This window comes from Lineus longissimus, chromosome 7 (assembly GCF_910592395.1).
Source record: "Lineus longissimus chromosome 7, tnLinLong1.2, whole genome shotgun sequence".
In the NCBI taxonomy this organism is placed as follows: domain Eukaryota; kingdom Metazoa; phylum Nemertea; class Pilidiophora; order Heteronemertea; family Lineidae; genus Lineus; species Lineus longissimus.
In genome coordinates this window covers 14,493,555-14,565,643 of record NC_088314.1, presented here as the reverse complement: position 1 = coordinate 14,565,643, position 72,089 = coordinate 14,493,555, and the positions used below count along the sequence as shown (strand labels likewise).

The 72,089-nt window shown below is 41.0% G+C and overlaps 2 protein-coding genes, 5 non-coding genes and 1 pseudogene across 7 annotated transcripts; all 8 read right to left on the bottom strand.

Annotated features, from left to right (window-relative positions):
- Positions 1–1,968: 1,968 nt before the first annotated feature.
- On the bottom strand, positions 1,969–2,157 carry LOC135491819 (U2 spliceosomal RNA). The gene has a single exon (XR_010447926.1). It is a non-coding gene; the product is annotated as a U2 spliceosomal RNA (small nuclear RNA).
- A 12,408-nt stretch (positions 2,158–14,565) lies between these two features.
- LOC135491833 (U2 spliceosomal RNA) lies at positions 14,566–14,755 on the bottom strand. The gene has a single exon (XR_010447935.1). It is a non-coding gene; the product is annotated as a U2 spliceosomal RNA (small nuclear RNA).
- Positions 14,756–20,699: 5,944 nt separating this feature from the next.
- Positions 20,700–20,863, bottom strand: LOC135491821 (U2 spliceosomal RNA; annotated as a pseudogene).
- A 4,316-nt stretch (positions 20,864–25,179) lies between these two features.
- Positions 25,180–25,369, bottom strand: LOC135491802 (U2 spliceosomal RNA). Its single transcript, XR_010447915.1, has one exon. It is a non-coding gene; the product is annotated as a U2 spliceosomal RNA (small nuclear RNA).
- A 5,369-nt stretch (positions 25,370–30,738) lies between these two features.
- Positions 30,739–30,930, bottom strand: LOC135491809 (U2 spliceosomal RNA). Its single transcript, XR_010447921.1, has one exon. It is a non-coding gene; the product is annotated as a U2 spliceosomal RNA (small nuclear RNA).
- A 12,864-nt stretch (positions 30,931–43,794) lies between these two features.
- Positions 43,795–43,984, bottom strand: LOC135491806 (U2 spliceosomal RNA). Its single transcript, XR_010447919.1, has one exon. It is a non-coding gene; the product is annotated as a U2 spliceosomal RNA (small nuclear RNA).
- A 2,191-nt stretch (positions 43,985–46,175) lies between these two features.
- On the bottom strand, positions 46,176–51,853 carry LOC135491588 (uncharacterized). The gene is made up of 2 exons (XM_064777560.1): positions 51,321–51,853; positions 46,176–51,189 (listed from the first exon to the last, which is right to left on the bottom strand). The coding sequence occupies exons 1-2, from the start codon at positions 51,851–51,853 to the stop codon at positions 46,176–46,178; spliced, it is 5,547 nt and encodes a 1,848-aa protein (XP_064633630.1).
- A 2,387-nt stretch (positions 51,854–54,240) lies between these two features.
- LOC135491587 (putative nuclease HARBI1) lies at positions 54,241–54,939 on the bottom strand. The gene has a single exon (XM_064777559.1). The coding sequence runs from the start codon at positions 54,937–54,939 to the stop codon at positions 54,241–54,243; it is 699 nt and encodes a 232-aa protein (XP_064633629.1).
- Positions 54,940–72,089: the final 17,150 nt, after the last annotated feature.

The following is a 72,089-nucleotide window of genomic DNA, read 5'->3' as shown; positions in this document are numbered from 1 at the left end:
TTATGGGACGGGAACTTGCTTGGTCCTTAAAGCTGAACGGCATGCATAAAACCAGCGCATTGCACATTACAACCACTACTGTAAATATTTTAATGGGTAACCCGGCAACTGTTTTTCTTCAATCTAAAATCCTCGCTGGTCCAACGATTCGATTAAGAGAAACCAAATTTTGAAGTAATACTGGTATGCCAAATAATTTTCGGCCCGGCACAGCGGTCCAAAAGCGATGTGACATATCATGGACATTTACTTAGTGGAGCCGGCTATACATGCTAGTCATGTTAGTCATTTAATCGTTTTTGGAGCCCATTGTGTTGTCCCACTAAAACATGGCGGATTACGTCAGGAAGTGCTGGTTTTAATAATATTTAACAACAGATAAAATGTAATCAGAACATTACTGTTTTATTAAATAGATACGCGTAAGCTATTCTGTTCTCATGTTGTTCGTACAGTTATTGTGCATAATAAATTAATAAATTATTTCTATCGCACAACTTTTTTCCCTGATTGTTTTGTAGTAGTATCCATCCAGCATTATCAGCAACAAGCCCTACACATTTACGGCTAAGGATGGCTTTTCCCTGCCATTATTGATGGTACTACTATCGCCGAATCGGTAGATGTCGTCCTAGGTAAGCGTTAAGTTTACCCAGGACCAACCTGGGTAAGACTAAATGTTACCCAATATCGTTCTGGGTAAACTTTAGACCACTAAAGTTTCAAATTCGCGCACTTTCCAACCTGCGGTCGAGGTTGCTGAAAAACAGTACGTGACTTGTGTTACTGCAGAGGGTTTAAAACGTTATTTGAACTCTGTCCCATAATTTCGAGACGGTCACTTCACATCTTAAGATAGAGAAATAAAAAAGAAACTAGTGGAGGTCGTCGATGGAAAATCAAAACTCCGTGAGGGGCAAAACTGGATCCAACAAGAGGTCCATAAGCCTGGCGCTCAGCTGAGTTGCATTTATTGTATCCGCTTGAGCTGGACAGTGCCATGAAATGGTGAGGTATTCCAAATGTTGTTGTGGGTAATTGTATGTTTTTTTTTCCTTTAGAAATTCCTCAGATTCTAAAGGTATCTGGGCACACTACACAAATACGTACCATTGCTCTATAGTATTTTGCTTCCCCAAATGTGAAATGTACGTAAATTGAGTGGTTAAAATTGCAGTCTCGGTTTGAGTGTTGAATGGCCTCGATTTCGTAACTCGATCGCTCGAGATAAATAACTCGATCGCCCGAGATAATATCTCGATCGCCCGAGATAATATCTCGATCGCCCGAGATAATTAACTCGATCGCCCGAGATAATATCTCGATCGATCGAGATAATAAATCCATCGATAGAGTTTTTTCATGAAAAAAAAATTTCACGCAGAAAAAAAAAATTTTATGCTGAAAAAAAAAATCATGTGATGTCCTTTCCCAGCCACCGTACCCTAGTACCCCAAATACCCTTGCTAAAAATTTGTTTGATATGTATGCTGGTAGCCAGTGAACTCTTAGTTTGATCAGTTCCTCACTCACTGAGGAGAATATCACCACTTTCCTTTTGCAGCATTCAGGCACAACCTGTCCTAATCCGGCGAAGTAGTCTGCCACCCGTTTCGTGTCAAAAACCACGTAGTAATCTCTGGATGATTCTCTTTGGTATACGAACTGTCCGTCTTACCACGTCTGATAAGATGTATCTATCTTCTATAGGCCCAAAAGCCTCCGTCATCTTGAATCTTCTTCTTCTCTGGGCAACCGATACTTATAAGAGTATTCCTCGCAGCAACCGACACTATTGGTACTTAGCCAATAGGCCGAGAAGCGATACCGGCGTCAGCTTCGAAAATTCTACATGTTGCAAACGGCGTGAATTGTCCAAACCGTGACGTTTCGGCTGCGTGTGACGTAGTTGATTTGGTCAACGCCAGATGGCAGCAGACGACGTTGCAGGTGCCACTGTCCTCGGGAATCAACAAGGCAAATTCTGGAGGAACTGCAATACCAGGCCAACCCGTGGCGAGAGCGGAGCAAGCCCCTGACATCTCGCCGAGGTCCAAAAATCAGTTTAATATCGAAGCACCTCAATGAGGTGCGTATCAGATATTAAGCTGGTAAGAACAGATACTTTTTTTTTTTTTTTTGATAAATAAAATTTATTGCACATATTACATACAGAGATATAGAAGGCTTAATTTTTACGGGGTTTACATAGGATAGAATTAATTTACAACCAGGATTTAAAGGTGTAATGATTTAAACAGTGTATTAGTGACGACACTGTGTGAAAAAGGAAAGTATTAGTTAGACTTTCCTGTAAAAAGGGAAACAACTGGAAAAGAACGGGTTAATAGTATTATACACTGATAATTTGTTGTCGCAAACACAGATAATTATGGCCTTATCATGATTTTTGGGATTCTGTGTGGGCATGTATACATAAAGTACATGTGTGCCAGACATCAATTTCACATGGCATACCCTCCCCTGTAAACCCCCTGGAACTACGAACTCCCTCTCCACAGCTGCCCTGGTAATGATGGGCGCACCCGTATGGGCTTGGCCGCTGCTGTAAAGGTGGAGTCCATAGTTCTGACATATCCATGGCTTTAGATTGTCCGGCACCACATGCACTTCCTGTAAACATGCCACATCACACTTTAAACGTACAATTTTATTTAAAATACTTACTCTTTTTTCATATAAACCGTTTACATTTATAGTTGCTATGTTGATCGCCATTGATAATACGCAGATTAGGGTGAAAAAAGGGTTCATGTTTTGGTATCCATTATATCAATGTTTGAAAGGTTTCGCAGATGTAACCCGACTCTTCCCCGGCGAGCTGCGCTTGGGTCGTGATGGCACTCCCAAGTTGGGCTTTTTAGCTCACCTCTTAGCAGAGGTGAGCTTATCCCATACCGTGGCGTCCGTCGTCCGTCGTCGTCGTCGTCGTCGTCGTCGTCGTCCGTCGTCGTCGTCCGTCGTCGTCCGTCGTCCGTTAGCAGGGCACGTTTCGTAACTGTTAGAGCTATTGAGTTGAAACTTGGTACACATGTACCCTTATGTAATGACACCTTGGAGACCAAGTTTCGGTCCGATTCGTTTTATGGTTTGGCCACCAGGGGGCCAAACGTTAAAAGTGAAAATATGCAATATCTCCCTTAATAGTAGTCGGGAAATTTTGAAAAAAATATGGTAGGTACTTCTAGCAAAGGTGCATCATATATCCTCCGGGTTTTTGATTTGACCTCCTTTTCAAGGTCACAGAGGTCAAATGGTGTAAATTGGCCGTTAGGATGTAACGATGGCACGTTTCTAAACTGCAATGACTATTGATACCAAATTTGGTACACATTTACCCCTTAGTCAGGTGATCTCAGGGACCGAAGTTTGGTCCAATATGATTCACCACTTGACCACCAGGGGGCAAAATCCCAAAACCTTAAAAATGTGATTATTCCTTAACTTCTTGCCTGATTGCCACCAATTTGATATCATGGGTACATCTAACCACCATACAGTATATGTCACACAGGTTTTTAATTTGACCTTCTTGTCAAGGTCACAGAGGTCAAATGGTGTAAATTCGCCGTCAGGCCGTAACTATGGCACGTTTCTTAACTGCAATGACTATTGATCACAAATTAAGTACACATGTACCCCTTGGTCAGGTGATCTCAGGTACCGAAGTTTGGTGTGATCTGATTTGCTGTTTGGCCTCCAGGGAGGGGCCAAATCCTAAATTCTTCAAAATGCCATTATTCCTAGTAATGACTTGCCCGATTGGCACCAATTTTATATCATAGGTACATCTAATTCTAACAACCATTCAATGTGTCACCCGGGTCTTCTTTGATTTGACCTACTTTTCAAGGTCACAGAGGTCGAATGTACTGTAAATTGGCCATTTTGGGGAAATTGTAATTGCTTGACCTACATCAAACCTAACACTACATGACACAATACCATGCTCTTTATCCATCTTTCCTCCACATGAGGTGAGCACAATGGCCCTGGCCATTTCATTTGAAGATTGTTTTGCCTGAACCATATTTATGCCGTCTTCAGGGCTTTCCTCCACCCTACTATATCCCCTCTTGGTAGTGCCATCACGCCCCTCAGCCCCACCTTCGGGAGTCGTCGGCCTACTCCCTGCGAAACCTTTCAATATCACATCTACATCTGATGAAGAGTCCATATCAATGCTTAAGGGTCTCGAAAGGTCCCTTACCTCAATTTCCTCCGCACCATCTATTGCACTGTCCGTAACTATTTCACCTCCCTTCTCTGTCCCGCTCTGTTCCACCTCTCCTGCTGGTTCCTTCTCTTTTGTCACGACAGTCGTTTGCTCTTCTTCTCCGCTCTTTCCTACCCCGTCACCACTCCCTAGTTCACCATCTCTGACACTCGCTCCCTTCTCCTCAAACCTGCCAGCTGCACTTTCCTCGCTCTCGTCTCCTGCCTCCTTCTCACCATCTCCGACACTCCTTTCCTCGTTCTCCGCCTTATCTATCTGCTCTCCCATCTCCACTCCCCTTCCTACTACAGTCACCATGCTTTTTGGTCTCTCCTGGGTACTCTCGTTTTCCTCACTCCCGCTCTCTTCCCCTTCCTCGTTTCCCAGCCTTTCCACACATTCGTACCTGTAGTGACCTTTCTTTCTGCACTTGAAGCACGTGGCTTCAGCCCTCAACTCGTCCTCCTGGCCTCGATACCAGGTTCTGAACCGATTTCCTTTTACATAAATCACCTTTGGGACTTTTGCCCCCACATTCATCACAACGGTCACTGTTCCACTTTCAACTGTGGCGTATTCTTTCAACATTTCGCGCTTTACGGCTCTCACCACACCGAATTTTTGCATCGCCTCCCTCACCCACTCCAACTTACATTCCCCCAGAAAATTATGGACTTTCACGTATCTATTAGTATGGAATTTCTTAATCTCAAAGTCTACCGCTTTTTCTTGCCATAGGCCCACTCCATTAATGTCCAGTGTCCATGGGGATCTATCCATTCGGGGGTCCCCTTTTTCAAACCGTACGCTAAAATGCCCTTGTCCCAACTTTAAAACTGTCTTTGTACTGTCTATTGGAGTACCTTTCTCAATCAAAGCTTTCACTATCATGTGTTGTTTTATTTCCCCATCGTCCTGGTTGGTTCTATAGTCTATCGATACCTCGCTTCTCTTTACCACGTCTACCACTTCCGCCTCATATGGCACATTATATTGATGTTGGGCCACGGTGCCGGCATAAGTCGACGCCATGACTTTAGCTTAAAGTTATATATGTATCTCAATGCACTGGGTGCGGTTCGTATAAGAGTGCGAATTAAAACTAAGTATGTGCGGAGCACAAAGGCTTCGACACAAAGGGTTCACCGACCAAAACAAATCCAAACGAACTGAATCCAACAAAAGAATGTGCCGCGAAAACGAACGATAGGTGCTGTTTAAAATCACATCGAATAAAATATCTATCACAGTTTATGAGAATATGGCACGTCTGCTTCCCGGTCCGTCCTCGATTTTCACGAAAGATACTTATAAGATACAGATAAGAACAGATACTTTTTTTTTTTTTTTTAGTAAGTAAAATTTATTGCACATATTGATTATATATATATATTACATACAGAGATTCTAGTGACTGAAGGCTGAATTTTTAACGGGGATTACATAGATAGATTTAATTTACAACTAGGATTTAAAGGGGGTAATGATTTAAAACAGTGTATTAGTAACGACACTGTGTTCAAAAAGGAAAGTGTTAGTTAGACTTTCCTGTAAAAAGGGAAACGACTGGAATAGAACGGGTTAAAATTATATTTACATGACGAGATGTTGCCCCAAACACGGATAATTGAAAAGTGTAGTAAAAATGAAATACTACTTGGCGCGAGCCTGCACGGTACTAGACCGCAGACTCACGCCTTTTACAAAGAGAATTGGAAATTTATTAATGTTGTAAAATGGAACAACGAGGCACGCGTGCCGACACGGTCGATGACCGGCCCGCACGCGCGCCTATAGAAAGAGTTGACAATACTTGAAAGATTACAGCAACATAAATTGAACATACGAAATAATAATAATACTCAATTGTTTATCTAGATCAACCTTCTTGAATTTTACAATAGCATTGATTAATTTAAAGATGAAGAACTAATTCAAAGGAGTCACGTGGCGTGATCGGTGGACAAAGCTGATCACGTCACGGCCAATGAAATTAAATAATAATGATAGTACTTAGGATTGACGGCTGTTTAAAATTTTTGTTGAATTATTCGAGTCAGACTAAGAAAAGTGTAAATGAGTTTATATTACGGTTGACAACAGAAAACAATCGGGTTAACATAATTACATAGACCATTTAAGCTCCAGTACCTCGTCCTCTACAGAGCAGAAAACGGGGTACTGGCACCAATATTTTTTAAATAGAAACAGTGGAAACCTATGAAAATCACACCGGATACGAGTGTTTATACGGGAAATGAAATATAAAATGACAGAATCTGAAGTGATGACTTTCTTCTCAAATTTTTTAAAATTACGTTGTATCCAAACTGAACGAACATATTCACACGAAAGGTATAATATTAATGATTTAACAAAGGTATCTTTTATATAAATATTCAAGAGATAAATTGATTCATACTTCAACTCCAGGTCGAATAGAGTGAATAATGTACTTAAAAGAGATCTAAAAGGTTTAACAATGGGACAATTATAAAATAGATGTTGGAATGTCTCGTGACCAAAACCACAACCGAAAGAACAAGGCAGAGGCCTTGAACGGCCACGAGACCACTTATATATTTGTTGATTAACAGGTAGTACCTGCATGATCAGCCTATAAGAAACGTCCCGCGAAGCGGGGTCAATAAACCGATCATGCAGGTTTACAAAAACATGTTTAAAATTAACATAGGGAAACAATGTAATACATCTGGGAGGTTTTGTTGTACAACTAGTAAGGAGAGAAGTAATCATTTTAACGGTAATTTTACATGGGTCGATATTAGGAAAGGTGGTCTTGAAAAATTGAAAACATTTAACGGCATATCTATAATATAGAGGCATTTGGTTACCATGAGGACAAGAATTAGACCAAAGGGAATTATTATATTTACAAAACTGTAGGGCACACCAGTAATTTGAAAAAGGGTGCCAAGAGGCACTATGATTAATAATATAGGTAGATATATGTTTAATTGCCAGAGCGGCTAACTTTTTACTGATATTAACAATGGCGAGACCGCCTGATAGAAAGGGAAGAAAAACAGTAGCACGAGCTACAGGCTCAAAATTGGCACGAGGCCATAGAAATTTAAAAATAACCAATTGAAATTTATTTACATAACATTTAGGCATAAAATACACACTACCAGTATACCATATCTTCGAACACGCAAACGTACTAATAATAATAGACTTCTGTTTTAAAGTAAGACCAGATAACTTAGAGAAATTAAGAACTTTAATAAATTTATTCAAAATCGGACCCCAAACATCATCAAAAGAAACCGTATACCCAAAAAGACAACCTAGTAATTTAACCCTGTCCGGCCAAGAAATGCCAAAGGGATGGTCGCTCCGCAACTTCCACTTCCCAAGAAAAAACCCTTTGGACTTAATAAGGTTGAGAGAAAAACCAGATGCGAGACAAAAAAGTTTAACAATATTCATGAAAGAGGCCATGCCTCGGTCACTGGTAACAACACCAGTGACGTCATCGGCGAACATTATATTTTTGACAGACCCCGGCCGTCCGGGAAGGGATAATCCTTTAATGGCCTCTTCCTTACGTATTTTAATAGCCATAGGCTCAAGACACAAGACAAATAATAAAGGAGAAATACTACAGCCTTGCCGTACACCACGAGAATATGAAAAAGGTTTAGAAACGTAATTATTTACAATAACAGAGGAAGAAACATTATTATAGAGGATACGAATCCATTTCTGAAAAGAATCATTAAAACCATAACGGGTGATTGCCTCAAAAAGAAACTGATGAGAACATCTATCAAAAGCCTTTAAAAAATCCAGATTAATCCAGGCACAGGGAATATCCTTCTGACTAACAAAATCAAAAATATTACGTAATAAATGTAGATTATCTGTGAGAGATCGCCCTTTGATCCCGGACGTCTGATCAATATGAATAATAGATGGCATGACATTGCCTAAACGAGTAGTTAAAATTTTGGACAAAACCTTATAATCAATATTTAAAAGAGAAATAGGCCTCCAATTCTTCATGTCCTCAGAATTGGTTGGGTCTTTACACAATAAAGAAATATAAGAGAGCCGCTGGGACTCGGACAAAAGGCCCTCATCAAAAATAAGACTATATAGTGAAACTAACAATGGGCCTACTAAATCAAAGAAACCGAGATAAAACTCCTTTCCTAAACCATCCGAACCGGGCGATTTGTTATTCTGCATGCCCTTCAGTGCAGACAAAATTTCCTCTAAAAGAATAGGCCCGTCACACAGCTCTGCGTCAGAAGACGAGAGCTGAGGAAGGTCAGAAAGAAAATCATTCATGAGGTCAGCGTCAATACCCTCATCAGAAAATAATTGAGAATAAAAGGTCCGAAAAGCATTAGAAATAGACTCCGTGTCTGAAAAAACTTGTCCTTCAACCACTAATTTATTAATAACTTTCTTTTCACTACGTTTCCTTTCCTTAATAAAATGATACTTGGAGGGCTTCTCCGAATCTTTTAAAAAATCGCATTTAGAGCGAATAAAAACACCAAAAACCTCTTTGTTATGTAGAGAAGAAAGTTGTTCCCTAATAACATTAATTTGATCACTATAGTCTTGCGGACTAGAAGAAGATAATGAGGATTTTTGTAACATAGAATACTGCCTCCTAAGAGAATTAATAACGGATTTAGAAACATTGGCTTTACGCCGAGAAAAAGCAATAATAAAATCTTTTATGTCCGACTTTAAAATATCCCAGCTATTTAAAGACAAAATAAACCCGGTCATTTTCTGCGACCAGAAATCATAAAAACTTTTAACAAAAGCACGATCAGAAATTATAGAGTTATTGCACTTCCAATAACTTCGCCCGAGGTGAATAGTATTACTCGGTACGATTCGCATAATAATAAGGTCGTGATCAGAAATACTTGATGGCGTCGGGCATACCAGGAATTCTGAGACGTTACTCATTAATTCCTTAGAAATATAAAAACGATCCAACCTGCAGTGTACGGCGTTTGAATGCCAAGTTGTGGTCACTGATTTTGGATAAAGTGATCTGAAAACATCTGACAAAGAAAAATCCCGACACAAAGAAAATAATTCGTCCGAACCAACTAAGCCTCGGGCGGGGTTCCCCCCAACCTTGTCTAATTTGGTGGACATAACACAATTAAAATCACCACCCAAAATAATCTTACGACTTGTATTGAAATAAGTATAAAGTGTGGTTAAAAATGTCCTACGTTCGGCCTCATTTGTGGGAGCATAAATATTTACCAATCGGAGTTTTAACCCTCTGACATCTATGTCAAGAAAAATAAGACGGCCGTCTAAGTCATAAGAAAAGTTCCCAGTAATAACATCCGAAGAAAATATGAAAATGGCAGAGCCAGTACTCTTCTGAGAAGAAAAAGACCAAAAGGCTTTGGCGTAAAAATAAGACTCAATCCTCTTGGCAAGGGAGAGAGAACCAACATTAGTTTCTTGTAAAAATACAAAATCAAGATCAAAATGTAAAAGGAAATCAGAAATCAGACACTGTTTTGAAAAACTTGAAAGACCCCGACAATTGAGGCTAGAAAATGAAATACGAGGCATTATAGATCAAAAATAGGGAACAACACGGCAAAGGCTGAAAAATATACAGATACTAAATTGAAACTATTTTATCTACCCCTTTGCTATTTGCAAAAACCGGACATGTGATATTTTCCCAGGTTGGCGCTGGCCATCCTTGTATTCTTGACAAATTTGACAACGAGTTCAAAACAGGCTGTATCGTAGCGCAATCATAAAAAGCATGTTTCATGGATTCCGTCTGCATTTTACACCTCGCACAGTTCTTCTGGATATTTGGCAAATATTTAAACAAGGATTTTACAGGTAATGCTCTGTGTACAAATTTATAAAATAGTTCTTTCTCATTATTATATAAAATTTTGTTGTGCCATATGTTTTTCCATATCTTTTTCCAGTTGATATTATACATTTTGGTACACACGGTATGTGGGATTTGAACCCCATTTTTCATAATTTTCTCATATAAAGCAGCAGCTGTGATTTTAACCCATTGTGACCTACCCATACCCAACTTTGCCGCTTTACACTGGTATAAAACCTCTTCCCACACACCGTGTCTACCAATAACTCTGTGCATATAAGTATTTTTGGCAATTTCGGGGCAGTGATGCCGCAGTGTTATGCCCGCTTTGTAAATGCCGTACCCTATCCATGGCTGTGTGACCCCCTCGTCTTGTACGTGGTAGAGTCTTTTTAACCTTTCCATGAACAGGGCCCGACATTTACTGGCTACATGCGGCATCCCTACCCCTCCATCTTCAATTGCCTGCACCATAGTGCTTCTTTTAATCAATTCCATTTTGTTTGACCATAAAAATTTAAACAATAATTTCACAAACCCGGTACAATATTTCATTGGCAATTTCATAATTCTCGCTCCGTACCATAATTTAGAAACGAGGACGGTTTTTATCACCAAAACTTTCCCTATAAAGGACAGGTGTCTATTTTCCCATAACTTTATTGTTTTCCCCACTTTTTCCATGATTTTCTTCCAATATGTCTTCCCACAAGGCCCTGCCTTGTTCCAGGGTATCCCCAAAATGTTTGAAATTTTCACTATATATTTCCTGTACTCTATAGGGATGTTTTGGTGCGAAAAACCGCCTAACAATAATATTTCTGTCTTTGATATATTTATATCAGACCCCGAGGCTTGGCCGAAATCATTGTATATGGAGAATAGAGCTCGTATACAGGGTGCTGCAATCGGGTGCGTGGCATCATCCGCAAAGGCAATGTTTTTAACCTCTTGTTTTACGTTAGGCAGCTTAATGCCCCGTACCCGTTCGTCGGAGCGCACGGCGCAGGCGAGCGGCTCCTGGCAGAGTACAAACAGCAGCGGGGACAGACTGCAGCCCTGTCTAACTGATCTGCCCACCCTGAATGTCCCTGACAGGAATCCATTCACCAGCACCCTACTCTCCGGCGCATCATACAGCACCCTCATCCATCTCATAAAATTTCGGCCAAACCTCATGGTCTCTAAACATTGAAATAGCCATTCATGAGATACTAAATCGAAGGCTTTTCGGAGGTCAACGGCCACCAGTGCACCCCCGGAGTCCGCCGCATGTTCGATGACGGTTTGAATATTGAACAGTTGATCATTGATTGATCTTTTGGGGACTCCGCATGCCTGATCAGGGTGCACTAGGTCGCCCATGACCCCCGACAGTCTCGACTTTAAAACTTTGGTGATAATCTTGTAATCTACCGTTAGCAAACTTACAGGTCTATAATTTTTAATATCCCTCGGATCCCCTTTTTTGAACAAAATAGATATCACTGCCGTTTTCATCGTTCCCCCCAGTTTTTCCCGTAAGAATACATTATTTATAGTCTCTACCAAATCGTCCCCCAATAGCTCCCAGTAATACAAATAAAACTCTTTTCCTAACCCATCAATCCCCGGTGATTTTCCCGCCTTCATATTTTTTAATTCCCTCAAAACCTCCCCTGTAGATAACAAACCCTCCAATTTATTTTGTTGTTCCCCAGTTAGTTTCTTATGGATTTTTGATGCGAACCTGTCCCTAGCCACCTTTACCGTATCACCTTTCCTATATAAATTCTCGTAAAACCTTTGTACCTCTTTTAAAATTTCATCTTGTTCTTCTAAAACCTTTCCATTTTCATCCTTTAACTGATCAATAACTGTCTTTGTCCTCACTTCTACCTTGAAAAAATCAGTGGTCGGTGCTTCCCTCTCCTCTATGAATTTTGCCCCCGCCCTCACTTTTGCCCCCTCCAAATCTGCCATTTCCAATTTGCTCAATTCCCCTCTTACTTCCCCCCACCGCCTTGTAATGTCCACCCCTCTGTCCCTCTCCTTCCCCAAAAAGTCCAACTCCCTCTCCAAAGCTAAAATACCTTCCCCTCTCTCCCTGTTCACCCTCTTACCATTCCTTTTGAAGATCCCCTGTAACTTTTGTTTCCCCTTCTCCCACCACTCTATTGGACACCCAAAATTTCCCTTCCTTTTTTGCCAACCCTTCCAAAACTGTGTTACCTCCCTTACTGTCCCCTCTTCCCCTAATAGGCTATTATTAATTTTCCAAAATCCCTTTCCCATTTTCTTCTTCCCTGTACTTTCTACCGCACCCAACACACCGTAATGGTCTGTAAAAACCAGTGGGACATGATCTACCTTACCTACCTTTAAATTCGTATAAATACGGTCAATTCTGGACCTAGTTTGGCCTCTATAAAAAGTGAAACTATCTACCGTGGGATTTAAATCCCTAAATGCATCTTTAATATTTAATAAATCTATAATCTCCTGCCAAAGCTTTTTATACAAGATGTCCCCTGATAACAAAGTCCCCGTCCCTCTATCGTTCCTTCCCGAAGCAAAATTAAAGTCCCCCCCTAAAATCCACTGTTCCCCCCTAAATTTCCTCACATACTCTTTTAGCTTTTGACAGAAGATTATAGCTTTATCGTGGTTTTTAATTGGATTCTGTGTGGGCATGTATACAGAGAGAACATGCGTGCCGGACCCCAGGCGCACATGGCATATTCTCCCCTCTAACCCCCCTGGAACTACAAACTCCCTTTCTACAGCAGTTCTGGTAATGATGGCCGCGCCTGCGTGGGCCTGGCTACTGCTATAGAAATGAAGTCCGTAGTTCCGATTAATCCATGGTCCCAAATTGTCCGGCACCACATGCACTTCCTGTATACATGCCACATCACACTTTAACCTTACTATTTTATTTAAAACACTCGTCCTTTTTTCATATAACCCGTTCACATTCATTGAGACCACAGTTACCGCCATTAATATACAGATGAAAATAAAGAGAGGATCCATTAAGTTAATGTTTGAAGGGTTTTGCAGGCACATTCCGACCCCTCCCTGGCGGGCTACGCCTCGGGCGTGGTGGCACCCCCAAGTTGGGCTTTTTGACCACCGGTGTAGTTTGATCTTTAACAGATCGGTCTTCTGGGCTTTTTTCTACCCTATCATTGCCCCTCTTGGCAGTGCCCTCACGCCGCTCTGCATCCCCGTCGGGAGTAGTCTGCCTGCTACCCGCAAAACCCTTCAAAATTCTTTCCACATTCGTTGGTGAATCTAAATCGATGCTTAGGGGTCTCGATAAGTCCCTTACTTCATTGTCACTGTCTTCTAACACTTCTTTTGCTGTTCTCAACCTATCTTGCACTTCTGTGGGCGTATCCCACACCGACTCTTCCCCTCTCCTCCTATTCTTCACCACTTTCTTCCATTCTCCCGGTTTCACGACATTCGTTTCTCCCGCGCCTCCATTTCCTTCCCCGTCACCCTTCTCCGTCTCGCCATCTTCGACACACACTCCCAACTCCTCAGACCTGCCAGCTACGTTCTCTTCTTTCCCGTCAATCGACTCCTTCTCGTTGTTCACCATGCTTCTCTCTCCTTCCTTTTCCACACTCCTCACCACACTTTTCACCCGTCTCTCTTCCTTCTCACTCTGCTCCTCTCCTACTCCTAACAGTTCTGTACATTCATATCGATAGTGCCCCTTTCTCCTACATCTATAACACGTGGATTCACCCCTTAGCTCATCTTCTTGTCCCCTGTACCATGTTCGGAATCGGTTTCCTTTGATGTATATCACCTTGGGGACCTTTGCCCCCACATTCATTATAGCCGTCACAGTTCCACTTTCAACCGTCCCGTATTCTCTTAACATCTCCCTCTTTACTGCCTTCACCAGTCCGTATTTTTGCAACCCTTCCCTCACCCATTCTACATCACACTCTCCCGGATAGTTATGGATTTTTACATAGCGACTAGTGTGGAATCTCTTAACCTCAAAGTCAATGGCCTTTTCCATCCATAACCCTACCCCGTCTACTTCTAGCACTGCAGGGGCTTCCTCCATTTGGGGGTCCCCCTTCTCGAATCTCACACTAAAGTGCCCTTGGCTTACTTTCATCACTGTTTTTATACTTTCTATGGGGATTCCCCTTTCTACCAATGCCTTCACAATCTTGTACTGTTTAATTTCACCATCGTCCTTATTAGTTCTATAGTCAACCGACCTATCGCTTCTATTAATGACTTCAATAACTTCTGCCTCATAGGCCCCATCTTGATATGCCACGGCGCCGGCATACGTCGACGCCATGACTTAAAACGTTATTTACAGTGTATGTACAGTGTATGTACACCCTAGGCGTTGGCAAGTTAAAATAATTGGTGCAGAAACACAAAGGCTTAAAACTCGGTCCACACAAAGGCTCCAGCCAACTGAATAAAACGAATTGTTCACAAAAGGTCCAACTAAAACGGAATCGGTGCTGTAAAACGTCACATAGTGCTAAACGAAATCAACGAAATCAACGAAATAAATAAACGAATATGGCACGTGCTGCTCCCCGACCTGACTTGGAGTAAACTTGGAGTAAACAGATAAGAACAGATACTACACTTTGATCTTAGCCAATAGGCCGAGAAACTAAATTGGAACATACTTACAATATAAAGAAGAGAGATGACTCCAAATGGAGGAAAAAGCATAGTCCATGGGCGGGTCGAGGTGGTCGGTATTCCAAATAAAGAGATGCAAACACTACAAGTCCGGAGATCAAGGCCATAGTCCATTAAGGAAGTCAGTTGTTTCGACGTTAAGAGTCCAAGTCTATACACCTGCCGTATCCATTGAAACACTTTCAGACTCAGAGTCTGTCCTTTGTCTCTTGTGCAGGGACGGACCCTGGCCCGGCGGGATAGCCAGGCTCAGGGGGGAACACGAGAATAACTCTCTCGCCAAGTCTAAAGCGTCCAGCTGGGACGGCTGAGACGGCGGGCCCAGGGGAGCCTGGCAGTCCTGGCTCTGGGAAGCCCTCTGACTTGGGTCAGAACCGGTGAACCAATCCGACGGAAACTCACCACTCTCGGGCACACTCTCGGTTACCGTCTCACTGCCCTTAGCTGGCTCCACCAATGATACAGCCGATTTAAGCTCGGCAGTCGGGGCAGGCTCTCCATCTGACGATGAAAGCACCGATTCCACGTCATCAGCGTCTACTACGTCTCTGTCAGTTACGTCTATTGTAACGTGACGAACTGGGCCACGCTCTCCGGCCAACGCCCCGGCGTACGACGACGGTGGCCCTTTGGCCCGAGGGCACTCTGACCTGACATGCCCGATGTTATTGCATCTCAGACACAGAGGCAACCTCCCGCGGCACGTAACTAGCATTGAATAACCATCAGCCGTGTCTATGCGGTGAGGGATCGAATGTTTATCCTTCTCATGGATCCGTAGGTTCACTACACGAACCCCGGTCTCCATGCGTCGTTATTCGTTTTAGAAACCACTTGGCCAAGACAGGCAAAATGCCTGGCCTCATTCACGTCTCGAAAAACTGTACCAGAGGGAGTCCTCAAGAGACTATTATGCCGAGACCTCAATGACGTATCTTTGGCTAAACCAAACTCTCGTAAAAAGGATACGATATCATGACGAAAGGCGAAAAAATTACAATGGATCCGAACTGTTCCTGCAACCAAACGACTGTTAATGTATTTCTCATCTATCGCGTCGATACGGTGGACACCCGCCATCTTGAAAGGCAGCAACCGACACTATTGGAACTTAGCCAATAGGCCGAGAAGCGATGCCGGCGTCGGCTTCGAAAATTCTACATGTTGCAAACGGCGTGAATTGTCCAAGCCGTGACGTTTCGGCTGCGTGTGACGTAGTTGATTTGGTCAACGCCAGATGGCAGCAGACGACGTTGCAGGTGCCAGTGTCCTCGGGAATCGACAAGGCAAATTGTCCGTGGAGCGAGGAGTGTCCCCCCCAGCACAGTAGTTCCTTAGAAAGTCGAAGGACGCGCCTCGTCCCGCGGTGGCCAAGCTGTTCTGGGCGTGTGACTGGCTTCGCGGGCCCTGGGAGTTCGAGGTGAGTCCGTCCGATTAGGGCGTCTGAATGTAGGTCGCAAACACCGCGCGGAACGACACAAGCCAATCGAGGCGGTGAGCAAGTTATTTCCAAGCGAATCTTCCAACGGCAACCGACGGAGAACTATTCCAAGCGTGCCCACCTTTTCACACGCGTTTCATGCAGGTCTGGCGCTGCTCTTTCGCCTGGCGGCTGCCCCCCCCCCTCCCCCCAGGTTCGAGTGCCAAATTCGGCACTGAATGTCGAGCACGGCCAGTTCGAGCCCTCACTGACGTCACTGTCACCACTGTCGCCAGGGACACGTGCCTGCCTGCCTGGCTGTAAATTATCTGTGATAGATCGCCCTTTGATCCCGGACGTCTGATCAATATGAACTATAGATGGCATGACATTGCCTAAACGAGTAGTTAAAACTTTGGACAAAACCTTATAATCAATATTTAAAAGAGAAATAGGCCTCCAATTCTTCATGTCCTCAGAATTGCTGGGATCTTTACACAATCAAGAAATATAAGAGAGCCGCTGGGACTCGGACAAAAGCCCCTCATCAAAAATAAGACCATAAAGTCAAACTAACAATGGGCCTACCAGATCAAAGAAACCGAGATAAAACTCCTTACCCAAACCATCAGAACCGGGCGATTTATTATTCTGTATGCCCTTCAGTGCAGACAAATTTTCCTCTAAAAGAATAGGCCCATCACACAGCTCTGCGTCAGAAGACAAAAGCTGAGGAAGGTTCGAAAGAAAATTATTCATGAGGTCAGCGTCAATACCCTCATCAGAAAATAATTGAGAATAAAAGGCCCGAAAAGCATTAGAAATAGACTCCGTGTCTGAAAAAACTTGACCATCAACCACTAACTTATTAATAACTTTCTTTTCACTACGTTTCCTTTCCTTAATAAAATGATACTTGGAGGGCTTCTCCGAATCTTTTAAAAAATCGCATTTAGAGTGAATAAAAACCCCAAATACCTCTTTGTTATGTAAAAAAGAAAGTTGTTCCCTAACAACATTGATTTGATCACTATAGTCTTGCGGACTAGAAGAAGATAATGAAGATTTTTGTAACATAGAATACTGCCTCCTAAGAGATTTAATAACGGATTTAGAAACATTGGCTTTCCGCCGAGAAAAAGCAATAATAAAATCTTTTATGTCCGACTTTAAAACATCCCAGCTATCTAAAGACAAAATAAACCCGGTCATTTTTTGCGACCAAAAATCATGAAAACTTTTGACAAAAGTACGATCAGAAATAATAGAGTTATTGCATTTCCAATAACTTCGCCCGAGGTGAATAGTATTACTCGGTACAATTTTCATAATAATAAGGTCGTGATCCGAAATACATGATGGCGTCGGGCATACCAGGAATTCCGAGACGCTACTCATTAATTCCTTAGAAATATAAATCGATCCAACCTGCAGTGTACGGCGTTTGAATGCTAGGTTGTGGACAGTGAGTTTGGATAAAGAGATCTAAAAACATCTGATAAAGAAAAATCCCGACACAAAGAAAATAATTCGTCCGAACCAACTAAGCCTCGGTTCCCCCCCGACCTTGTCTAATTTGGTGGACATGACGCAGTTAAAGTCACCGCCCAAAATAAGCTTGCGACTTGTATTGAAATAAGTATATATATATATACCGTATTTTCCGGCGTATGACCCGCGGCTTTTTGCCCTCAAACAGGCCCAAAAAGTGGGGGTGCGGGTAATACAAAGGTGCGGGTCTTGCGTGGATTCTGAGAGGGATAAGCCCCAACCCCAAAGAAAAAAAAGGGGACCAAACTGGTTACTTGATAAGGATTTATGTCCATCGTTTTCGCATTGTTTTCAACCAATATTTCCGCCATGATCGCATAGTTTGTGATGTCTCCGCTAGGGAAAATAGTTACGGCCATGCTGGAATTGATCCACTTTGGTTAACAATTAAAAAAAACATGGCGGTTCTAGGATGTCAACATCAATGAATGGCTTACTATTTTTGGAGAATGCGGGTCTTGGAGCAGTGCGGGTCATAATCAGGTGCGGGTCTTGCGTGGCTTTAGGTAATGGTCAAAGGGGGTGCGGGTCATAGGGCAGTGCGGGGGATAATCCGGAAAATACGGTATATATATATATATATATATATAAGTGTGGTTAAAAAGGTCCTACGTTCGGCCTCATTTGAGGGAGCATAAATATTCACCAATCGGAGTTTTAACCCTCTGACATCTATGTCAAGAAAAATAAGACGGCCATCTAGGTCATAAGAAAAGTTCCCGGTAACAACATCTGAAGAAAATATTAAAATAGCAGAGCCGGTACTCTTCTGAGAAGAAAAGGACCAAAAGGCTTTGGTACAAAAATAAGACTCAATCCTCTTGGCCGAGGAAAGAGAACAAACATTTGTTTCTTGTAAAAATACAAAATCGAGATCACAATGTAAAAGAAAATTAGAAATTAAACACTGTTTTGAAATACTTGAAAGACCCCTACAGTTGAGGCTAGAGAATGAAATACGAGACATTATAAATTGAAAATTGGAAATTCGGCAAAGGCTGGAAAATATACAGATATGGTATACTGAAAAATACAATACTTACAAGATACAGTGACAAATAACTCCTAAAGGAGGGAAATAAAATCATAGTCCATGGGCGGGTCGAGGTGGTCGGTATTCCAAATAAAACAATGCGTTCACTACAAGTCCAGAAATCAAAGCCATAGTCCATTGGGATTGTCGGTTGTTCTCTCAAGATATATCACTTCTCACCCCTCCTCTGTGTCCATTACGTTATTCTTTGCGTCCATTACGTTATTCTCTGCGTTGTCTGTTCTCAGTTTTTTATGCGAGAGTGACTTTTGCCTCGGTGGGATAATTTCGTTTAACGGTGAGAAGGAGAACAGTTCTTTTACGATTTCCAGCGCATCTAGCTGTGTCGGAGGGCCCAGGGGGGCCTGAAACTCCTGGCTCTGGGAGGTCTCTTGGCCAGGTCCAGAATCTGGTAAAGGCAGCTCCTCCTCTACACTCTGACTCTCCGGTTCGATGTTTGGGGCAGGCTCACTCTCCTCCTCCACCTCTTCGTCATCTTCCTCATTTTCGCTACTTTCTTCAATCTTCTCTTCGACTGGAATGAGTGGTACTTCCAACTTTTTCTCATATTTTGAATTACCTCGCCCTCTGGCCGCCGCCCCAGCGTACGATGACGGAGGAGTTTTGGCCTGGGGGCAGTCCGCGCGGACATGACCGATTTTATCACATTTTAAACATAGTGGTAACCGACCCCTGCAGGTGATTAGCATCGAATACCCATCTGAAGTGCGAATTCTATGTGGTATCTCTGATTTATGTCTTTCGTCGATTTTTATATATAGGCTTCTTACCCCCGTTTCCACCGTGTAGTCTTGCACATTAACTTTTTCATTTTGAATGTTTTGTACTTCTCCGAGTACCCCAAATACCCTTGCTAGAAACTTATTTGATACATACGCTGGTAACCAGTGTACCCTTAACTTGATGAGCTCCTCACTCACAGATGAGAATATTACCACTTTCCTGTGACAGCAATCTGGTACCACTTCCTAATTGTCCTTCTTACTACATCTGGTAAAATATATCGCTCTTCAATAGGCCCAAAAGCCTCCGCCGTCTTGAAAAATCTACACAGGGCAACCAATACTTATTAAAGTAACCTGTGCAGCAACCGACTCTATTGATACAAAGCCAATAGGCCGAGAAGCGATGCCGGTGTCGGCTTCGAAAATTCTACATGTTGCAAACGGCGTGAATTGTCCAAACCGTGACGTTTCGGCTGCGTGTGACGTAGTTGATTTGGTCAACGCCAGTAGCACAGTAGTTCCTTAGAGTAGTCCTGGGAGTTCGAGGTGAGTCCGTCCAAGTAGGGCGTCTGCATGTAGGTCGCAAACACAAGCCAATCGAGGCGGTAAGCAAGTTATTTCGAAGCGAATCTTCCAACGGCAACTGACAGAGAACTATTCCAAGCGTGCCAACCTTTTCACACGCGTTTCATGCAGGCCTGGCGCTGCTCTTTCGACTGGCGGGTGCCCCCCCCTCCCCTCCCCGTTCGAGTGCCAAATTCGACCCTGAACGTCGAGCACGGCCAGTTCGAGCCCTCACTGACGTCACTGTCGCCACTGTCGCCAGGGACACGTGGCTACCTGGCTGCGGTGACGTCATCGGCGGCTGCCTGGCGCCGGTGATGTCGTCACAGGGGCTTCCCGTCACCAGGGAGGTCGTCTGCGGCCAGGAAGCCATTTAGGCGCCAGACAGAGCTCGGACGCGAGGTTATTCGACCAAACTCTTGCCTTGATTTAATGCCCACAGTACCGGTATCTGTTCTTGATCTGCTTAGCTTCTGATACATATTTAGTTTAATTTGAATCACCTGGCCCCAGAACCCCCCCCCCCTCCCAAGCTCAGTAAGGCATGGGAAAGGGAAGTTAACAATGGGGAAGGGCATTTGGGGAAAGGTCTATTGTTGGTTTGTTTATGGGCCGATCCTGGAGGTACTGCAATACCAGGCCAACCCGTGGCGAGAGCGGAGCAAGCCCCTGACATCTCGCCGAGGTCCAAAAATCAGTTTAATATCGAAGAGAAACAAAGTAATCCACCGTGATGGCTTTGTAATTGTGCCGAGAAGCAAGGAATATATTGTTTTAACAGAAGCTTTAGAGTGATCAAAATTTGGATAAGTAGATTTAAAGTGTGCAAAGTCCTTAATGGCTTTCTGATGAAAAGGTGATGAAAGGGAATTGTGAGGGGAAGAGTCTGACCATAGATTCTTATCATATTTTTGAAAGTACAAAGCGCACCAGTAATTGGTGAAAGGGTGCCAGGCAGCATCAAAATTGACAATATAAGTACACATGTGATTTATTAATGAAGCAGATAATTTTAATGCTATGTTGACAATGGCAAGACCGCCAGATAAAAAGGGAAGGAATTGAGTAGACCGAGCCAAAGGCTCAAAATGGCCGCGAGGCCAGAGAAACTTAAAAATGGCAAGTTAGAATTTATTAATATAACATTTGGGCATAAAATACACACTACCAGTATAATACCATATTTTCGAACGAGCAAACGTATCAATAATCATAGATTTCTGTTTTAAAGTAAGACCCGACAATTTAGAAAAATTAAGAACCTTGACAAAATTATTAAAAATAGGACCCCATACATCATCAAAAGAAACCGTATACCCAAAAAGACAACCCAGTAATTTAACCCTGTCCGGCCAAGAAATGCCAAAGGGGTGGTCGCTCCGCGACTTCCACTTCCCAAGAAAAAACCCTTTGGACTTAATAAGATTTAGAGAAAACCCAGTAGCAAAGCAAAAAAGTTTAACAATATTCATGAAAGAGGCCATGCTTCGGTCGCTTGTAACAACCCCAGTGACGTCATCGGCAAACATAATATTTTTTACAGCTCCCGGCCGGCCTGGGAGGGACAATCCTTTAATGGCCTCTTCCTTACGTATTTTAATAGCCATCGGTTCTAAACACAAAACAAATAATAAAGGAGAAATACTACAACCTTGCCGTACCCCACGTGAATATGGAAAAGATTTAGAAATATGATTGTTAACGATAACAGAAGAAGAAACATTATTATAAAGAATACGAATCCATTTCGTAAAAGAATCATTAAAACCATAGCGGGTGATTGCCTCGAAAAGAAATTGATGCGAACACCTATCGAATGCCTTTAAAAATCCAAATTAATCCAATTTCTTTTAGAAAATCACATTTGGAACGAATAAAAACACCAAAAAGCTCCTTATTATTTAAAACAGAGATCTGTTCCCTAATAACATTTATTTGTTCACTATAGTCTTGAGGACTAGAAGAAGATAACGAGGTTTTTTGTAACAAAGAGTACTGCCTCCTTAGAGAATTAATAACGGTTTTGGAAATATTGGCTTTACGCCTTGAAAAATGTATAATAAAATGTTTAATATTCGTCTTTAAAACATCCCAGCTATCTAATATCAAAATAAACCAATAAATCATTTTCCTCGACCAAAAATCGTAAAAACCTTTAACAAAATTGTGGTAAAAAATAATAGAGTTATTGCACTTCCAATAACTTCGCCCGAGGTGAAAAGTATTACTCGGAACGATGTTCATAATAATAAGGTCGTGATCGGAAATATTTGATGGCGTCGGGCATACCAGGAATTTTGAGACGCTACTCATTAATTCCTTAGAAATATAAAAACGATCCAACCTACAGTGTACGGCGTTTGAATGCCACGTTGTGGACACTGAGTTTGGATAAAGAGATCTAAACACATCTGACACAGAAAAATCCCGACATAAAGAAAATAATTCGTCCGAACCAACTAAGCTTCGGGCGGGGTTCCCCCCGACCTTATCTAACTTGGTTGACATAACACAATTAAAGTCGCCGTCCAAAATGAGCTTACGGCTTGTATTGAAACAAGTATAGAGTGAAGTGAAAAATGTCCTACGTTCGGCCTCATTTGTGGGAGCATATATATTTACAAGACGGCGCTTTAACCCTCTGACGTCTACATCAAGATAAATAAGCCGGCCGTCTAAATCATAATGAAAATTCCCAGTGATAACGTCAGAAGAAAATATAGAAATAGCGGAACCTGTACTTTTATGTGAAGAAAAAGACCAAAAGGCTTTCGCCCCAAAAAAACTCTCAATCTTTTTTGCCAAAGAAAGAGAACTAGCATTTGTTTCTTGAAGAAATATAAAATCAAGGTCAAACTGAAGAAGAAAATTAGAAATGAGGCTTTGCTTTGAAAAGCTCGATAGACCCCTACAATTAAGGCTAGAAAAGGAAATATTAGACGACATTGTTGTATTTTTACATTAAAACAGGAAGAAAATTTAGGTCAAAATAATATTAGATATGGTATACCGGTCAGAACACATACATTATGAAAATAACTAAAATAAGGTACATACCTCTTAATTGAAAGAAACTCCCTGAGGAGAAAGAGTGGTTTAGTCCTTGGGCGAATCCAGGTAGTCGGTAATCCATTTAAGACAGTTCAACAGTCCAGTGATCAATAGAATAGTCCATTTGAATTGTCCAGGTCATATATCGAAAAGCGAGTTAACATTAACCAGTTTCTATGTTCCTTTTTCTTCCTCATCTGTATCGAATATGCTTCCTTCTTCTATTTTTGCTTTCTTATGGGATGGGGACTTTTGGCCGGGTGGTATCTTCTGTTCGTATGGTGTATTCATTAAAGTTGTGTTTTCTTCACTCTCTGTTTGCATGAGGGGTGTTTCTACGTAATCCAAATTTTGTTTCGCTGACTTCACTGTCTTATCTTCTTCTTCTTCCTTCTCTTTTTCCTTTTCCATTTCGTCTTCTGTTATCGATAGCATTTCATCATCTTCGTCTGCAGATATTAAAGATTCTTCATATTCTATATCGTTTTCTTTTGCGATCTTCTCTTCATAAATTGGGTTTTCGTACGTACTTTCTGCTGCCCTCTTTGATGGTATTAACCGTTCTTTTACTCTCATTTCGTGTGTTGATCTTGTTTTTGCCGCACTTGCGTATGATTTTGGTTTTCCGTTCTCTGAGCAGTCTTGCCTCTTCTGTCCTAATCGGTCGCACTTTAGGCACAAGGGCATGCGTCCTCTACGTGTAATCAACATGGAATATCCATCTGCTGTTCTTATCCTGTGTGGTATTGATCCCTTGTTGCGTTCATGTATCCTTATTGACACACATCAAATTCCTGTCTCCACTGTATAGTTTTGCACTTGCACTACTTCTGAATTTATTTCCACCACCTTTCCTATTTTATTAAACACTTTTGCTAAGTAACTGTGAGATACGTAAGTCGGCAACCAATGTACTCTCAATTTCATTAATTCTTTTCCTACTGATGAAATTACCACCACTTTTTTTTCTGAACATTTAGACACGATTTATGAATTCATCTTCGATAGGTCCTACTTCCTCCATCTCATTCACTATTCTCTCAAACGTAATCCCTATTGATGTAATCAGGCGTGGCTTCCGACACTAATGAAACTTTGCCAATAGGCTGAGAAGCTATGCCGGCGTCGGCTTCAAAAATTCTACATGTTGCAAATGGCATGAATTGTCCAAACCGTGACGTTTCGGCTGCGTGTGACGTAGTTGATTTGGTCAACGCCAGATGGCAGCAGACGACGTTGCAGGTGCCAGTGTCCTCGGGAATCGACAAGGCAAATTGTCCGTGGAGCGAGGAGTGTCCCCCCCCCAGCACAGTAGTTCCTTAGAATGTTGAAGGACGCGCCTCGTCCCGCGGTGGCCAAGCTGTTCTGGGCGTGTGAGTGGCTTCGCCGGCCCTGGGAGTTCGAGGTGAGTCCGTCCGATTAGGGCGTCTGAATGTAGGTCGCAAACACGGCGCGGAACGACACAAGCCAATCGAGGCGGTGAGCAAGTTACTTCGAAGCGAATCTTCCAACGGCAACCGACGGAGAACTATTCCAAGCGTGCCCACCTTTTCACACACATTTCATGCAGGCCTGGCGCCTTCCCCTGGGTTTGAGTGCCAAATTCGGCCCTGAACGTCGAGCAAGGCCAGTTTGAGCCCTCACTGACGTCACTGTCGCCACTGTCGCCAGGGACACGTGACTGCCTGGCTGCGGTGACGTTATCGGCAGCTGCCTGGCGGCGATGATGTCGTCACAGGGGCTTCCCGTCACCAGGGAGGTCGTCTGCGAGGGCTTCGTGCAGCGGCAAGGAAGCCATTTAGCTGGGAGGCGAGGTTATTCGACCAAACTCTTGCCTTGATTTAATGCCCACACACAACTGTTCCGGTATCTGTTCTTGATCTGCTTAGCTTCTGATACATATTTAGTTTAATTTGAATCACCTGGCCCCAGGCCCCCCCCCCCCCTCCCCCTCCCAAGCTCGGTAAGGCATGGAAAAGGGAAGTTAACAATGGGAAAGGGCATTTGGGGAAAGGTCTATTGTTGGTTTGTTTATTATGGGCCGATCCTGGAGGTACTGCAATACCAGGCCAACCCGTGGCGAGAGCGGAGCAAGCCCCTGACATCTCGCCGAGGTCCAAAAATCAGTTCAATATCGAAGCACCTCAATGAGGTGCGTATCAGATATTAAGCTGATAAGAACAGATACTTTTTTTTTTTTTTTTTGATAAGTAAAATTTATTGCACATATTGAATATATATATATTTTACATACAGAGAAACAGAAGGCTGAATTTTTACGGGGATTACATAGATAGAATTAATTTACAATTAGGATTATTAAAGGGGGCAATGATTTAGACGGTGTATTAATAACGACACTGTGTTTATAAGGAAAGTGTTAGTTTGACTTTCCTGTAAAAAGGGAAACAACTGGAAGAGAACGGGTTAAAATTTTATTTACATAACGAGATGTTGTTGCAAATACGGATAATTGAAAAGTGTAGTAAAATTGAAATACTACTTGGCGAGAGCCTGCACGGTAATAGACCGCAGACTCACGCATTTTACAAAGAGAATTGGAGATTTATTTATGTTGTAAAATGGAACAACGAGGCACGCGTGCCGACACGGTCAATGACCGGCTTGCACGCGCGCCTATAGAAAAGAGTTGACAATACTTGAAAGATTACAGCAACATAAATTGAACATACGAAATAATAATAATACACAATTGTTTAACTAGATCAACCGAATGAAAGAAGATTAAAGCCGTCAATGTTTATACAATTTAAAAGCAGGCAAGATAAAGCCTTCTTGAATTTGATGAAAGCAATGAATAAATTAAAGATGAAAAACTGATTCAAAGGAGTCACGTGACGTGATCGGTGGACAAAGCCTATCACGTCACTGCCAATGAAATTTAATAAGAATGATAGTACTTAGGATTGACGGCTGTTTAAAATTTTGTTAAATGATTTGCGGGTCAGGATAAGAAAAGGCAAATGAGTTTATATGACGGTTGATCAACAGAAAACAATTGAATTAACATAATTATATAGACAATTTAAGCTCCAGTACCCCTTCTTCTACAGAGCAGAAGACGGGATACTGACACCAATACTTTTTAAACTTAGAAATATTAAATCTGTGATAATCACAACGAATGCGGGTATTTATACGAGATACAAAATACAAAATGAGAGAGTTGGAAGAGATGGTTTTCTTCTCAAACTTTTTAAAATTACGTTGTCTCCAAATGGTACGCGTGTACTCTGTACATAGATATAATAAGAGAGATTTTACGAAAGGATCTTTAACATAGATATTTAATAGGTATATGTGTTCAAATTTTAATTTCAGATCAAAAAGAGAGAAAAAATCACTTAGCAAAGACTTTAATGGTTTTACAAGAGTACAATAATAGAATAAATGTTGGTATGTCTCGTGACCGAAACCACAATGAAAAGAGCAAGGCCTAAGCCCATATTGGCCACGAGACCATTGAAATATTTGATTATTAACGGGTAATACCTGCACGATCAGTCTGTACGAAACGTCCCGTGAAGCGGGGTCAATAAACTGATCGTGCAGGTTTATAAATACATTTTTAAAATTAATAGATGGAAACAAAGTAATACATCGTGGGGGCTTTGTGATTGTGCCGAGAAGCAAGGAATATATAGTTTTAACAGAGGCTTTGGTGTGATCAAATTTTGGAAAAGTAGATTTTAAGTGAACAAAGTTCTTAATGGCTTTTTGATAAAAAGGTGATGAAAGGGAATTATGAGGAGAAGAGTTCGACCATAAATTCTTATTATATTTCTGAAAGTGCAAAGCGCACCAGTAATTGGTGAAAGGGTGCCAGGCGGCATCAAAATTAACAATATAAGTACACATGTGGTTTATTGATAATGCTGATAATTTTAATGCTATATTTACAATGGCGAGACCGCCGGATAAAAATGGAAGGAATTGAGTAGACCGAGCCAAAGGCTCAAAATGGCCACTAGGCCAGAGAAACTTAAAAATGGCAAGTTGGAATTTATCAATATAACATTTAGACATGAAATACACACTACCAGTATACCATATTTTCGAACAAGCAAACGTATTAATAATCATAGATTTCTGTTTTAAAGTAAGACCCGACAATTTAGAAAAATTAAGAACCTTGACGAACTTATTAAAAATAGGACCCCAAACATCATCTTGTGAAACTGAATACCCAAAAAGACAACCCAACAATTTTACTCTGTCCGGCCAAGAAATGCCAAAGGGGTGGTCGCTCCGTGACTTCCACTTCCCAAGAAAAAACCCTTTGGACTTAATAAGATTGAGAGAAAACCCAGTAGCAAAGCAAAAAAGTTTAACAATATTCATGAAAGAGGCCATGCCTCGGTCACTGGTAACAACACCAGTGACGTCATCGGCAAACATAATATTTTTTACTGCTCCCGGCCGGCCTGGGAGGGACAATCCTTTAATGGCCTCTTCCTTACGTATTTTAATAGCCATCGGTTCTAAACACAAAACAAATAATAAAGGAGAAATACTACAACCTTGTCGTACCCCACGTGAATATGGAAAAGTTTTAGAAATATGATTGTTAACGATAACAGAAGAACAAACATTATTATAAAGAATACGAATCCATTTCGTAAAAGAGTCATTAAAACCATAACGGGTGATTGCTTCAAAAAGAAATTGATGTGAACACCTATCGAATGCCTTTAAAAAATCCAAATTAATCCAAGCACAGGGAATATCTTTTTGGCTGACAAAATCAAAAATGTTACGTAGTAAATGTAAATTATCTGTGATAGATCGTCCTTTGATCCCGGACGTCTGATCAATATGAACAATAGATGGCATAACATTGCCTAAACGAGTAGTTAAAATCTTGGACAAAATTTTGTAATCAATATTCAAAAGAGATATAGGCCTCCAATTTTTGATATCCTCTGAATTGTTAGGATCCTTACACAACAAAGATATATAAGAGAGCCGCTGGGACTCAGACAAAACGCCCTCATCAAAAATAAGACGATAAAGTGAAACTAACAATGGGCCTACCAGATCAAAGAACCCTAGATAAAACTCCTTACCTAAACCATCAGAACCGGGCGATTTATTATTCTGCATGCCCTTCAGTGCAGATAGAATTTCCTCTAAAAGAATAGGTCCATCACACAGCTCCGCGTCAGAAGACGAGAGCTGAGGAAGGTTAGAAAGAAAATCATTCATGAGGTCAGCGTCAATACCCTCATCAAAAAATAATTGAGAATAAAAAGACCTAAAAGCATTAGAAATGGACTCCGTGTCCGTAAAAACTTCACCTTCAACAACCAGTTTGTCAATGACCTTTTTTTCACTACGCCTTTTTTCTTTGATAAAATGATATTTGGAGGGTTTCTCCGAATCTTTTAAAAAATCACATTTGGAACGAATAAAAACACCAAAAAGCTCCTTATTATTTAAAACAGAGATCTGTTCCCTAATAACATTTATTTGATCACTATAGTCTTGAAAAAGACCAAAAGGCTTTCGCACAAAAATACCCCTCGATGTTTTTTGCTAAAGAAAGGGAACCTACATTAGTTTCCTGTAAAAATATAAAATCAAGGTCAAATTTAAGTAGAAAATTGGAAATCAAGCGCTGTTTTGAAAAACTTGAAAGACCACGACAATTAAGGCTGGCAAAAGAAATATCTAACATTATGATTTAAATATGTGATAAAACAAAATATAGAGATAAATACGAGAATAAGGATATTTGCTTGATATGGTATACTGTAAAATTAGAAATACAAGAACATTTTAATATATAAATACACATACTTACTAATAACTCCCGAGGGAGAAACAATATCATAGTCCATGGGCCAGTGGAGGTGGTTGTAATCCGTAATATCAGTCCGAAAGCATACACTATGTGTCCGTTAATCAAAAAGAATAGTCCATTTTCTAGTCCGTTTCGTATTTGTATTGCGTTAATCGTCTTCGTCTGTATCGAACACTGATGATGTCTTGAATTTTTTCGTCGGATTTCCTTGGCCCGGTGGAATTGGTGTTTCTGGTATTTCAACTTCTTCGTGTGTTACGTCTTCTTGTTGTACTTCTGTTTGTTCTGGTTCGAATATCGGGTTTATCCTCGTTGATGATGTGGTCTTTAAGGCTACTCTCTTTGTCTCTGAAACTTTGAGCGGTTCTTCTTTCTCTGTTGTTACTGGTATCACAATGTCATCATTTACTGTTTCCATCGATACGTTTTCCAACGATTGCTCATCTTCGTTTTCTTTTTCGTTTGGTAACGGGAAGCATGGGTTGTTTATTGTCTTCTTCATCACCGCGTTCGCGTACGTTCGTCAGCCTAGGTCTGCTGTGCACTCTTTCCTAGAGTGTCCTAACGTATTACACCTTAGGCATGAAGGAAGTCTCCCCTTGCATGTTATTAACATGCTGAAGTTATCGTCACTTTGCACTCTATGAGGGATGCAGGCTTTCGTTCGATCGCTCACTATTATTGTAACGACTCTTAATCCTGAACGAAGGGTAACTTCTTCCACTACCGTTTTCTCTTCGACGACCGACAAAACTTCCCCGTATTCGCCAAAGAAATCCTCCAGAAAATCATTGCTGATATATGAGGGTAGCCAATGGATTCGTAATTGATAGCCAATAGGCCGAGAAGCGATGCCGGCGTCGGCTTCGAAAATTCTACGTGTTGCAAACGGCGTGAATTGTCCAAACCGTGACGTTTCGGCTGCGTGTGACGTAGTTGATTTGGTCAACGCCAGATGGCAGCAGACGACGTTGCAGGTGCCAGTGTCCTCGGGAATCGACAAGGCAAATTGTCCGTGGAGCGAGGAGTGTCCCCCCCCCAGCACAGTAGTTCCTTAGAAAGTCAAAGGGCGCGCCTCGTCTCGCGGTGGCCAAGCTGTTCTGGGCGTGTGAGTGGCTTCGCGGGCTCTGGGAGTTCGAGGTGAGTCCGTCCGATTAGGGCGTCTGAATGTAGGTTGCAAACACGGCGCGGAACGACACAAGCCAATCGAGGCGGTGAGCAAGTTATTTCCAAGCGAATCTTCCAACGGCAACCGACGGAGAACTATTCCAAGCATGCCCACCTTTTCACACGCGTTTCATGTAGGCCTGGCGCTGCTCTTTCGACTGGCGGCTGCCCCCCCCTTCCCCCGGGTTTGAGTGCCAAATTCGGCCCTGAACGTCGAGCAAGGCCAGTTTGAGCCCTCACTGACGTCACTGTCGCCACTGTCGCCAGGGACACGTGGCTGCCTGGCTGCGGTGACGTCATCGATATCGTCACAGGGGCTTCCCGTCACCAGGGAGGTCGTCTGCGGCCAGGAAGCCATTTAGGCACCAGACAGAGCTCGGACGCGAGGTTATTCGACCAAACTCTTGCCTTGATTTAATGCCCACACACAACTGTACCGGTATCTGTTCTTGATCTGCTTAGCTTCTGATACATATTTAGTTTAATTTGAATCACCTGGCCCCAGGACCCCCCCTCCCCCTCCCAAGCTCGGTAAGGCATGGAAAAGGGAAGTTAACAATGGGAAAGGGCATTTGGGGAAAGGTCTATTGTTGGTTTGTTTATTATGGGCCGATCCTGGAGGTACTGCAATACCAGGCCAACCCGTTGCGAGAGCGGAGCAAGCCCCTGACATCTCGCCGAGGTCCAAAAATCAGTTTAATATCGAAGCACCTCAATGAGGTGCGTATCAGATATTAAGCTGATAAGAACAGATACTTTTTTTTTTTTTTTTTTTAGTAAGTAAAATTTATAGCACATTTTGAATATATATATTTTACATACAGAGGAATATTTAAGGCTGAATTGATAAGGGAACATTTTAACAAAGATAGAAATTAATTAAAAATAGGGAACGTAGGGACTAGAAGTTAAACAGTGTATTAGTAGCGACACTGCGTTAAAAAGGAAGTGTTAGTGAGACTTCCTGTTGAAAAAGATGAACTGGACAATGACGGGGTTAACCATATAGATGACGAGATGATGCCGTAAAATCCGGTGAATGAAAGGAGTAGTGAAATAGACTACAGCTTGACGCGAGCCTGCACGGCTGTAAACCGCAGGCACGCGCCCTAGACAAAGAGAATAGGAAACAGATTTAAGTTGTCAAAAGGACAACGAGGCACGCACGACACAGCCAACGGCAGGCCCGCATGCGCGCCCATAAAAAGGACAATGATAATTCAAAGGATTACGGCAGCATAAATTGAACCTATGAGAAAAGAATACACGATTGTTTAACACGATCAACCGACTAAAAAACTAAAGCCGTCAATGTTTAAATAATTTAAAGGTAGGCAAGAAAAGGCCTGAGCTTTTTGGAAAAAAAAAATGAACTGCGCACTTAAACGAATAAAAACTTATTCAAAGGAGTCACGTAACGTGATCGGTGGACAAAGCCGACCACGTCACTGCCAATGACATTAATACTGTTGATAGGACCAGGATTGACGGCTGTTCAACGTTTGTAATTTAAATTGAAAAAAGAAAGGATATCAGAAATTGAGAATAGTTAATCTATTACGGTTGATAAATTGAAAACAATCGAATTTACATCACTTCCATTGAAGCTCCAGTACCCCGTTTTCCACGGAGCAAAAGACGGGATACTGGCACCAATACTTTTTGAACAAAAACTCAGGAAACCTGTGAAAGTCACACCGAATACGGGTGTTCACGCGAGAAATAAGATACAATGACACTGAGTGAGAAGTTATGGGCTTTTTCTCAAACTTAATTAAATTACGCTGAACCCAAATTGAACGAGTATACTCGGCACAAAGATACAGTAATAATGATTTTACAAAGACGTCTTTCGACTGAATATTTAACATGTATATAGATTCAAACTTCAAACTTTCATCAAAGAGGGTAAACAATCCTTTCAACATAGATTTCAAAGGCTTTACAATAGGACAATAATAGAACAAGTGTTCGTACGTCTCGTGACCAAAACCACAAGCAAAAGAACAGGGCAAAGGCCCGAACCGGCCACGAGACCATTGATAAATTTTGTGATTGACAGGTAGTACCTGAATGATCAGCCTGTAAGAAACGTCCCGCGAAGCGGGGTCAATAAACCGATCATGCAGGTTTACAAAGATATGTTTAAAATTGATTGACGGGAACAGCGTAATGCACCGAGGAGAGTGAGTAACTTGAGTGATTAACAAAGAATATATAATTTTAACAGAGGCTCTGGACTGATCAAAGTCAGGGAAAGAAGATTTAAATTTGTTGAAACATGAAACAACATGCTCATAATAGGCCGATAAGTAGGGGCCGTGCGGACAAGAATTAGACCATAGAGATCGGTTGTATTTCCGGAACTGAAGAGCACACCAGTAATTAGTAAAGGGGAGCCATTGGGCATTGGAATTTAATAAATAGCGATACATATGCGCAATTGACAATGCTGATAACTTGACGCCAATATTTACAACCGCAAGGCCACCAGATAAAAAGGGGAGAAATTGAGTAGACCGAGCCAAAGGCTCAAAATGGGCACGAGGCCAGAGAAACTTAATAATAGCCTGTTGAAATTTATCAACATAACATTTAGGCATGAAATACACACTACCAGTATACCATATCTTTGAACACGCAAACGTACTTATAATAATAGATTTCTGTTTTAAAGTAAGACCAGATAACTTGGAGAAATTAAGAACTTTGAGAAATTTATTAAAAATTGGACCCCAAACATCATCAAAAGAAACCGTATACCCAAAAAGACAACCCAGTAATTTAACCCTGTCCGGCCAAGAAATGCCAAAGGGGTGGTCACTCCGCGACTTCCACTTCCCAAGAAAAAACCCCTTGGACTTAATAAGGTTAAGAGAAAAACCAGAAGCGAGACAAAAAAGTTTAACAATATTCATGAAAGAGGCCATACCTCGGACACTGGTAACAACACCAGTGACGTCATCGGCGAACATTACATTTTTTACGGACCCCGGCCGGCCGGGAAGGGATAATCCTTTAATGGCCTCTTCCTTACGAATTTTGATAGCCATAGGCTCGAGACACAAGACAAATAATAAAGGAGAAATACTACAGCCTTGCCGTACACCACGAGAGTATGAAAAGGGTTTAGAAACATGATTATTAACAATAACAGAGGAAGAAACATTATTATAGAGGATACGAATCCATTTCTGAAAGGAATCATTAAAACCATAACGGGAGAGCGCCTCAAAAAGAAATTGATGGGAACATTTGTCGAAAGCCTTTAAAAAATCCAGATTAATCCAAGCACAGGGAATATCCTTCTGACTAACAAAATCAAAAATATTACGCAATAAATGCAAGTTATCCGTGATAGATCGCCCTTTGATCCCGGACGTCTGATCAATATGAACAATAGATGACATGACATTGCCTAAACGAGTAGTTAAAACTTTGGACAAAACTTTATAATCAATATTCAAAAGAGAAATAGGCCTCCAATTCTTCATGTCCTCAAAGTTGTTAGGATCTTTACACAATAAAGAAATATAAGAGAGCCGCTGGGACTCGGACAAAAGGCCCTCATCAAAAATAAGACCATAAAGTGAAACTAACAATGGGCCTACCAGATCAAAGAACCCAAGATAAAATTCCTTACCCAAACCATCAGAACCGGGCGATTTATTATTCTGCATGCCCTTCAATGCAGACAAAACTTCATCTAAAAGAATAGGACTGTCACACAGCTCTGCGTCAGAAGACGAGAGTTGAGGGAGGTCAGAAAGAAAATTATTCATGAGGTCAGCGTCAATACCCTCATCAGAAAATAATTGAGAATAAAAAGTCCGAAAAGCATTAGAAATGGACTCCGTGTCCGAAAAAATTTGGCCATCAACTACTAGTTTACTTATGACTTTCTTTTCGCTACGCTTCCTTTCCTTAATAAAATGATACTTGGAGGGCTTTTCCGAGTCCTTTAAAAAATCACACTTGGAGCGGATAAAAACACCATAAACCTCTTTGTTATGTAAAACAGAGAGTTGTTCCCTAACAACATTGATTTGATCACTATAGTCCTGCGGACTAGAAGAAGATAACGAGGTTTTCTGTAACAAAGAATATTGCCGCCTAAGAGAATTGATAGCGGATTTAGAAACATTGGCTTTGCGCCGAGAAAAAGCAATAATAAAATCTTTAATGTCCGATTTCAAAACATCCCAGTTTTCCAAAGATAAAATAAACCCGGTCATTTTACGCGACCAAAAATCCTGAAAACATTTAACAAAAGCCCGATCAGAAATAATAGAGTTGTTACACTTCCAATAACTTCGCCCGAGCTGAATAGTATTGCTCGGAACGATGTTCATGATAATATGATCATGGTCAGAAATAGACGACGGCGTCGGGCACACCAAAAAATCTGATACACTGCCTATTAAGTCTTTAGAAATGTAAAAACGATCCAATCTACAGTGTACGGCGTTTGAATGCCAGGTCGTGGACACTGAGTTTGGATAAAGGGTCCTAAAAACATCCGATAAAGAAAAATCCTGACACAAAGAAAATAATTCGTCCGAACCAACTAAGCCGCGGGCGGGGTTTCCCCCGACCTTGTCTAACTTGGTGGACATAACACAATTAAAGTCGCCGCCTAAAATAAGCTTACGACTTGTATTGAAAGAAGTATAAAGGGTGGATAAAAAGTTCCTACGTTCGGCCTCATTTGAGGGTGCATAAATATTCACCAATCGAAGTTTTAACCCTCTGACATCTATGTCAAGAAAAATAAGGCGGCCGTCTAAGTCATAAGAAAAGTTCCCAGTAATAACATCCGAAGAAAATATGAAAATGGCAGAGCCAGTACTCTTCTGAGAAGAAAAAGACCAAAAGGCTTTGGCGCCAAAATAAGACTCAATCCTCTTGGCAAGGGAGAGAGAACCAACATTAGTTTCCTGTAAAAATACAAAATCAAGATCAAAATGTAAAAGGAATTCAGAAATCAGACACTGTTTTGAAAAACTTGAAAGACCCCGACAATTGAGGCTAGAAAATGAAATACGAGGCATTATAGATCAAAAAATAGGGAACAACACGGCAAAGGCTGAAAAATATACAGATATGGTATACTGAAAAATCCAATACTTACAATATAAAGAAGAGAGATGACTCCAAATGGAGGAAAAAGCATAGTCCATGGGCGGGTCGAGGTGGTCGGTATTCCAAATAAAGAGATGCAAACACTACAAGTCCGGAGATCAAGGCCATAGTCCATTAAGAAAGTCAGTTGTTTCGACGCGAAGAGTCCAAGTCTATACACCAGCCGTATCCATTGATACACTTTCAGACTCAGAGTCTGTCCTTTGTCTCTTGTGCAGGGACGGACCCTGGCCCGGCGGGATAGCCAGGCTCAGGGGGGAAAACGGTATAACTCCCTCGCCAGGTCTAAAGCGTCCAGCTGGGACGGCTGAGACGGCGGGCCCAGGGGAGCCTGGCAGTCCTGGCTCTGGGAAGCCCCCTGACTTGGGCCAGAACCGGTGAACCAATCCGACGGAAACAAATCCTTCCCCGTTTCATCCTGTGACGTCGCCTCACCACTCTCGGGCACACTCTCGGATACAGCCTCACTGCCCTTAGCTGGCTCCACCAATGAAACAGCCGATTTAAGCCCGGCAGCCGGGGCAGGCGCTCCATCTGACGTCGAAATCACCGACTCCACGTCGTCAGCGTCAACCACGTCCCCGTCAGATACGTCTATTCTAACGTGACGAACAGAGCCACGTTCTCCGGCCAACGCCCCGGCGTACGACGACGGTGGCCCCTTGGCCCGAGGGCACTCTGACCTGACATGCCCGATGTTGTTGCATCTCAAACACAGAGGCAACCTCCCGCGGCACGTAACTAACATCGAATAACCATCGGCCGTGTCGATGCGGTGAGGGATCGAATGTTTATCCTTCTCATGGATCCGTAAGTTTACTACACGAACACCGGTCTCCATGTGTAGGCCTTGTACGGACGTCTCCTCATTAGTCACTTTTACCACTTCTCCCACGTGGGAGAACACGCGACGCACATAGTCGTTGCTTACGTATATCGGCAGCCACAGCACTCTCAGGGGGACGACTTCTTTGTCCACTGCCGAACACACTATCTTCGCATCGTTATTCGACTTCGAAACCACTTGGCCAAGACAGGCAAAATGCCTGGCCTCATTCACATCACTAAAAACGGCATAATAGTCTCTTGATGACTCCCTCTGATACAGAGATCTCAATGATGTATCCTTGGATAGACCAAACTCACGTAAAAAGGAGACGATATCGTGCCGAAAGGCGAAAAAATTACAATGGATGCGGACCGTACCGGCAACCAAACGACTGTTGATGTACTTTTCATTTATAGCGTCGATACGGTGGACACCCGCCATATTGAAGGGCAGCAACCGACACTATTAGATCTTAGCCAATAGGCCGAGAAGCGATGCCGGCGTCGGCTTCGAAAATTCTACATTCTACGGGGGGGAATACAATGATAAGACTGAGTACAGAATGGGTTTAACGGGGAAAGGCTTTAAAACAGTGCATTAGTGAGGCGACTGTGTTTAGAAAGAAGGTGTTAGTGAGACCTTCTTGTGAAAGACGGCATCGACTGGAAAGAAAACGGATTAAAGCTGTGAGGAAGAGAAAGGACATGAAAAGACATTACACGAGAATATTGCCGCACGAGAGAGAAATAGATTAACGTAGTAGAAATAGATTACTACGGGTCACGTGCCCGCACGGCCATTGGCCGCAGGCACGCGACCCCAATTAAGAATTTAACATAATATTTGAAGCTGTCGAAATAGACAACGAGGTACGCATGCATGCACGACCTTCGGCCGGCCTACATGCGCACTCAATAGAAACGTAAACATGAAAGAAAATCAGTACGGCAACATTAATTTACATACAGAAACTGTCAATACCGTTCAATTGTATAAAAATTCTGCAGGTTGGAAAAGTTGTCAATGTTTATTATGGAAAATTACTGGCAATTAGCCTTTTTTGAGAGATTGAATGGATGATATTACAAGAGGATTCAGAGGAGTCACGCGGTGTACTCGGCGGACCAAAACCGTTCACACCACAGCCAACGAATCAGAGGTAGGATATAATTCTAGATTGACAACTGCTTAAAATCTTAAATGAATTGACATAATATATTAATGGGGACGAAAAGGTTTTTACTGCAGAACTACTCAAACAATCGAACGAATACCGATTAAAACCATCTTGATCTGAGCACCTGAACCCCAACCTCGACAGAAGACGGGCCTCCGGCACCAGTATTAAAGGAGGATTTACAAAGTCGCAAAATTGCGTATACTATTGGAAGTGTGTCTGCATGGCTATTGACCGCAGACACGCGACCTGACAAAGAGATTAACAAAGAATTGAATGAAGTTGCCAAGAGTGGACAACGAGTTACGCATGCCCGAGCGTCTATTGGCCGGCCAGCATGCGCACTCAAAGAAAGAAATGTATTATATTTTAAGCCGAAGTGCCAGAATCCCCATCTTCCACAGAGCAGAAGATGGGCATCTGGCACCAGTATTTTTTAAAAAGAGGCAAGGGAAACCTGTGAAAATCACAACTTATACGATTGTTCAACCGAGATATAAAATACAACATTAATGAATTGGAGGTGATAATTTTCTTTTCAAACTTGATGAGATTCCGCTGTATCCAGATGGTACGAATGTACTCCGAAGAGAGGTACAGTAACAGAGATTTTAAATGAGGGTCTTTTACGGAAATGTTTAATAAATATACTGAATCAAATTTTAGAGTTTGGCCAAAGAGTTTGAAAAATCTAGCGAGGAAGGATCTCAGAGGCTGTACAACGGAGCAATAATAGAAAAGATGTTGATAAGTCTCGTGACCAAAACCACAATTAAAAGAACAGGGCCTAGTCCCGTACTGGCCACGAGACCATTGACAAATAACATGATTGACGGGCAACGCTTGCATGATCAGCCTATAGGAAACGTCCCGCGATGCGGGGTCAATAAACCGATCATGCAAGTTTACAAAAATAGGTTTAAAATTTATGGCCGGGAACAAAGCAATAGACCGAGGTGGCTTTGTCACCGACCCCAACAATAAGGAATAAATGAGTTTAACACTGGCTTTGGAAGGGTCAAAGCCAGGAAATTTTGAATGAAAGGAATCGAAACATTGCACAGCGTGCTTGTAAAAGGGGGAGTATTGGGAACCGTGTGGTGACAAATTTGTCCATAACAGGGGATTAAATTTAGAAAAATGTAGCGCGCACCAGTAGTTAGTGAAAGGATGCCACGCAGAATTGAGATTAGAGATATAGTGAAACATGTGTTTAATTGCCAAAGCGGCCAATTTGATTTTGATATTAACGATGGCGAGACCGCCAGAAAGAAAGGGTAAAAATTGAGTTGCCCGAGCCAAGGGCTCAAAGTGGGCACTCGGCCATAAGAATTTAAAAATTGCCGATTGAAATTTATCGGCATAACAATTCGGCATAGGACGAACACAACCAGAATACCATATCTTTGAACACGCAAACGTACTAATAATAATAGACTTCTGTTTTAAAGTTAGACCCGATAACTTGGAAAAATTAAGAATTTTGAGAAATTTTTGAAATATCGGACCCCAAATATCATCCCACGAAACAGTGTACCCGAATAGGCAGCCCAGTAATTTAACCCTGTCCGGCCAAGAAATGCCAAAGGGATGGTCACTCCGTGACTTCCACTTCCCAAGAAAAAACCCTTTGGACTTAATAAGATTGAGAGAAAAACCAGAAGCGAGACAAAATAATTTTACGATCTTCATGAAAGCGGCCATTCCTCTGTCACTGGTGACCACACCACTGACGTCATCGGCAAACAAAACATTTTTAACACCCCCGGGCCGGCCGGGGAGGGCTAATCCTTCAATGGCCTCTTCCTTCCTTATTTTAATAGCCATTGGCTCTAAGCATAAAACAAATAATAGTGGTGAAATACTACAACCTTGCCGTACGCCACGAGTATAAGAAAAAGGTTTAGAAACATGATTGTTGACAATAACCGAAGAACAAACGTCCCGATAAAGGATACGAATCCATTTGACAAAAGAGTCATTAAAACCATAACTAGAAAGCGCCTCAAAAAGATACCGATGTGAGACCCGGTCAAATGCCTTTAAAAAATCCAAATTAATCCAAGCGCAGGGGACACCCCTTTGCGTGACAAAATCAAAAATATTGCGTAATAAATGTAAATTATCCGTGATAGATCGCCCCTTGATACCGGACGTCTGATCAATATGAACAATAGATGGCATGACATTGCCTATACGAGTAGTTAAAACCTTGGACAAAATCTTATAATCAATATTCAAAAGAGAAATAGGCCTCCAATTTTTCATATTCTCCGAATTATTTGGATCCTTACACAACAAAGAAATATAAGAGAGTCGCTGGGACTCGGACAAAACACCTTGATCAAAAATAAGACTATAAAGGGAGACTAACAGTGGGCCTACCAAATCAAAAAAGCCAAGATAAAACTCCTTCCCTAAACCATCAGACCCGGGCGATTTATTATTCTGCATGCCCTTGAGTGCAGACAAAATTTCCTGAGAAACAATAGGCCCGTCACAGAGCTCCGCATCTAAATCAGTAAGTTGGGGGACATCCGAAAGAAAATCATTCATCAAATGGAGGTCCGTCTCCTCTTCCGAAAATAAGTTAGAATAAAATTGACAAAAAGCCTCCGAAATGGAATCATTATCGGAGAGGGTCTGACCATCAACAACCAACTTGCCAATCACCTTTTTTTCACTACGCTTCCTTTCCTTTATGAAATGATATTTGGAGGGTTTCTCAGAATCCTTTAAAAAATCACATTTCGAACGAATAAAAACACCATAAAGTTTCTTATTATGTAAAACAGAGATTTGCTCCCGAATAACATTGATCTGATCACTATAGTCTTGCGGACTAGAAGAAGATAGCGAGATTTTTTGCAACAAAGAATACTGCTTTTTAAGAGAATTAATAACGGAATTGGAAACATTGGTCTTGCGCCTTGAAAAATTTATGATAAAAGATTTTATCTCCAACTTGAGATTATCCCAGCTATCCAAAGAGAGAACAAAACCAGTCATTTTCTGAGACCAAAAAACATAAAAGGCCTTCATAAAAATACGATCCGAAATAATGGCGTTATTGCATTTCCAATAACTACGGCCAAGTTGGACAAAATTCGCCGGAATAATTTTCATAACAATAAGGTCGTGATCAGAAATAGACGATGTCGTAAGGCACACCGAAAAATCTTGGACGCTATGCATCAAGGACTTAGAAATATAAAACCGATCGAGCCTACAGTGCACGGCTTTTGAATGCCAAGTTGTTGACACTGTGCTCGGATGAAGGGATCTAAAAACATCTGACAAAGAAAAATCCTGACACAAAGAAAGAAGTTCACTTGCACCAATCAGGCCTCGGACGGGGTTCCCCCCGACCTTGTCCAGACTAGTGCACGTGACGCAATTAAAGTCGCCACCCAGAATGAGTTGACGGCTTGTATTAAAAGAAGTATATAGTGATGATAAAAATGCCTTACGTTCGGCCTCATTAGAAGGAGCATAGATATTGACAAGTCGGAGCTGCAACCCTCTGACGTCAATATCAAGATAAATAAGTCGACCATCTAAATCATAATCAAAATTACCAGTAAAAACATCAGAAGAGAATATAAAAATAGCCGAACCAGTACTCTTATGAGTAGAAAAAGACCAAAAGGCTTTCGCCCCAAAAAAACTCTCAATCCTTTTCGCCACTGAAAGAGAAGCCACATTGGTCTCCTGCAAAAATATAAAATCAAGTTCAAATTGGAGAAGAAAATCCGAAATCAAGCGCTGCTTGGAAAAACTCGAAAGGCCCCGACAATTGAGGCTTGAAAAAGAAATACCAGAAATATTAGACATTATATTTTACGGCAAGGCAAAAACTGAAAGAAAAATATAATCACAGATATGGTATACTGCAACAGAAGAACAAACATTTAACAATAAAGCCGAACGGCATAAAATTATACCTCCAAAGTAGAACTCCCGAGGGAGATATATCCAATAGAATAGTCCGTGGGCAGTCCGTGGCGGTCGGTAATCCGTTGAGTTTTTAGCATAAACGATAATCCGATGTTCAAGAGAATCGTCCGTAGGCGTGATATTCATAACATATGAAGTCATAGTCCAGTCTAAACAGCGGGTGTGTCCATCTCTTGTAACACTCCATCCTCATCGAACGCGAAATTGAGATCCTCCTCCCCATCCTTCCTCAAACGCTTGTGTTTAGGGGACCCCTGGCCTGGGGGAATACTCCCCCCCGAAAAAAGATCCTCCGCGTTATCAACCAAAGGCATGGACGGAGAAGCGTTGACCACCTGAGATTCGACTAAAGGGGTTTCCGTGGTGGACTGCGTTTCTGGCACAACCTCCACAGCCAGGGCCTCCGGCATTTCCGTATCCTGGACTTCTGCCACTTCTTTCGACTTCGACTTCCTAGCCTTCCGTTCCTTACGCTTCGGCTTGGCGGCGGGGGGGGTGGGCGTCACCGGCCTGGCCATCCTCTTCCTCTCCGTCTCCTTTGTTCTTCCGTCTTTTGATCTCTGCCTCCTCTTCCCTCAGCCTTTCGATCTCGATCTGAGCCTCTGCTTCCTTTAGTTGATCCTCAAGATCCCCGGACTCCCCTTCATCTTCCACGGACTTCATGTCTACACTTTCGTCACCCATCTCTCCTCCGTTCACGTCATCACCCTTTCCTCTTCTATCTGCCGTTTCCCTGCTCTCTTCTTGGGTCCCTTCCTCAAAAACCGGATTGCTGTAGTTAACAACCCGAGTAGTTTCCTTCGACGACACCACGCTCCTTGGCCTTGGATCCAGAGAATTATTGACGTATTTCTCCTTCTCCCCGTGTTGATGATGCGACTCCCGCGTAGGACCGGTCGTTCCTGTTCTTGGGGCAGTCCGCCCGAACATGCCCTATCCGATCGCACTTGAGGCACAGAGGAAGACGACCCTTGCAGGTTATAAGCATTGAGTATCCATCGGATGTCCGGATCCTGTGCGGAATTGACCCTTTGTGTCGCTCGTGGATTCTGATAGAGATTGATCTTATCCCGGTTTCAACTGTATAGTTCTGTACCTGCACCTGTTCATTAGTTATATCCACAACCTGTCCGAGATCTCCGAATACACTGGCCAGAAAAACGTTACTTATATAAATTGGCAACCAATGCACACGTAGTTTTATTAGCTCTTGTCCCACGGAGGAAAACACAATGACACGTTTGTCACAACACTTGGCCACTACCTGTCCTAAACAGGCAAAATGCCATGCTACAGTGTCTTTCTCGAATACGACGTAATAGTCACGACTATTCTCCCGTTGGTAAATGCTTGTGATGTCATGGCCCTTCTTTAATCCAAACTCCTTGAGAACGTTAACAACATCATTTCGGAATGCCTGAAAGTGGCATTGAACACGTACTGTCCTATCGACTACGTCCCTCAGGACGTAACAGTCCGCGATGGGACCGAATTCCTCCGTCATTCCCTTGCAAATCGATGAAAATGTCAGTAAATATCGATTATACTTAACTAGATGTCACGCCCGAGCGGGCTAGCGTTGCTTCACGACACTATCAATCTTAGCCAATAGGCCGAGAAGCGATGCCGGCGTCGGCTTCGAAAATTCTACATGTTGCAAACGGCGTGAATTGTCCAAACCCTGACGTTTCGGCTGCATGTGACGTAGTTGATTTGGTCAACGCCAGATGGCAGCAGACGACGTTGCAGGTGCCAGTGTCCTCGGGAATCGACAAGGCAAATTGTCCGTGGAGCGAGGAGTGTCCCCCCCCCAGCACAGTAGTTCCTTAGAAAGTCGAAGGACGCGCCTCGTCCCGCAGTGGCCAAGCTGTTCTGGGCGTGTGAGTGGCCTCGCGGGCTCTGGGAGTTCGAGGTGAGTCCGTCCGATTAGGGCGTCTGAATGTAGGTCGCAAACACGGCGCGGAACGACACAAGCCAATCGAGGCGGTGAGCAAGTTATTTCCAAGCGAATCTTCCAACGGCAACCGACGGAGAACTATTCCAAGCATGCCCACCTTTTCACACGCGTTTCATGTAGGCCTGGCGCTGCTCTTTCGACTGGCGGGTGCCCCCCCCTCCCCCCGTTCGAGTGCCAAATTCGGCCCTGAACGTCGAGCACGGCCAGTTTGAGCCCTCACTGACGTCACTGTCGCCACTGTCGCCACTGTCGCCAGGGACACGTGGCTACCTGGCTGCGGTGACGTCATCGATATCGTCACAGGGGCTTCCCGTCACCAGGGAGGTCGTCTGCGGCCAGGAAGCCATTTAGGCGCCAGACAGAGCTCGGACGCGAGGTTATTCGACCAAACTCTTGCCTTGATTTAATGCCCACACACAACTGTACCGGTATCTGTTCTTGATCTGCTTAGCTTCTGATACATATTTAGTTTAATTTGAATCACCTGGCCCCTGCACCCCCCCCCCCCTCCCCCTCCCAAGCTCGGTAAGGCATGGGAAAGGGAAGTTAACAATGGGGAAGGGCATTTGGGGAAAGGTCTATTGTTGGTTTGTTTATTATGGGCCGATCCTGGAGGTACTGCAATACCAGGCCAACCCGTGGTGAGAGCGGAGCAAGCCCCTGACATCTCGCCGAGGTCCAAAAATCAGTTTAATATCGAAGCACCTCAATGAGGTGCGTATCAGATATTAAGCTGATAAGAACAGATCCTTTTTTTTTTTTTTTTTGATAAATAAAATTTATTGCACATATTGAATATATATATATTTTACATACAGAGATACTAGTAACTGAAGGCTGAATTTTAACGGGGATTACATATATAGATTTAATTTACAACTAGGATTTAAAGGGGGTGATGATTTAAAACAGTGTATTAGTAGCGACACTGTGTTCAAAAAGGAAAGTGTTAGTTAGACTTTCCTGTAAAAAGGGAAACAACTGGAAGAGAACGGGTTAAAATTTTATTTACATAACGAGATATTGCTGCAAACACGGATATTTGAAAAGTGTAGTAAAAATGAAATACTACTTGACGCGAGCCTGCACGGTAATAGACCGCAGACTCACCCCTTTTACAAAGAGAATTGGAAATTTATTAATTTTATAAAATGGAACAACGAGGCACGCGTGCCGACACGGTCGATTACCGGCCCGCACACGCGCCTATAGAAAAAGTTGACAATACTTGAATGATTACAGCAACATAAATTGAACATACGATATAATAATAATACTCAATTGTTTAACTAGATCAACCGTAGGAAAGAAGATTAAAGCCGTCAATGTTTATACAATTTAAAAATAGGCATGATAAAGCCTTCTTGAATTTTACAATAGCATTGATTACTTTAAAGATGAAGAACTGATTCAAAGGAGTCACGTGACGTGATCGGTGGACAAAGCCGATCATGTCACTGCCAATGAAATTTAATAAGGATGATAGTACTTAGGATTGACGGCTGTTTAAAATTTTGTTAAATGATTTGTCGAGTTAGAATAAGAAAAGGCAAATGAGTTTATATGACGGTTGATCAACAGAAAACAATCGAATTAACATGATTATATAGACAATTTAAGCTCCAGTACCCCTTCTTCTACAGTGCAGAAGACGGGATACTGACACCAATACTTTTTAAACTTAGAAATATAAAATCTATGATAGTCACAACGGATACGGGTATTTATACGAGTTACAAAATACAAAATGAGAGAGTTGGAAGAGATGGTTTTCTTCTCAAACTTTTTAAAATTAGGCTGTACCCAGATGGTACGCGTGTACTCTGTACATAGATATAATAAAAGAGATTTTACGAAAGGATCTGGTTATTAGACTCTTAGACGATATAAAACATAACAGTTCTTCCGCTTTATTCAGGAATTCTTTGCTACAAAATTCGATCTCCGTCCTTCTTCTTCAGCGCGCCATTCGACCCCGCGGACCAAGTCCGCACCAGCCGGATGTGAGCCGAAGACAGTCACATCCTACTGGGAAACTATTAACTCCTATCCATCCTCCCTTCCCCGTTAAAACCTTAACGGTAATCAAATCTATTAAACTTATGTACATGTGTATACTATTGATAATCAATGTCCCAACTGATAGAACCCCAAATTTAACCTATTGAGTACTGGACTCACAGTTGTTCAAAAACTATGCTTAAAAGGCTTATGCCGAGTTTAAAGTGAAATGACGTTTTGTTAACAAATACCAGCTGAACCCGGAATATTCATAAAATGACAGTCCATAATAATTTCCGGTAACGTATCCTGACTGACTTTACAGTAGGTTCAGCTTGACTAATGCAGATCAACTGTCTATAGAATATATCCAATAGTGAATCACTATTCCATCTATACTCTTTGAAAATGCCAATTTTTGTCCGTCTGTCCATCTGTTATGGAACACAGAATTCTCAACTTCCACAATTATGCACAAAGAATGAAACGGTTGAAACTCTGAATACTGTCATCCACAAAAAAACTGTAACGTGTTGGTTGATATGGTTTAATGAAAAACAAGTAACCCCAAGCAATTTTGCTCCCAATTCTAATTATCAACCCATTTTGATTAAGTCTAAACAAACTGATTGTTAGCATTCAGAATTTCTGTTGTTTCATTAAGTTCACCATTGTCCGGATAGTGACTGATAAGCACTATTTCAAAAAGGTCTTTACACGTATCCAAGTGTCCATTTCACAAAAAGGATATCCATAATGGTAAGTCTATTAAATGTCACTGTCCTCGAGCAAGGCACTTCTCGATGATGGTTAACATGGCTTGGGCACCATGCACGAACGATCTGCGACCAGCATGGCTTGGGCACCACGCACCAATAACGACAGCAAGCATGGACTGGGCACCATGCACCAATAAGCGACAGCAAGCATGGACTGGGCACCACGCACCAATAGGCGACAGCAAGCAAACATGTCAGCACTGCAGGGGGCACAACCTGACGATTGGCCTTATCATAGTCTTCTCGCCAACCTGGACTTTGACCACTCGACGATGACAATCTCTGCCGGTAAACACTTCTGTTACTCGTCCCATTGGCCAATCTCCTCTCACTGATCCAGGATCTGCCACCAGTACAACGTCTCCTACTTCTAAATCCTTCTTGACATCTCTCCACTTGTGGCGCTGACGCAACAGAGGGAGCCACTCCTTTAACCACCGGGACCAAAATTCCTTCAGTAGCTCCTGAACTCTCCTCCATCGTCGTCTTGGGTTGAAATCTGAGCTATCTATCTCTTCTGGGGCAAACTGTCCGCCGCACTGACCAAATAGAAAGTGGTTAGGTGTTATAGGGGGAGCATCCTTGGAATCTGCTGACTGGTAAGACAACGGCCTGGAATTGAGCAGGGCTTCAGCTCCAGTGAATGCAGTGCTCAGCTCTTCATCTGTGATGTCTGCTTTCTGAAGTACAGCATATATCGCCTTCTTTGCACTCTTCACCAGACTTTCATGAATTCCACCAAAGTGAGGTCCATGTGGCGGATTAAACCTCCATTTTATTCCTCGCGCTGCTCCATCTCTAGTTACTCTCACTTGGTCCAGCTGGGTGACCAATTCCATCAATTCTCGGTTAGCCCCAACGAAGTTCGTGCCATTATCTGAAGTAACTTCTACTGGGACGCCTCTACGGTGAGTAAATCTGTTGAAGGCATTCAGGAACGAGTTGGTATCTAAAGCATATGCCATCTCCAAGTGTACCGCCCTCGAGGCATGGCAAGTAAATAGGCACAGGTATCTCTTAGTTTGTACTCTCCCTCGTCCTTGCTTAGTAAGAAACGGTCCAGCATAGTCGACTGAAGAAACTGAGAAGGCTCTCATTGGTGGACTCACTCTTGTTCTTGGCAGGGGGGCCATCAATTGTGACGTTACTCTTGCCTTCTTACGTTCACAGGCTGCGCACTTAGCCTCCCAATCCCGGATCTCCTCTCGACCTCTAATAATCCAATACTTGGCTGACATCTCTGACAAGATCTTGTTTGTCCCAGCTACATGATTCTCTCTTTCATGGTAGAATCTCACCAGTAACTGGGTCACGTGGTGTTTTCTCGGTAGTATTATCGGGAACTTGGCTTCATAGGACAGATTATCAGCATAAGCTAGACGACTGTTGCTACGAAGTAAGAAGTCGGCATCTAATTTTGTCAGGCCAGCTATTTGACTGGACTTGGGCAGCTCCCTTCCATGGCATAACGCGCTATACTCCTCTGCAAAGGCTTCTTTTTGGCACTGTCTAATCAAGAGTAACTCAGTCGCTTTTACTTCCTCAACTTCTAGTTCTCCTTGTTTCCTCTCAGTGTGGGCTGCCTGACAATTTCCGATAAACCGCTGCACCCATGCATGAACACGTGTCAATCTCTGCCAGCTGGAGAATCGGGAAGGGTCTAGTCTTGTATCTGCAAGGTTCATCACTTGTTTTAGACTGTTCTTTTCTTCCAAGCTGAGGTAACTGCTCTCATTTTTCATTTCATCCTGGACTTCATCTCCCTGTCCAACAACTCTCTCTGGCCACTCTGAAGAATCCCTCTGTAAAAACTCTGGGCCGTCCCACCATAGGCTGGACTCTGCTAGGTCTTTTGCTCTTACACCTCTTGAAGGCAGGTCTGCTGGGTTTTCTTTGGTTGGCACATATCTCCACTGTTGAGGGTCTGTATGTTGCTGTATCAGGCCTACTCGGTTGGCAACGAAAGGTTTCAGTTTTCTGCTAGGTCGCTTTATCCACCAGAGAACGTTTTGACTATCACTCCAAAACACCACCTCCTTGACATTGGTGGCCAATGCTGCTACAATGCTCAGACTGAGTTGAAGTCCTAGGACCGCCGCCATCATCTCTAGTCTCGGGATGCTCACTGAGGTTAACGGTGCAACCTTGGTCTTGGACGCTACAATCCTTGTGGCTACCATTCCACTGGCATAGGTGCTTCTTGCATACACCACAGTCCCATATGCATCTTTTGAGGCATCACCAAAGGTGTGAAGTTGGAAACTTGTCATCTCCTCAGCAAGTTGTAGGCATCTAGGGATCCTGGCTTGGGCCAACCCTGTGATTTCAACTATCCAATCCCAAGCTTTCTTTTCAATCTCCTCTGGCAATTCTTCATCCCATTCCACGCCACACATCCATACATCCTGCATGATGATTTTTCCTTGTATAACATATGGCGACATCAACCCAAGGGGATCAAAAATGGTTGCTATTCTTCGCAGTAGGCTCCTCTTCGTAAGCTTGAGATCAGCAGCAGGGGGTGTCAGCCGATAACAGAACGCGTCTTCTTCCGCCTTCCACAGCACTCCAAGGGCCTTTACTGATGGCAAATATCCCTCCTCCAAATTAATCTCTGAAGCTCTATCTTCATCTGGTATGATGGCTAAAACTTCGGGTGAGTTGGACAACCATTTTCTGGCATGCATCCCAGCTCCTTTCCACAATGCTGATAACTCTCTGTACAGCTTTTTTCCCTGTTCATCATCGTTCACTGAGTCAAGAGTGTCGTCCATGTAAGTTGACTTCAAAATTGCCTCTGCTGCTCTAGGGCACTGTGTCTGGTGGGCTCTTGCATGCTCTTGAGAAATCAACTGTGCCAAAAACGGTGAGCTGTTGATTCCAAAAACAAGTCGCTGGAACTCAAACGTCTCTGGATCTCTTGTCCTGTCTTCTAGGTCCCGCCACAGAAATCGGTGATACCTTTTATCTTCTTCTTCTAAGGATATCTGCAGGTACATCTCCGCTATGTCGCAAACAATAGCAACTGGGTACCTCCTAAAGCGCAGTAATACCTCGAACAGCTCGTTTTGGATCTTCGGTCCTGTATTTATATTGTCATTCAAACTGACTCCGTCAACTTTCGCCGAGGCATCGAAAACTATCCTTGTTTTTGTTGTGCTCTTGTCAGGACGGACCACAGGGAAGTGTGGTAGGTACCACTGATGACTATTTCTCTCATCATCCTTGATCTTCTTAATGTAACCCTTTTCTTGGTATTGCTGAATGACTCGGGAGTAACTTTTTCCAAGCTCTGGATTTTTCTGCAGTTTGGTCTCTGTTGATATCAGCCGTTTCTCAGCCATCTCCCGGCTATCTGGCATTGCTGGGAGGTGGTTTCCCTTCCATGGTACGGCCACTTGATATCTGTCCTCTACTATCTTGACTGACGATCTGGCATTCTGCAGCACTTTCCGATCAATCTCATTCAAGGGGGTTTGTCCTTCATTCACTTTGCTGATGCTCTCTATCTCCCAAAATGCTCTCAGGTTATCATTGATTTCATGCAGCAATGGCGACTCCTTGGTGAAGAAGCTGTGAGCCATGTTGGTTGCCTCCCTCTTTTGGCCCGAGGGAGTCCCTACCGGACCGATACACGTCCATCCCAGTCTTGTCTCTCTCGCTGTTGGTTCACCAGGTCGACCAATGACGTCTCGAATGCTTTGATGTAGCTCACTGTAATCTGCACCTATCAGGAGATCCACTGAGGTTCTCTTACCAATCTTTGGAAACTGGATATCTTTCAAATGGCTATATTGATCCTGCTTCAAAGACCAATCTGTTGCTTTTAAATCACCCGTGACTTTATCCACTGTCTTTGCCCAAATCTTCATATCTACTCGTCGATTCAAACTTTCTATTCCCACTTCAACTGGCATGGTGGTGAATGTCTTCAGCTTTCCATTTAGGACGTTAACTGTGGTTTGTTCAATTTTCCCTTGCACTCCGAGTTCTGCAGCTAAGTTTGCATCTATGTAGGTCGATGTACTCGCATCATCTAGCAAGGCGTTAGTCTTTATTCTTTTTCCACCATGCTTTATTATGACTGGAACGGTTCTCAGCGCGATTTCACTCGAGTTCTTTGCAGCCAGTGTCACTGTTGCCATTGTGCTCTCATCTGAGTCTTGGTAGTTACCACTCCCTTCCATGGGTCGACGACATTCAGCTCTCTTCGCTTTTCCATGCAGCAACCGGTGGTGTGTCTGTTTGCAGCCATCTATCTTGCATTGATGTGTCCTTGGGCACTTTTCTGCTCTGTGACCATTACCGCTAAGACATCTGTAGCAAAGTTTCTTTTCTTTGGCTGTTTTCCACCGCAGGTCCACTGACATCGCCCTGAAGCTGTCACATTCCCATGCTCCATGCTCTGAACCGCATACATTGCATGATCTGGTGTATTTTCCCATGGCTCCGGAGTGTGACTGTGATTGACGGTCTGTGCTACTTTGTGACGTGACAAAGCTCCTATCTTTTCTTGGGTCTTTCTTGGGAAAATCCCTCACACCATTGATGGCTTCCATAGCGTTGACTTGAAACTCTGTTTCTTCATTTACAAATTCTCGAAGGGACATCACAGTTTTCTCTTTTGCTTTATCATAGGCCCATCTGTGGTAGCGTGCAAGGAGAAGCTCACTCAGTTTCCGCTGTATTGACAGAAACAAACTGCCACTGCCCAATTCAGATTCCTGGTGCGCATCCTTCAAATTAACTGTGATGACATCTAATAGTTCTGCCAATTTCTCTAAATCCTTTGCATTCCCATCACGGACTTGCTTGAACTTCTCTAACTCATCCAGTCTCAGGATAAGCTGCCTCCTCTGGCCTCCGTATTTTCTCTCCAGGCGATCCTTAGCAACTTCATATGCAGACGCTGAATACCCCAACCCATCAACAACTTTCAGAGCTTCACCAGTAAGGCATTCTCTAAGTCTCAACAGCTTGTACTCTGCAGTGATAGTGGTTTCATCGACGCAACTAGTGAAGGCAGCCTTCCATGCTGAGTAGTTTCTCTTATCACCACTAAACTTGGGGATAGTAACGCGGGTTAAATGCCTTGTAGGATCAAACTCAACGGCCTGAGAACTGGAACTTCCGGATGAGACTCTACGGGAACTGCTGGTCGTGACCGCTGCAGCAACTGGTCTTGAGCTTGGGCTGGTACTACTGCTGCTAGTAGTGGTAGTACCACGACTGGTGATAGTGTCACTGGTACCACTGGCAGTGGTAACACTAGGGGGCGGCCTTCTTGGACTGCTGGTTACTACTGGCGTTTCCTCAACACGCTTTTTCTTCGTTGATACATAAACTCCTCGAGTTTCTTGCTTATGTCGTCATACTCTTGCGCAATCTTCTCCATCTCATCAGAGATTTTGTCGAAATCTTCAAGTTTTCCATTGTCTAAATACGCGTAGGTCAGCTTCGACATGGTTCTCATCGCCCTCTCTTGAGCATCATCAACCTTCTTGGCAGCTGCTTCTATTTGATTACGGGCATCTTCACTCAAGGATGTATCCCTATCGGTGTCTAGGCCTAACTCTTCCAACACATCGTCCAGCAACGACGCCAGTTTTCTTCTTGTCTTTGTAAAACCTGCTTTATCTACAGCTTTCTGTGCTTTCCATTCTCTCACCTCTTTTTCAGAACATTTCTCACGCTCATCATCATCATCAGCATGCAATCCATTGAGGTTATACTCATCCTGTTCACCGTCTTCTGTATGCGTGCCTTCGCTACGTACATCGTGTACATCAACACGTGCAACTTGCATGTCTTGTTCTGATGGCGCGTCCTGCGAGCGGCCAGGGCGCGGGAGGTCGGCTCGATCTTTACTCATTTTTTTCGGAACTCTATGCTTTAAAGTCTCTATACTATATTGATAACTACGCTCTGCTACCACTTGGTTATTAGACTCTTAGACGATATAAAACATAACAGTTCTTCCGCTTTATTCAGGAATTCTTTGCTACAAAATTCGATCTCCGTCCTTCTTCTTCAGCGCGCCATTCGACCCCCGCGGACCAAGTCCGCACCAGCCGGATGTGAGCCGAAGACAGTCACATCCTACTGGGAAACTATTAACTCCTATCCAGGATCTTTAACATAGATATTTAATAGGTATATGTGTTCGAATTTTAATTTTATATCAAAAAGAGAGAAAAAATCACTTAGCAAAGACTTTAATGGTTTTACAAGAGTACAATAATAGAATAAATGTTGATACGTCTCGTGACCAAAACCACAATGAAAAGAGCAAGGCCTAAGCCCATATTGGCCACGAGACCATTGAAATATTTGATTATTAACGGGTAATACCTGCACGATCAGTCTGTACGAAACGTCCCGTGAAGCGGGGTCAATAAACTGATCGTGCAGGTTTATAAATACATTTTTAAAATTAATAGATGGAAACAAAGTAATACATCGTGGGGGCTTTGTAATTGTGCCAAGTAGCATGGAATATATAGGCTGGTATTTTAGAATGTTCCTTTATTTTGGCCAAAGGTTAACTTTTGCTAAGGTCTCCTTTCGGAAGGTGTCCCTTCCATAAGGTACACATTTTGGTTTTCGTTTTTAGAACCGACTTAATGCAATTCCTTTGTAAAGGTACACCTTTAATGAAAGGTCCACTTTTTGAGGACATTTTGTAAGTGTTCCTTACGAAAGGCGTAACTTTAACCGATTATCTCATCAGTGCACAATGGGAATGATGCAACAGATGTTTGCCAAGCAGTGTTCTGTCGTCTGCTAGTGGCACTAGGCCCAGTAGTAGTAAAATGGCGATGGAGTAAACACAGGGAAAAGGCGCATCAGTGAAAAAGACACGCAGAATATTTTCGGAGCTAGAGAAGAATTTGGTAGCAACGATACTGGTCAAGGAGAAGTCCATCCTGGATGTCAAACAAAATACATCGAAGGCGAAAAGGGCAAAGTCCCAAGCGTGGGACCGCATCGCCGCAGCTTTTAACTCGCAGAAGGGGATACAGCCTGCTGATGTTAAAACCCTCAAAAAGGTCTGGGATAATCTGAAGACGAAGGCTAAGAAGGATGTGAGCATGGAAAAGAAAGATCGAAGGCAGACAGGTGGCGGCACTATCGATCCAGACGCAACAGCAGATGACACGTCCCACATGGTGGCCTCACTCTGCAGCGATGGGCTGGATCCACTGGACAATGATTTTGATGATGACGTTGGTCACCATAAACAAGGTACGTTACACGTTCAGTATCAGATACATGTATCTTTATTTTTGCAATCTATTACAGCTCTCTACAAACATTTCTCCAAATGTGGTACGTTTCATCACTACTTGATCGAGAATGTTTAAATTGATACACCTTGTTAAACATTTCAGATGCAAATGTCTTATTGATGGAGCCTTCAACATCCGAAGGAAATGCCAATGTAGAAGAACTGGAGTATTCACCATTAAGTGTCGTAATTGACAGCCCCACCCCATCCTTGACAACACCTCAACCTAAGCCGGCAGCCTCAGAGCCAAAGAAAGGAGGGAAAACCACATCAAAACGTCCAAACACATCTGAATCGATGCCTTCATCAGAACATTCCAGCACTAGTATGTCAGCTGTTGACAGGGCACTCATGATGCAACAAACGGAACATGACATGCACATTAAACATCTGAGGCAGAATATGGCATTTGAAGAGGATGAACACGAGGAATGTATGAAACTGTTGAAAATGCAACAGGACTTTGTCCAAAAGTTACAGGACAGAATTAATTCTCCTGCTTCCAGTGGTTCAAATGAATCCAGTTATTCTTTGTACCAAATGTACTCTCAGATGAATTAACCACTGGTAAATGTCATCTGAACAGCGAGGTGTACTGTCAGTGAACCACTGATAAAATCTGATAACTACAGAAAATATTGTTGTACAATTGTCTGTCTCACTGCATTACCAAGTGCATCGTCATTTAGCTGAAGCTCATCCTCATCATCGTCATCTTCATCACGCTCAAAGTCAGGATCCCCTATGTCCCTGGCAAAATTGTGCAGGACAGCGGTTGCAACTATTATCTTCATTGCTGTGGAGATTTTGCAGCGTATCCCGAATTTCAAACAAGGGAACCGCTTCTTCCAGATTCCAAATGTACGTTCAACCGTTGAACGGGTTCTAACATGTGCCTGATGGTAGCGTATTTCTGCTTGACCAACTGGGTTGCGGAAAGGTGACATCAAAAATGGTCGACACGGGTATCCCTAATCACCGAGCAGTAAACCTGATAGTTCGTTATTTTCAAATCTGTTGAAAATCAAGCTGTTGTCGAAGACGCGCGAGTCGTGGGTGGAACCTGGCCATCTGGCAACAACATTTATGAAACGGAGGTCGGCATCACAAATGCCTTGCACGTTTAATGACATGAAGCTCTTTCTGCAACGATATATTTCCTTATTCTCCACAGGCGGGGGTTGAATTTGTACGTGGACACCATCTACACAGCTGATTACGTACGGAAATTCAGCAATATCTTTGAATTTGCGCTGCATGGCTCTTGCAGCCTCCTGTTCTGAAATCCTAATGAACTGTTGTCGTTTCCTTGCGATGGCGTTTGAAACTTTCACAACAATTATTGAAAGTGAAGGTTGGGAAATATCGGTCAAATCCCCAGCAACAATTTGAAAATTTCCTGTGGCATAAAATCGCAGCGCTGCTTTCACCTGAATTTCCGGTGGGATTGGGTTTCCACGATTGTCAATTGGCTCGGGTAAATTGTCGCGAAACATATCGAGAATTTGCCTGAATCCTTCCCTGGCAAAACGGTAACGTTTTCGGAATTGTTCATCATTCCTTCGTACATCTGGATCCACATAAATAGTGTGACGAATCCTTGGAATTCGTGGGCGAGCAGCAATCTGCAGCCTCTCTATATTCTGGACCCTCCGTATGTAGTCTCCCATGCTGATAGTTTGAACGTCGCGAGCAAAATGACAGAGCTGGTAGTCTACACCAAGCTAAAGGGAGACTCAAAGGTTGGTCTCGACCAACCTTAGGAATAAAGGAATTCCTTAGCCAAAATAAAGGTCAACTTTTAGATAAGGAACATTTTAAAAACCATGCGTACCTTACGAAAGGGAGAGAGAAAAGGTCAACTTTTTGATGCAAAGAAAGGTTCATTCTAAAATCGCGAAAGGGTGACTTTACATGAGAACAATAGGCTAAAGGTGTACCTTTAGACTAAAGGAACATTCTAAAATACCAGCCATTGTTTTAACAGAGGCTTTAGTGTGATCAAATTTTGGAAAAATAGATTTTAAGTGAACAAAGTCTTTAATGGCTTTTTGATAAAAAGGTGATGAAAGGGAATTATGAGGAGAAGAGTTTGACCATAAATTCTTATTATATTTCTGAAAGTGCAAGGCGCACCAGTAATTGGTGAAAGGGTGCCAGGCGGTATCAAAATTAACAATATAAGTACACATGTGGTTTATTAATAAGGCTGATAATTTTAGTGCTATGTTTACAATGGCGAGACCGCCGGATAAAAAGGGAAGAAATTGAGTGGACCGAGCCAAAGGCTCAAAATGGCCACGAGGCCAGAGAAACTTAAAAATGGCTATTTGGAATTTATCAATATAACATTTAGGCATGAAATAAACACTACCAGTATACCATATTTTCGAACAAGCAAACGTATTAATAATCATAGATTTCTGTTTTAGAGTAAGACCCGACAATTTAGAAAAATTAAGAACCTTGACAAACTTATTAAAAATAGGACCCCAAACATCATCGTGTGAAACTGTATACCCAAAAAGACAACCCAACAATTTTACTCTGTCCGGCCAAGAAATGCCAAAGGGGTGGTCGCTCCGCGACTTCCACTTCCCAAGAAAAAACCCTTTGGACTTAATAAGATTGAGAGAAAACCCTGTAGCAAAGCAAAAAAGTTTAACAATATTCATGAAAGAGGCCATGCCTCTGTCACTGGTAACAACACCAGTGACGTCATCGGCAAACATAATATTTTTTACTGCTCCCGGCCGGCCTGGGAGGGACAATCCTTTAATGGCCTCTTCCTTACGTATTTTAATAGCCATCGGCTCTAAACACAAAACAAATAATAAAGGTGAAATACTACAACCTTGTCGTACCCCGCGTGAATATGGAAAAGATTTAGAAATATGATTGTTAACGATAACAGAAGAACAAACATTATTATAAAGAATACGAATCCATTTCGTAAAAGAATCATTAAAACCATAACGGGTGATTGCTTCGAAAAGAAATTGATGTGAACACCTATCGAATGCCTTTAAAAAATCCAAATTAATCCAAGCACAGGGAATATCTTTTTGGCTGACAAAATCAAAAATGTTACGTAGTAAATGTAAATTATCTGTGATAGATCGTCCTTTGATCCCGGACGTCTGATCAATATGAACAATAGATGGCATAACATTGCCTAAACGAGTAGTCAAAATCTTGGACAAAATTTTGTAATCAATATTCAAAAGAGATATAGGCCTCCAATTTTTGATATCCTCTGAATTGTTAGGATCCTTACACAACAAAGATATATAAGAGAGCCGCTGGGACTCAGACAAAACGCCCTCATCAAAAATAAGACGATAAAGTGAAACTAACAATGGGCCTACCAGATCAAAGAACCCTAGATAAAACTCCTTACCTAAACCATCAGAACCGGGCGATTTATTATTCTGCATGCCCTTCAGTGCAGATAAAATTTCCTCTAAAAGAATAGGTCCATCACACAGCTCTGCATCAGAAGACGAGAGCTGAGGAAGGTTAGAAAGAAAATCATTCATGAGGTCAGCGTCAATACCCTAATCAAAAAATAATTGAGAATAAAAAGACCTAAAAGCATTAGAAATGGACTCCGTGTCCGTAAAAACTTGACCTTCTACAACCAGTTTGCCAATGACTTTTTTCTCACTACGCCTTTTTTCTTTGATAAAATGATATTTGGAGGGTTTCTCCGAATCTTTTAAAAAATCACATTTGGAACGAATAAAAACACCAAAAAGCTCCTTATTATTTAAAACAGAGATCTGTTCCCTAATAACATTTATTTGATCACTATAGTCTTGAGGACTAGAAGAAGATAACGAGGTTTTTTGTAACTAAAGAGTACTGCCTCCTTAAAGAATTAATAACGGTTTTGGAAATATTAGCTTTACGCCTTGAAAATTGTATGATAAAATGTTTAATATCTGTCTTTAAAACATCCCAGTTTTTTAATGTCAAAATAAACCCGGTCATTTTCCTTGACCAAAAATCGTAAAAACTTTTAACAAAATTGTGGTAAAAAATAATAGAGTTATTGCACTTCCAATAACTTCGCCCGAGGTGAATAGTATTACTCGGAACGATGTTCATAATAATAAGGTCGTGATCAGAAATACTTGTTGGCGTTGGGCATACCAGGAATTTTGAGACGCTACTCATTAATTCCTTAGAAATATAAAAACGATCCAACCTACAGTGTACGGCTTTTGAATGCCACGTTGTGGACACTGATTTTGGATAAAGAGATCTAAATACATCTAACATAGAAAAATCCCGACACAAAGAAAATAATTCGTCCGAACCAACTAAGCCTCGGGCGGGGTTCCCCCCAACCTTGTCTAATTTGGTGGACATAACACAATTAAAGTCGCCGCCCAAAATGAGCTTACGGCTTGTATTGAAACAAGTATATAGTGAAGTGAAAAATGTCCTACGTTCGGCCTCATTTGAAGGAGCATATAAATTTACAAGACGTAGTTTTAACCCTCTGACGTCCACATCAAGAAAAATAAGACGGCCGTCTAAATCATAATGAAAATTCCCAGTGGTAACGTCAGAAGAAAATATAAAAATAGCGGAACCTGTACTTTTTTGAGATGAAAAAGACCAAAAGGCTTTCGCACAAAAATACCCCTCGATGTTTTTTGCTAAAGAAAGGGAACCTACATTAGTTTCCTGTAAAAATATAAAATCAAGGTCAAATTTAAGTAGAAAATTGGAAATCAAGCGCTGTTTTGAAAAACATGAAAGACCACGACAATTAAGGCTTGCAAAAGAAATATCTAACATTATGATTTAAATATGTGATAAAACAAAATATAGAGATAATACGAGAATAAGGACATTTGCTTGATATGGTATACTGTAAAATTAGAAATACAAGAACATTTTAATATATAAATACACATACTTACTAATAACTCCCGAGGGAGAAACAATATCGTAGTCCATGGGCGAGTCGAGGTGGTTGTAATCCGTAATATCAGTCCGAAATCATACACTATGTGTCCGTTAATCAAAAAGAATAGTCCATTTTCTAGTCCGACAATTGAGGCTCCAAAGTAGAACTCCCGAGGGAGATATATCCAATAGAATAGTCCGTGGGCAGTCCGTGGCGGTCGGTAATCCGTTGAGTTTTTAGCATAAACAATAATCCGATGTTCAAGAGAATCGTCCGTAGGCGTGATATTCATAACATATGAAGTCATAGTCCAGTCTAAACAGCGGATGCGTCCATCTCTTGTAACACTCCATCCTCATCGAACGCGAAATTGAGATCCTCCTCCCCATCCTTCCTCAAACGCTTGTGTTTAGGGGACCCCTGGCCTGGGGGAATACTCCCCCCCCCCGAAAAAAGATCCTCCGCGTTATCAACCAAAGGCATGGACGGAGAAGCGTTGACCACCTGAGATTCGACTAAAGGGGTTTCCGTGGTGGACTGCGTTTCTGGCACAACCTCCACAGCCAGGCCTCCGGCATTTCCGTATCCTGGACTTCTGCCACTTCTTTCGACTTCGACTTCCTAGCCTTCCGTTCCTTACGCTTCGGCTTGGCGGCGGGGGGGTGGGCGTCACCGGCCTGGCTATCCTCTTCCTTTAGTTGATCCTCAAGATCCCCGGACTCTCCTTCATCTTCCACGGACTTCATGTCTACACTTTCGTCACCCATCTCTCCTCCGTTCACGTCATCACCCTTTCCTCTTCTATCTGCCGTCTCCCTGCTCTCTTCTTGGGTCCCTTCCTCGAAAGCCGGATTGCTGTAGTTAACAACCCGAGTAGTTTCCTTCGACGACATCACGCTCCTTGGCCTTGGATCCAGAGGTTTATTGACGTATTTCTCCTTCACCCGTGTTGTTGATGCGACTCCCGCGTAGGACCGGTCGTTCCTGTCCTTGGGGCAGTCCGCCCGAACATGCCCTATCCGATCGCACTTGAGGCACAGAGGAAGACGACCCTTGCAGGTTATAAGCATTGAGTATCCATCGGATGTCCGGATCCTGTGCGGAATTGACCCTTTGTGTCGCTCGTGGATTCTGATAGAGATTGATCTTATCCCGGTTTCAACTGTATAGTTCTGTACCTGCACCTGTTCATTAGTTATATCCACAACCTGTCCGAGATCTCCGAATACACTGGCCAGAAAAACGTTACTTATATAAATTGGCAACCAATGCACACGTAGTTTTATTAGCTCTTGTCCCACGGAGGAAAACACAATGACACGTTTGTCACAACACTTGGCCACGACCTGTCCTAAACAGGCAAAATGCCATGCTACAGTGTCTTTCTCGAATACGACATAAATCCTAGTCAAACAATTATTCAGTCAAATCCTAGTCAAACGATTATTCAGTCAAATCCTAGTCAAACGATTATTCAGTCAAATCCTAGTCAAACAATTATTCAATCAAATCCTAGTCAAACAATTATTCAGTCAAATCCTAGTCAAACAATTATTCAGTCAAATCCTAGTCAAACAATTATTCAGTCAAATCCTAGTCAAACGATTATTCAGTCAAATCCTAGTCAAACAATTATTCAACTTACTAGTTTTAACCTAATTTTTATTTCAGTCAAATCCTAGTCAAAACTATTTTACAACTTTCAACTTTCTAGTTCACCCTAGATTTGACCTAATTTTTATTTCAGTCAAATCCTAGTCAAATCCTAGGTGAGGGTTCTAGCTCACCCTAGATTTGACCTAATTTTTATTTCAGTCAAATCCTAGTCAAAACTATTTTACAACTTTCAACTTTCTAGTTCACCCTAGATTTGACCTAATTTTCATTTCAGTCAAATCCTAGTCAAAACTATTTTTCAACCCCCCAACCCCCCAACCCCACAAATTGTCTAACTTTTATAACATGGTTATTTCTGCTAAATATTCTAAAGGAGAAATATTAAAGAAAAATTTAAAAACGATATCTAATAGATTTCATATTGTATAGAAAATGACTCATATCATCAGATCCGCCACTTCAAAAAAGAATAAAGGATCTAAATATTCAAAAAAGCATAAAATAGAAGATTATTCCTCATCCGAAGATGAACTTAAAATTATAGAAGATTATTCATCTGAGGAAGAAGAGGAGGACTATCTTTCGGAAAGCGAATTAGATGCCAAAATTCAACCCCCTCAATCAGAGTTAATCACTTGGAAAGAAGTTCCTTTAAACGCGTGGTATAAGATTGTAGGGAAAAAGTTGAAGAATACCAAACACGGAGAAGCGTTAATTCTCACTCTAAAATATAGAAAGCTGCAGCCCCTGAAAACTTTTTCAACATCGTTGATCAAACGAGATTTAGAAGCGAATCCTAACTTGATTTATATAATATCGTTAGGAAAACCTAAAGGGAAAAAGTATTACGCGTTTAAATTAGTGCAAGGATAAAATGGTATAATTTTATAAGAAGTGTCACGTTCTTATAAAGTTACATCATTACTTTAGACTGACTGGCTAAAATAGCCCAAACAGTTAATCACCGATGAAAGTCAAGTTATTTCAGATTCTCTGTAACTTTATTGGATTTTTTATATGCCTGAATAATAAGGTCAAACTCACTCGCAGAAATATGCTCATTCGTAATCGCGCGTGAGAGTAAATTATTCACATCGTTTAAATGATCTTGTGTGTGGATCCAGATTGTTTTATGTTTTTTCATTTTTTTCCTTAATTGTGGAACAACAATTTTACCTGTTGTACCTAACATAGTACAAACAACAGCTAAAGGTAAAGTAACAATATTGGTAATAACACCACCTGCACCAATCGAAGCGATTCCTGCTCCTGCGATAAAAAAGCTAGTTTCTAACCAATGAAGGATGTTTGAAATTTTTTTATAATTTTTATACAGTTGACGTCGTCTTCCAATTTTTTGTTGTAAGTCTGATTTGATCTGCTCAATCTGCTCAAAACGAAATTCATCCTGTTCGGGGATTGAATCTAAGACGTCCATCCTTTTATTCTAACAGTAAATCTATGGTACACGGGGTTTTAAATTCAATGGATTCATTGTTTTGATTTTTGATGTCAATTTCGATATAGGAAAAATCCTGATCTTGAATCATGGCTTTTTGTAATGAACTGTATTCCACAAGATCCCCATAATTTTTTCCTTTCGCGACAAAGGTGGAAATAATATCAGAAGGAACGCCGTCTAAAATTTTTTTACCATCATCCACAATATTACAACAAATACGATATTCTCGATGGGGTAAAAATTGACAAGGGTGTTCTCCTTTCACTTTGTTGATAATACGCGCATCTTCCAACCTAATTCCTAATAAGGTACGTAATTCCTTATGGATCCACACTATAAAAGGAGGCTTCACTTTTATCACAATTTTTCCTTCGTTTTCCAAATAAGTGATCATCATCTTGTTCTGATGACCTTTTTTCTTCAGCGCATGTTGTATCGCTTTGATATAAGAGTCAATGGTATAAAGTCCCTCAGAAATATAAACAGAACCCTCATTTCTAAAAGTATTACTTGGGGCTAACTCTGCAAATTGTAAATAGTTATTCTTCTCAAATCTTGAAATATTAAAATAAGATGTAGGAATAATAGCATTTGCGACACGAACTGTTTTATACTGATTAATACTTGTCCTTAAGGATTGTCTCTTTGTTCCATGAAAGCGTAGATTCATTTTATTTTAGAAGAAATTTTTTTTGCTCTCTGTTTGATCGTTCCTGCATTATTCACTACAATTTGAATCACAACTAAAATCGTGACAGTGACAGCTATAATCACATGTTCTGCTAAGAATCCTACCACACCTGCAGCTGCTTTTAAGATAGTGGACACAATGGCTCCTAGAATTCCAGGGAGTGCTGATAGAGCTTTTGAACCCAAGGAAAGTAACCAATTTTTAAATTTTATCAGACCTTGTGTAATTTTATTAGGATGACTGGGTGTAACTGGTCCAGATTTACTTGGTTTTACTAAAGAGCCTATACCATACACGAAACTTGCACCAATGGCAGATAAAGTTAAAATAACTGCAGTAACAATAGTAGCAAGTTTAAAGCCTTTCAATTTGAATAAAGCTTTTAATCGGTCTCCTAAGGATTCTTTTGCATCATTGACTATATCACGAAAATTTTCAGCTAATTGTTTAAAATGTTTTTTACTTCTTTCATTCAAATTAGTCACTTCATCTGATTCTGCTTCATCAATTTCTTTTAGATTTTGTTCTTCATGCTCAATTAAAGGCATCATTTCAAGATCATCATTTTGTCTCAATGTGTTTATTTTATCTTTTATTCTGTCACGTGACCGACTATATTTTTCTTTAATAGATTTAAACTGTCTTCTGAAATAGTCTATGATCTCATCTAATTCAGAATTCTTTGTTGTTATAGGTTCGTTTGAATTCAAAGTGGCATCTTGAATGTCATCAACATCATTAGGGTCAACATGAACAAACTTTGTTTCATTTGTATCAAGATTGGTGTCTTGTACAAGATCTTCAGAAGTATCGATAACATTAGGTTCCAGAGGAATAGGTGACTTTATGATATCCAATGAACTAGATCTTGCTCCATCTTCGTAAGTCAATTGTCTTCTAGCTGTTTTTTCTCCAACATTTTCAAGTATTGGAGTTTCTCCAACATTAAATTTTTGAAAAAATCTCATGAATTCTGCTTTTCCTGCTCCTTTTACAGATCTAACAGAATAAGGTTCTTTATTAATATTTTGCATTAGTTTAATGCTATCCCCTCTTAATGAGTGAAAAAATATATCTTTGTTTTCATTAATTGTCAGTTTGTTACGCAGTTCCTTTATGTCTTTGCTTAATTCTAATTTATTTTTAGCTCACTTCTTAGCAGAGGTGAGCTTATCCCATACCGTGGCGTCCGTCGTCCGTCGTCGTCGTCGTCGTCGTCGTCGTCGTCGTCGTCGTCGTCGTCCGTCGTCCGTTAGCAGGGCACGTTTCGTAACTGTTAGAGCTATTGAGTTGAAACTTGGTACACATGTACCCTTATGTAATGACACCTTGGAGACCAAGTTTCGGTTTGATTCGTTTCATGGTTTGGCCACCAGGGGGCTAAACGTTAAAAGTGAAAATATGCAATATCTCCCTTAATAGTAGTCGGGAAATTTTGAAAAAAATATGGTAGGTACTTCTAGCAAAGGTGCATCATATATCCTCCGGGTTTTTGATTTGACCTCCTTTTCAAGGTCACAGAGGTCAAATGGTGTAAATTGGCCGTTAGGATGTAACGATGGCACGTTTCTAAACTGCAATGACTATTGATACTAAATTTGGTACACATTTACCCCTTAGTCAGGTGATCTCAGGGACCGAAGTTTGGTCCAATATGATTCACCACTTGACCACCAGGGGGCAAAATCCAAAAACCTTAAAAATGTGATTATTCCTTAACTCCTTGCCCGATTGCCACCAATTTGATATCATGGGTACATCTAACCACCATACAGTATATGTCACACAGGTTTTTAATTTGACCTTCTTGTCAAGGTCACAGAGGTCAAATGGCGTAAATTCGCCGTCAGGCCGTAACTATGGCACGTTTCTTAACTGCAATGACTATTGATCACAAATTAAGTACACATGTACCCCTTGGTCAGGTGATCTTAGGTACCGAAGTTTGGTGCGATCTGATTTGCCATTTGGCCTCCAGGGAGGGGGCCAAATCCTAAATTCTTCAAAATGCCATTATTCCTAGTAATGACTTGCCCGATTGGCACCAATTTTATATCATAGGTACATCTAATTCTAACAACCATTCAATGTGTCACCCGGGTCTTCTTTGATTTGACCTACTTTTCAAGGTCACAGAGGTCGAATGTACTGTAAATTGGCCATTTTGGGGAAATTGTAATTGCTTGACCTACATCAAACCTAACACTACATGACACAATACCATGCTCTTTATCCATCTTTCCTCCACATGAGGTGAGCACAATGGCCCTGGCCATTTCATTTTTCATAAAGTCATTTAAAATTTTTTCTTTTATATCAATGATTTTCACATCGTTCATTAAACTAACTCTTGGAGCTCGTGGTATATCTCCAGTCAATTCATTCATAAGAGTATCATTATTCGCTGCTTGTTGATCTAAATAGTCATTCATTCCATCTTCATCTTCATAGACAGGATTTTCAAATACCCTCTCATCACTCATTTATTTTAAAGAAATTTTGATACCACCGCAGATCCCACCACACTGCCTGCAATGTACATTTGTTTATACTTTTTCTGAGATTCACTCGGCATACAAAAATGGTTTAAAGTCGGTTTAGGATGAATGTTGTCGTAATATCGAATAGAATCTTCCATATCTAACATGTCTGATTTTGCTTCATGTTTTTTCTGTCGTTGTTCTGCAAGGAAATCTAAATGTTTTATTCTATTCTGGGACCATGTTGCAGATTGTTTTTGTCATTTTTCTAAAGCTAAATCGTGACGCTTTCGTTCTTCTGCAGCATTCTGCCTATCAAATGCATGAAATAAGGCAGAACCACCAACGAATTAGTAATATCCTTTGGTAAATTCATATTTTTCTCCAGATACCCTTTTGTAATAATAGCAAGTGTCACTGCACCAGTGAGCTTAACAGCTTCCATAAGGTCTGGTTTACTTGGGTCTCCAATATTTGATTTTAATAGTTTCTTTGCAGCTAATCCATAGCCAACAGTTAAAGCTGTTAAAACAGCAGCGTGATAGATCGTGTTTCCAATATTTTTTGGATCAATAGTAGAACTCATTTATTATAAGAAAAATTTTTTTTAAATTTCTAATTTAGATTTAGGCTTTGTTTGTTTTTCTTTAATAGGTTGTTCCACGTCAGATTTTGAATTTTTGGTTATGGAAGCGCTTGTATACCATACATAAGTTGCTAAACCAAGTCCTCCAATAAGGAGTGTAAAATAATAGGTTGTATTAAGAGTTGAAGTTTCTTGTGATTCTTCTTCCACTTTAATTTTTTTACGATTCTTGTTAATTTCACCTAATTTTTTCCCCCATGCTACTTTTTTAGGATCCTTTGGTTTATCTTTAGTAGTAATTTCTTTTACTTTTTCATTATCATCACTCATTTATTTTATAGAAATAAATTATCATTATTATTGTCAAATTATTATCATTATTATTGTCAAATTATTATCATTATTATTGTCAAATTATTATCGTTATTTAAGAAATTAACATTAATATAAAAAATGATAATACATGATTATTTTTTATTTTGTTGTCAATGGACTCAACATTTCAAATGGAAAAGTCTATTTGAACAATTAGCGTTTGGGGAAATTCCTTCTCATGTTAAAATAAAGCAGCCTTATTTATTCTATGACGATACACCTTTTGAAATGGTAGAGGATCATCGTCTATTTGTACAACAGATTACGTCTTCTATTGTGTTTGAACAACCTCCCGTTAAACGGTCAAAAGAAATGATGTTGAGACTTGTCTATATTGAAAAAATAAAAGAGAATAAACAAGCGCTGGATGTGATTAGAAAGGATTATTGGTCTGATATGCTTAATTTATTATTGAAAAAATAAACGATAATCTAATAGATTTTCATTTTACATATATAAAATGGAAACTTCAAATTTTTCGACTGATGAGCTGAAGGTTTTGGCCTTTAGACACAGGATTAAGAATTATGGCTCATTATCAAGAGCTACATTGATTAGAAAACTTCAAACAATTCCTAATATTTGGAATGAGGAAGTGAAGATTGAAAAACCTATTTCACAACTCTCACAAATTGAAAAGAGAGTATTGGCTCAACGAGTCGGAATTAAAAATATCAGAAAAATTCCCAAGATTGAGTTAGATAAAAAATTACAAGAACATCCTAGTCGAATCCTGGTTGCTCCTGATCCACACTGTCAAATTCTGCTCCAAACTATTTTACAACCCCACAAACTTACAAATTGTCTAAATAATCTCAAGTGTATATCTTGTTTAAGAATCATGAACATCCTGTACACCGCTCTTTCTTTTAGAATCTAAAATTTATCATTCTGAAGGCTAACACTTTCAGTTCGTCGGTTGAAAACTTTGAATTGTTAACAGGAGACATATGTTTTTATTTTTTATAACTATTCTGTAGCTATAAAAGTTAAAATAAATTATGTGAAAAATAACCAAACAAACATAACTTAATTAAAAAAATTTTCCTTTAAATAAACACAATGCCTGTTAACAATTTTGATTTGTCAACAGATGAGTTGAAGGTTCTAGCCTTTAGAAACAGGATTAAGAATTATGGTTCTTTGTCAAGAGCTACATTGTTAGAAAAACTTCAACCAATTCCTAATATTTGGAATAGGGAGTGAAAATTGAAAAAAATATTTCACAATACACACAAATTGAAAAGAGGGTGTTGGCTCAACGAGTTGGAATTAAAAATATCAGAAAAATTCCTCAAGAAAAACTGAATGAAATGTTAGGGAACATAAATGTTCAAGACATTCAACCTAAACCAGTCAAACCGAAATTATCCATCAAACAACCTTTGCTAGCACAAGCGAAAGCAGGTGGGTATCGTAATTACCATCATCTATCTATTCAAAAATTGAAAGAACTTTTAAGTACACCTCCAATTAAACGTATTCTAAAATATGATCTCATTCAAAAAGCGAAAGAAATTGGTATCGAAGTAAAAACCAATATGAAAAATCTTTCCTTGAACATCTCATTGAACAACATGAAGGGTTTAAAAAGTTGAAAAAATACAAGTCAGCCTTTAAAGGTTTTGCAAACCATTATAGAATGAACGGTTTGCCTAAAATTGGGATACAGCCGTTTCTTGAGAAAGTTGAAACCACTTTACAAGATAAAATTAAAGAAGAATCACAGAAGAGCAGTTTAAAAATTACCATTATTTTACACATTTTAATGAAGCGTAAAGGTCAAGAACAAGAATTTGAATTAAGATCACGACATATCATAGGTTACAAAGAAGACCTGAATTATCCACAAATGATTGAAAATATTTTAAAAGAGTTGAAAAATCTCATTCAAAAAGGAAGTAATTGGAAATTTGTAGAAATCACTAAATTAGATGTCCACACTGTAAAGTACCAACCGCTCGGAGGTTCGAGTTACATTGAGCTTCCAACTCAAATCAAGGCTAAAAAAGCGATCATTAATGTTAAAAATCAAGATCAGAAGTGTTTTAGATATGCAGTTGAATCTGCTCTTTTAAACTTGGAGAAAAACGCAGAACGCGTTTCAAATTATAACAAACCTGAGTTTGATCACATGTTCAAAGATCTTGACTATCCTGTTAAAATAAAAGTTATAGATAGGTTTGAGAAACATAATCCAGAGATTGCAATCAATGTGTTTAGCTATATTTTAAAGGAGGGAGCTAATAAACCTTTCCTTGTTATTTCACCAGTGTACAATTCAGATAAAATAGTTGAGAATGAAAAATATATCAATCTGCTTTATTACAAACATGAGGATGGTATGATAGAAAATGAAAAAATAGAAGATATTTCTGATCATGCCAATTATCATTATGCATGGATCAAACATTTCTCAAGACTTGTTAGTGCATCCCATTCAAAACATGATGGAGAAATTAAAATTTGTTACAGATGTTTGAAAGTTATTTCAGCAAGCACAAAGGAACTTCGTGACAAACGATTTCAAGAACACATGGAACACTGTAAAAAATATGACATGTCAAATATTTCAATGCCAAAAAAAGGTAAAAATACATTAGCATTTCAAAAATTTGATGCGATGGTAAAACATCCTATAATAATCATAGCAGATTTTGAATCCTATTTAAAACCCATACAAAAAAAATTGGGTTAAAAAACCATTCAATCCCATGAACATATTCCAAACAGCTATGCATTTCAAGTACAATTTGATCAAGAACAAATTCAAGAAAAAAATAGGATGTATACATATGTGCAAGAAAATGAAGATGTAAATATTGCAGCACATTTTGTAGAAAAAATTGAAGAACTGTGTACAATGCTTGCATCAAATTATATGTTTAAAAATACACCCAGTCAACCTAAATTTATCCCTGTTTATTTTCACAATCTTTCAGGATATGATGCACATTTATTTGTGACAGAATTAAAAGGAAGATTGAATGTCATCGCGTCAAACTCTGAAAATTATATATCCTTCAGTAAATTTATTGATGTAGAGGAAAAGTCCATTGAAATTCGCTTCCTTGATTCTTAAAGGTTAATGCAGTCATCTTTAGACACCCTTGGGAAAAATTTACCAGATAACGACAAGATAAATTTGAAGCATCATTTTAAAGACAAATTTGACTTGGTGAATCAAAAGGGATTTTATCCCTACGAATTTATAACTGACTTCAAAGCATTAAAAGAGTCAACATTACCAAAACAGCATGCATTTGATTCAACCTTAAACAACACAAAAATTTCAGATGAACAGTATGCACATGCACAACATGTGTGGAAAGCGTTCAACTGTCAAACCTTTGAAGACTACCATAAAATTTACCTTGAAACAGATGTACTATTACTTTCAGACATACTAGAAAATTTCAGAAATACGTGTATGACGCATTATAAATTAGATCCTGCCTGGTTTTACACCTCACCAGGATTATCATGGCAAGCGATGCTTAAAATGACAAACATTAAATTAGAACTTTTAACAGACTCGGATATGTACATGTTTTTCGAAGAAGGAATTAGAGGTGGAATGTGTATGGCTACTCATCGCTATGCCAAAGCAAATAATCCACTCCTGAAAGACTATGATGAAAAACAACCTGCAAGTTATATTTCCTACTTGGATGCGAATAACTTGTATGGAGTAGCTATGGATCAAAAACTACTGTATCAACATTTCAAATGGATGAAGGACTTTTCCCAGTGGCAAGACACCCCCTGCACATTAGAGGTTGATTTAGAATATCCAGACCATCTTCATCAGCTTCATAATGATTATCCATTAGCAGCTGAGCATTTGAATGGAAAATTAATCCCTAATTTACACCACAAAACAAAATACATTCTTCATCATACTATGTTAAAATTTTATCTGACACAAGGGTTAATACTCACAAAGATTCATAGAGGCATCTCATACGAAGAAACTGACTTTTTGAAGCAGTATATTAACCTTAACACAACCTTAAGAGCCAAAGCGAAAAATGACTTTGAAAAAGACTTCTTCAAGCTGATGAATAATAGTGTGTTTGGTAAAACCATGGAAAATGTGAGACTACGCGAAAATATTGCATTAGCTACTAATGCTAAAGAACTCAGAAAATTAGTAAATTCAAGCAACTATCGTGCGCATAAAGTTTTCGATGAAAATCTGGTGATGGTCCAACGTCAAAAATCATATATTTATCTGTGTAAACCTATCTATATTGGTCAAGCGATCTTAGATTTATCCAAACAACACATGTACAATTTTCACTATAATCATATGATGAAAAAGTATGGACACAAAGCAAAATTACTCTACACAGATACAGATTCTTTAGTCTATCATATCGAAACCCATGATCTGTACCAAGACTTTCAAAAAGATGCAGAATTGTATGACTTTTCAAATTTTCCAAAAGATCATGCACTGTTTTCAGACGCGAATAAAAAGGTGATAGGGAAATTTAAGGATGAAGAAGCAGGAAATATAATCAGCGAATTTATAGGCTTAAGGTCTAAATTGTATTCCTATGTAAAAGGTCAAGAACAAATTAAGAAATGCAAAGGTGTCAAGAAGAATGTGATTGACAAGGATATTACTTTCGAAGAATACAAACAAGTGTTGTTGGAAAAAATTCCTATCGAAAAACAAATGACAGTCTTTAGAAGTCGAAACTATCAACTTTTCACAGAAAAAGTCACCAAAGTAGCATTAGATGCAGCCGATGATAAGAGGATGATTCAAGCTGATGGTATTTCAACCTTAGCTCTAGGTCATTATAAAAGTTGGAAAATAAAATGTTAAAATAAATGATCTTTCCACCCTATTTAAAATATAAGTCAAATGTAAAGTATCCTTTGACCTATAAGAATAATTCTTTAACCAAAGGTCCTTTTATCCATCAACAGATTACTGTGGATCATCAACCTATGGTCCAAAGTTTCAACTACGATACGATTGATATTTTTCCTGATAAGACTCCTCCAAGAATATTTTCACAGTATTCACAAGTACAAGAGTATTTAATGAAATGGCCAGGGCCATTGTGCTCACCTCATGTGGAGGAAAGATGGACAAAGAGCATGGTCTTGTGTCATGTAGTGTTAGGTTTGATGTAGGTCCAAGCAATTACAATTTCCCCAAAATGGCCAATTTACAGTACATTCGACCTCTGTGACCTTGAAAAGTAGGTCAAATCAAAGAAGACCCCGGGTGACACATTGAATGGTTGTTAGAATTAGATGTACCTATGATATAAAATTGGTGCCAATCGGGAAAGTCATTACTAGGAATAATGGCATTTTGAAGAATTTAGGATTTGGCCCCCTCCCTGGAGGCCAAACGGCAAATCAGATCGCACCAAACTTCGGTACCTGAGATCACCTGACCAAGGGGTACATGTGTACTTAATTTGTGATCAATAGTCATTACAGTTAAGAAACGTGCCATAGTTACGGCCTGACGGCGAATTTACGCCATTTGACCTCTGTGACCTTGACAAGAAGGTCAAATTAAAAACCTGTGTGACATATACTGTATGGTGGTTAGATGTACCCATGATATCAAATTGGTGGCAATCGGGCAAGAAGTTAAGGAATAATCACATTTTTAAGGTTTTTGGATTTTGCCCCCTGGTGGTCAAGTGGTGAATCATATTGGACCAAACTTTGGTCCCTGAGATCACCTGACTAAGGGGTAAATGTGTACCAAATTTGGTATCAGTAGTCATTGCAGTTTAGAAACGTGCCATCGTTACATCCTAACGGCTAATTTACACCATTTGACCTCTGTGACCTTGAAAAGGAGGTCAAATCAAAAACCCGGACGATATATGATGCACCTTTGCTAGAAGTACCTACCATATTTTTTTCAAAATTTCCCGACTACTATTAAGGGAGATATTGCATATTTTCACTTTTAACGTTTGTCCCCCTGGTGGCCAAACCATGAAACGAATTGGACCGAAACTTGGTCTCCCAGGTGTCATTACATAAGGGTACATGTGTACCAAGTTTCAACTCAATAGCTCTAACAGTTACGAAACGTGCCCTGCTAACGGACGACGGACGACGACGACGACGACGACGACGACGACGACGACGACGACGACGACGACGACGACGACGACGACGACGACGACGGACGACGGACGCCACGGTATGGGATAAGCTCACCTCTGCTAAGAGGTGAGCTAAAAAATGCAACCATGGATAACTGGGAAAACCAATTTAAATTTGCACTATGTTGCGCCACGTCTGGCTGTGGTGTATCATGGCATAATCATATTAATCATCAGGATCCTTTAGTACAAAGTATCTTTAGATTTCATGTCTACTTTACCCTTCGAAAAATTTTACATCAACTTAAAATCCCTTTACCAGGAAATCCTGATTTTAATTCAAAAAAGAATCCCTATCATAAGCAGGCGTATGAAAATTTAAAGCTTGAATTTGGTTCGGTTGATTTTAATTATTTTCATCACGGAAAAATGAAAGCATTAGATATTTATTATTATTATTATTTATTAAATCCAAATAAACAAAATTACATATTGAGACAATTGCCAGGGCTTAGGCTGAAAGCATTAATAGCCCTGGTTACAATGGTATACAAAGAACAAGTTGAATCAAGATAAGGTACTTTGAATGGAAAGAA

Bases quoted from the DNA above. Each gene is read 5' to 3' on its own strand.
- LOC135491587 (XM_064777559.1), bottom strand. From the start codon at position 54,939: ATGGGAGACTACATACGGAGGGTCCAGAATATAGAGAGGCTGCAGATT.
- LOC135491588 (XM_064777560.1), bottom strand. From the start codon at position 51,853: ATGAGTAAAGATCGAGCCGACCTCCCGCGCCCTGGCCGCTCGCAGGAC. The intron at 51,190-51,320 runs GTATCAACGAAG...TACCACTACTAG, and splicing joins AAGAAACTCGAGGAGTTTAT to CAGCAGTAGTACCAGCCCAA.